Raw genomic sequence first — 71,280 nt, forward strand, 5'->3', positions numbered from 1 at the left:
TGCTATTGTTGTCATGATGGTTGTTATTGTTATTGTTGTTGTCATTGTTATTATTATAGTTATTATTGTTGCCATGGTTATTACTATTATGGGTATTATGGTTATTATTGTTATCGTTGTTATTATTGTCATTGTTATTGTTATTATAGTTGTTATTGTTGTCATGGTTATTATTGTCATTGCTATTATTATAGTTATTATTATTGTCACAATGGTTATTGTTATTGTTGTTCTTGTTACTGTGGTGGTGACGGTCGTTGGCATATTCTTCGCCAAGCCTTCCTTATTGCTCAGGAGGCTGAGATCTGGAGGATCGTGGTTCAAAGCCACCTCCACCCCCTCTCCCCACCCCCCCCAGGACCAACCAAGAGACCCGGATCTCCAGTGAACCCCCCAACCTGGAAAGGTAGGTGAGGAGCTCCGGCCCCGGGTTCGCGTCCCGGGGAGGGGGGGCTGATGGAGGTGGGAGGAAGAGGAGGAGGAGGAGGAGGAGGGTGATGGGTGATAGGAAGCCAGGGGGAAATGGGGTGCTGAGTACTTAGTACTTAGTCCTGGGGAGGGGGGAGGGGGGATGGACAATGACAGAAACAGACAGACAGACAGAAGAGACACACAGACAGATGTAGACACACAGACAGACAGACACAGACATGACACAGAGAGAGAGAGAGACACAGACAAACAGACAGACCAAGATGTGCAGACAGACAGGGAGAGACAGAGACAGGACAGACAGACACACAGACAGACATACAGACAGACAGAGACACAGAGACTGAGAGAGAGACAGAGACAGAAGAGACAGACAGGCACAGATAGTCAAACTGAGCCAGGACAGATAGACAGAGACACAGAGACAGGAAGAGACAGATGGACACAGGCACAGACAGAGACAGAGACAGAGAGACAGAGATGGACGTGAGAGAAACTGGCACAGACAGACACAGAGAGACAGACAGACAGACAGACAAAGAGACAGAAGAGAGACAGACAGGGAGAGACAGATGCACCGAGACAGATAGACATAGAGACAGACATACAGAGGCACAGAGAGACGGGCAGACAGACACAGACAGACAGACAAGTGACAGATGGAGAGAGGCAAAAGAGACAGACAGAGACAGGAAGATAGAGACAGACAGACAGACAGACACAGACAGACTAATATGAGACAGACAGATGTAGACATGGAGACAGGGAGAGACCGACAGAGGTAAATGGACAGACACAAGAGACAGACAGATGTGAACAGAGACAGACAGGAAGACACAGAGACAGAACAGACAGACAGAAGAGACACACAGACAGATGTAGACACAGAGACGGACAGACAGAGAGAGACACACACAGACAGACGAAGATGTGCAGACAGACAGGGAGAGACAGACAGAGACAGGACAGACAGACAGAGACACACAGACAGAGACACAGACAGACAGAGACACAGACAGACAGACAGGGAAAGACAGATGGCAGAAACAGAAGAGACAGACAGGCACAGACAGACAAACTGAGCCAGGACAGATAGACAGAGACACAGAGACAGGAAGAGACAGACAGACACAGGCACAGACAGAGACAGAACAGACAGACAGAGATGGACATGAGAGAAACCGGCACAGACAGACACAGAGAGACAGACAGACAGAAAAGACAGAGAGAAGTGACAGATGGAGAGAGGTAGAAGAGACAGACAGACAGAGACAAGAAACAGACAGACAGCTGTAGACACAGAGACAGGAAGGGAGATGAACAGACATGGAGAGACAGCAACAGACAGAGATAGACACAAGCACAGAGAGACAGACAGAGACAAGAGACAGACACAGAGACGGACACAGACAGAGACAAACAGACAGGGACAGAACAGACTGACAGACAGACAGATGGAGACAGGGAGAGACCGACAGAGGTAGACAGACAGACAGACTGAGACACAGATGTGAACACAGAGACTGACAGGAAGAGACAGAGACAGGACAGACAGACACAAGAGACAGAACAGACACAGACAGACAGACAGACAGACAGACAGACAGACAGAGATAAGAGACAGACAGACTCAGAGACAGACAGAGAGAGACAGATGGACAGACACAGAACAGATAGACACAGGGGCAGACTGACAGAAGAGTCAGACACAGACTGAGACAGACAGACAGACATCAACATACAGACAGACATGAGACAGAGACAGACAGACAGACAGACAGAGACAGAGACAAGTGACAGATGGAGAGAGACAGAAGAGACAGAACCAAGAAGACAGAGACAGACAGACAGAGAGACCAATGGACAGATAACAGACAGAGACAGAGAGGCAGACAGACAGAGACAGACAGAGGGAGACATGGAGACAGGGGGAGACCAACAGAGATAGACTGACAGACAGACAGACAGATAGGGAGAGACAGATGGATAGAGACAGACAGACACAGACAGAGACAGAGAGACAGAGACAGAGAAAAGACAGATGGACAGAGACAGGAAGACAGACACAGACAGAACAGACAGACAGACAGAGGCGGATGTGACAGAAACAGGCACAGACGGACAGAAAGACACAAGAGACAGACATATGAATACAGAGACATACAGGAAGAGATAGAGATAGAACAGACAGACAGACAACAGAAGAGACAGACAGATGTAGTTACAGAGACGGAAAGACAGACACAGACATGAGACAGAGAGAGACACACAGACAGACGAAGATGTACAGACAGACGGAGACACACAGAACACACACACACAGAGACACAGAGACAGACAGATGGACAGAGACAGAAGAGACACAGACAGAGAGACACAGACAGACATGAGCCAGAGACACAGACATGACTGACAGACAGACGGAGACAGTTAGATAGAATCAGAAGAGACAGACAGGCACAGACAGACAAACTGAGCCAGGACAGATAGACAGACATAGACACAGAGACAGGAAGAGACAGACAGACACAGGTACAGACAGACAGAGAGACAGACAAAGAGAAGAGACAAAAGACAGACAGACAGACAAACAGATGTACACAAAGAGACATACAGGGAGAGACAGATGCACCGAGACAGACAGACAAAGAGAACAGACAGACACAGGCACAGAGAGACGGACAGACAGAGAGAGACAAGTGACAGATGGAGAGAGACAGATGAGACAGACAGACAGACAGAGAACACAGACAGATGTAGACACAGAGACAGACAGGAAGAGACAGACAGAGACAGACATGTAGACACAGAGAGAAGAAACAGACTAAGACAGACAGACAGACAGACAGACAGAGGACACAGATGTAGACACAGAGACAGACAAGAAGAGACAGACAGTCAGAGACAGACATGTAGACACAGAGATAGAGAAGAAACAGACAGACGCAGGCACAGACAGACAGATGGGCAGACACAGAGGAGACAGATGGACAAACAGACACAGATAGAGACAAGTGACAGATGGACAGAGACAAGAGTCACACAGACAGACAGAGACAAAAGACAGACAAGTACAGACAGAAGAGAAAAGAGACAAACAGACACAGACAGGAAGACAGACGGGGACAGACAGACAGACTGAGACAGAAGAAACCGACACAGGCACAGAAAGACAGACTGAGAAGAGACAGACAGACACAGAGAGACAGAGGCATGAGAGCCAATGGACAGACAAGAGACAGAAGAGACACAGACAGACAGACATATACACAGAGACAAAGACATGAGACAGACAGACAGATGGAGACACAGAGACAGACGGACAGAGGGAACAGACACAGACTGACAGACATGAGACTGATGGACAGACAAGAGACAGACACAGAGATGAGAGACAGAGCCAGACGGAGACACAGACACAGACAGGGAGAGATAGATGGACAGACAGAACAGACAGACAGACAGATGGAGACAGGGAGAGACCGACAGAGGTAGACGGACAGACAGACAGACTGAGACAGACAGGAAGAGACAGAGACAGAATAGACAGACAGACACAAGAGACAGACAGAGACAGAACAGAAACAGACAGAGATAAGAGACAGACAGACAGGGAGACAGACAGACACAGGCAGACACAGAGACAGAGAGACAGATGGACAGACACAGAACAGATAGACGCAGGGGCAGACAGACCGACAGAGAAAAGAGTCAGATACAGACAGACAGACAGACAGACGTCAACACAGAGACAGACATGAGACAGAGACAGACAGACACAAGTGACAGATGGAGAGAGGCAGAAGAGACAGACAGACGAGCCAGGAAGACAGAAACAGACAGACAGACAGACAGACAGACAGACAGACAGACAGACAGACAGAGGACACAGATGTAGACACAGAGACAGACAGACAGACACAGACTGAGACAGAAGAGACCCAGACAGACAGACAGACAGATGTACACACAGAGACACACAGGAAGAGAAACGGATAGAGACAGACACAGGCATAGACAGACAGACATAGAGACAAGAGACAGATGGACAGAGACAGAAGAGACAAAGAGACAGACAGGCACAGTCACAGACAGACAAACTCAGCCAGGACAGATAGACAGACATAGACACAGAGACAGGAAGAGACGGACGGACACAGGCACAGACAGACAGAGACAGAACAGACAGACAGACAGACAGACAGAGATGGATGTGAGAGAAACTGGCACAGACAGACACAGAGAGACAGACAGACAAAGAGAAGAGACAGAAGAGACAGACAGGGACAGACAGACAGATGTACACACAGAGACAGACAGGGAGAGACAGATGCACAGAGACAGACAAAGACAAGAGACAGACAGACAGACACAGACAAAGACAAGTGACAGATGGAGAGAGACAGACGAGACAGACAGATGGAGCCAGGAAGACAAAGACAGACAGACAGAGGACACAGACAGATGTAGAGACAGTGACAGGAAGAGACAGACGGACACAGGGACAGACAGACAGAGACAGGGACAGACAGACAGAAGAGACAGACATGTAGACACAGAGACAGAGAAGAAACAGACTCAGACAGACAGACGCAGGCACAGACAGACAGATGGGCAGACAGAGGAGACAGATGGACAGACAGACAGACACAGAGACAGGCATGAAGGGAGATGGACAGACACGGAGAGACAGACAGACAGAGACAGAGACAGACAGGAAGAGACACAGACAGATGGACAGAGACAGGAAGACAGACAGACAGACAGAACAGACCAACAGAGATAGACACAGGCACAGAGAGACAGACAGACAGAGACAAGAGACAGACGGGGACAGACAGACTGAGACAGAAGAGACACCAAGACAGATAGACAGAGACAGACGGACAGACAGAAACGAAAGACACACAGAGACAGACTGAGACAGAAGAGATCCAGACAGACAGATGTACACACACAGACGGACAGGAAGAGAGTCGGACAGAGACAGAGACAAGAGACAGATGGACAGAGACAGACAGACATGAGACTGGTAGACAGACACAGGGAGAGACAGAGATAACAGACAGACAGATGTCAACACAGACAGACAGAGACAAAAGACAGAGACAAACAGAGATGTGGAGACAGACAGATGTCAACACAGACAGTGATGGAACAGACAGACAGACAAGATTGATGGACAGACAAGAGACAGAGATAGAGAAACCCAGACAGACAGACGGAGATGTACAGACAGATGGAGACACAGAGATAGACAGGGAAAGACAGAACAGACAGACAGACATGAGACCAATGGACAGATAACAGAGAGAGACAGAGAGACACAGAGACAGACAGACAGACAGAGACACAGAGACAGGGAGAGACTGACAGAGGTAGATGGACAGAGACAGGCAGATGTCAACACAGACAGACAGAGATAAGAGACAGAGACAGACACAGAGACAGACAGAGACACAGACAGACAGGGACACAGACAGACAGATACAGACAGACAGAGATAAGAGACAGACAGAGGGAGACAGACATAAGAGACAGACACAGACAGACAGACACAGAGGCAGACAGGGAGTGACAGACCAGACAGACAGACATGAGACCAATGGACAGATAACAGACAGAGACAGAAAGGCAGACAGACAGACAGATAAGAGACAGACAGACAGATGTCAACACAGGGACAGACAGATAAGGAGACAGACAGACACAGACAAAGACAGAGAGATAGACATGGAGAGACAGATGGACAGAGACAGACAGACAGAGCAGGTCTTCCCGGTCTCTTTTTCCTTGTGTCTCTCGACTTCCTGATCATATTCCTGTTGGTTGGTGTTTTCCTTCTTCCTCTTCTGTCTCCTCTTCCTCTTCCATCTTCTCTTCCATCTCCTCTTCTTCTTCCATTTCCTCTTCCTCTTCCATCTCCTCTTCCGTCTCCTCTTCCATCTCCTCTTCCATCTCCTCTTCCGTCTCCTCTTCCCTCTTCTCTTCCTCTTCCGTCTCCTCTTCCATCTTCTCTTCTGTCTCCTCTTTCTCTTCCATCTCCTCTTCCTCTTCCGTCTCCTCTTCCGTCTCCTCTTCCATCTCCTCTTCCATCTCCTCTTCCTCTCCTCTTCCATCTCCTCTTCCTCTCCTCTTCCTCTTCCATCTCCTCTTCCTCTCCTCTTCCTCTTCCATCTCCTCTTCGATCTCCTCTTCCTCTTCCATCTCCTCTTCCTCTTCCGTCTCCTCTTCCATCTCCTCTTCCTCTTCCGTCTCCTCTTCCTCTTCCGTCTCCCCTTCTGTCTCCTCTTCCTCTTCCATCTCCTCTTCCGTCTCCTCTTCCGTCTCCTCTTCCATCTGCCCTTCCGTCTCCTCTTCCTCTTCCATCTCCTCTTCTGTCTCCTCTTCCTCTTCTGTCTCCTCTTCCATCTCCTCTTCCATCTTCTCTTCCATCTCCTCTACCGTCTCCTCTTCCATCTCCTCTTCCATCTCCTTTTCCTCTTCCATCTCCTCTTCTGTGTCCTCTTCCATGTCCTCTTCCTCTTCCATCTCTTCTATCTCCTCTCCGGTCTCCTCTTCCATCTCCTCTTCCTCTTCCATCTCCTCTTCCTCTTCCATCTCCTCTTCCTCTTCCATCTCCTCTTCCATCTCCTCTTCCTTCTCCTCTTCCATCTCCTCTTCCATCTCCTCTTCCTCTCCCATCTCCTCTTCCATCTCCTCTTCCATCTCTTCCGTCTCCTCTTCCATCTCCTCCGTCTCCTCTTCCATCTCCTCTTCCTCTCCCATCTCCTCTCCCATCTCCTCTTCCATCTCCTCTTCCGTCTCCTCTTCCTCTCCCGTCTCCTCTTCCGTCTCCTCTTCCTTTTCCATCTCCTCTTCCGTCTCCTCTTCCGTCTCCTCTTCCGTCTCCTCTTCTATCTCCTCTTCTGTCTCCTCTTCCATCTCCTCTTCCTCTTCCATCTCCTTTTCCTCTTCCATCTCCTCTTCTGTCTCCTTTTCCATCTCCTCTTCCTCTTCCATCTCCTCTTTCATCTCCTCTTCCTCTTCCATCTCCTCTTCCTCTTCCCCTTCCTCTTCCTCGTGTCCATGTCCTTCTTCCTCTTCCTGTTCTTCTGATACATCTCCTTCCTCTTCCCATTCTCCTTCCTCTTCCTCCCCGTTGTCTCCCTGACCCCCACAGGTCGCCTCACATCCTTGAACCTCCATCCCCGGGCCTCCAACTTCCAGCCTCCATCCCTGGCCTCCATCCTTGGGCCTCCACCCCCTTGGACCTCCATCTCCAGCCTCCACTCCTGGCCTCCATCCCCAGCCTCCACCCCATTTGGCCTACTTTCCTCTATCCACAGGGCCTCCATCCCTAGCCTCCACCCTCCTGGGCCTCCTTCCCTGGGCCTCCAACTTCCAGTCTCCATCCCCAGCCTCCACCCCATTAGGCCTCCATCCCTGGGCCTCCATCCCCAGCCTCCAATACCTCTGGGCCTCCTTCTCTGGCCTCCAACTTACAGTCTCCATCCTCAGCCTCTACCTCTGGCCTCCACCTTCCTGGACCTCCATCCCCAGTCTCCATACCTGGCCTCTAACCCTGAGGCCCCCATCCCTGGACCTCCACTTTCCTTAGGCCTCCATCCCTGGGCCTCCAGCCCCTGGGCCTCCAACTTCCAGTCTCCTTCCTCAGCCTCCACCCCTATCCTCCACCCTGTTGGACCTCCATCCCCAGTCTCCACCCTGGCCTCTAATCCCTAGGCCTCCTTCCCTGGGCCTCCAACTTCCAGCCTCCATTTCCCTGGGCCTCCACCCCTGGGCCTCCATCCCCAGCCTCCCCCCCTCCATCCCAGCCCCAGGATGGGGGGCCCCCGCCCCTGGGCCTCGCTGCTGCTGCTGCTGCTCCTGTGTGGCCCCCACCCAGCCCCTGCCACCCGCTGCCCCAGGACCTGCGCCTGCTACGTCCCCACCGAGCTCCACTGCACCTTCCGCAGCCTCAGGGCCGTGCCCCACGTGCTGGACCCCAAGATAGAGCGCGTGAACCTGGGGTGAGGCCTGGGGGGGGAGGGGGGAAGGAAGGGAAGGAAGAGGAAGGAAGGAAGGAAGGAAGGAAGGAAGGAAGGAAAGAAGGAGGGAAGGAGGGAAAGAAGGAAGGAGAGAAGGAGGGAAGGAAGGAAGATGGAGGGAAGGAAGGGAGGATAGAAGGAAGGAAGGAAGGAGGGAAGGAAAGAAGGAAGGAGGGAAGGAAGGAGGGAGGGAAGGAAGGAGGGAGGGAGGGAAGGAAGGAAGGAAGGAGGGAAGGATGGAAGGAAGGAAGGAGGGAGAGAAGGAAGGAAGGAAGGAAGGAAGGAAGGAAGGAGGGAAGGAAGGAAGGAAGGAAGGAAGGAAGGAAGGAGGGAAGGAGGGAGGGAAGGAAGGAAGGAGGGAGGGAAGGAAGGAAGGAAGGAAGGAAGGAAGGAGGGAAGGAGGGAGGGAAGGAAGGAAGGAGGGAGGGAAGGAAGGAAGGAAGCGAGGGAGGAAAGGAAGGAAAGAAGGAAGGAAGGAAGATGATGATGAGTATTGATTCATTATTCTTGACCCTGACCCGGAAACAAAAGTCCTGCCCTCCCAGCGCTGGTTTTCAGGCTGGTTTCCTGATTTCCTCTTCCTGTCCTCTCATCTGTTGAATTAGGTTCAACCACATCCGGGTCCTGACGCACGCTTCCTTCTCCGGTCTCGCGAGACTTCAGCTGCTGCTGCTGCACGGAAACGAGATCGCGGACATCACCGAGGGCGCCCTGAGTGACCTGGGTGCACTGCAGGTGCGCAGGGAGCGGGCGGAATTGGAAGGAAGTGGAAGGAAGTTTGGCAGGAAGTGGGGCAGAAATACGCAGTGAAGTGGGACAAAGTAGGGGAGGAAGTGGGGTGGAAGTTTGAGGAAATAGATACGGAAGTGGGAGGAAGTAGGGCTGGAAGTGGGAAGGAAGTTGGAGGAAGAAGGAAGTGGGAAAAGAGTAGGGAGGAAGGAGGGGGGAAATGCGGAGGAAGACAGGCAGAAATGGGGATCAAATAGCAAAGGAAGTGGGGAGGAAGTAGGGAATCAATGGAGGAAGTAGAGACAGACATGGAAGGAAGTCGAGGCAGAAGGGAGGCGGAAGTGGGGCAGAAGTGAGACGGAAATGGATAAGGACCTGGGAAGAAGTAGGGCCGGAAGTGTAGCCGGATGTTGAGTGGAAATAGGGAAGGAAGTGGAGCAGAAGTGGGTCGGAAGTAGTGAGGATATGGATCTGGAAGTGGAAGTAGGGCCGGAAGTGGGATGGAAATCGGGAAGTAGGGAGGAAGTGTGAGGAAGTAGGGACGAAAATAAGCCGGAAGTGGGGAGGAAGTGGGAGGAACTAGGGGTGGAAGTGGGGCGGAAGTGGTTAGGATAGGGTTCCGGAAGTGAGAAGTGGGGTGGAAATAGGGAAGGAAGTGGGGAGGAAGCAGGACGAAGTAGGGGCAGAAGTAAGGCGGAAGTGGGGCGGAAGTGGTGAGGATATGGATCCGGAAGTGGAGTGAAAATAGGGAAGGAAGTGGGGAGGAAGTGGGGGCGGAAGTGACCCAGAAGTGGGGAATGATATATAGCCAGAAGAGGGGAAGAAAGTGGAAATAGGACCATGGGTAGGATCGGAAGTGGGGCAGAAATAAGGAAGGAAATGGATAAGAAGTGGGAGGAAGTCGGGGCTGAAGTGAGGCGGAAGTGAGCCAGAAGTGGGGCAGAAGTGGTGAGGATATGGATCCAGAAGTGACAGGAAGTAGGGCCGTAACTTGGAGGAAGTAGAGGCGGAAGCCAGCCGGAAGTGGGGAGGAAGTGACCCGGAACTGGGGCGGAAGTAAGTCGGAAGTAGGGAGGAAGTGAGACTGGGGCAGAAGTGGGAATGGAAGAAGTGAGGAAATGTACTTGGAAGTGGGAGGAAGTAGAGGCAGAATTCGGCAGAAGCCGGATGTGGAGCAGAAGTGTGACAGGAAGTGGTACGGAAATAGGGCAGAAGTGAGACCGGAAGGGGGTGAAAGAGACCGGAAGTGGGGCGGAAGTGACCCCGAAGTGGCCCTTCGGATCCCAGAAATGCCCCCTTTGACCCACGCAGGTGCTGAAGCTGAGCTACAACCAGCTTCGGGCACTGCACACGGGCTCCCTGCGGGGCCTGCGGCGCCTGTCCCGGCTGTACCTGGACCACAACCGGCTGGAGTCGGTGCACCCATGGGCACTGCTGGGGCTGGCATCGTTGCGGCTGCTGCGTCTGGATGGGAACCGGCTGGCGGCGCTGGCGCCCGAGGGGCTGGCCACGCTGCGTGTGCGCGGGGTCCCGGCGTGCACGCTGGGCGTGCTGCACCTGGCTGGGAACCGCCTGGCAGCGCTGCCTGCCGGCACCCTGGCCCGCGCACCCGCGCTGCGCGTGCTGCATCTGCAGGGTAACCCCTGGGCCTGCGGCTGCCGCGCGCGCTGGATGGAGGGCCTGCAGGGGCGGGGCCGAGGTGAGCAGAGGGGGCGTGGTCAAGCGCAGGCCAATGAGAGGGCGGGGCGGGGCTGAGGCGATGCAGAGAGGGAGCGTGACCAAGATACAGCCAGTGAAAAAGGACGGGGTCGTGGCTGGGCGTAAGTGAGTAGCCAAGCTCCCCGAGTCACGTGGGGCAGAGGCGTGGCTGAGGTGCCCAGGGGGGCGTGGCCGAGCTCCAGCCAGTAAAAAACGGCAGCAGTGTGGCTGGGCGTGGCTGGGCATTAGTGAGGAGCTGCAGGGGGCGTGGCCAAGGTCTAGCCACTAAGGCGGGGCGGGGACATTGCTGAGGCTCCACAGGGAGGGTGTGGCCCAGCTTCAGCCACTCAGGCAGGGCGAGGGTGTGGCTAAGACTCCACGGGGGCGTGGCCGAGGTCCAGCCAGTCAGGTGAGATGAGGACGTGGCTGAGGTGACACGGGGGCATGGCTGAGCTCCAGCCAGTCAGGCAGGGCAGGGGTGTGGCTGAGGCTCGGCAGGGGGTGTGGCCAATCTCCAGCCAGTCAGGCATGGCGGGGGCGTGGCTGAGAACCCCTAGGAAGGGCGTGGCTGAGCTCCAGCCAGTCAGGCGCGGCGGGAGCGTGGCCGAGGCTCCCCAGGGGGGCGTGTCCCATGTCAGCCCCGCCCCTCTCCCATCCCCCCCTGCAGGCATGCTGCGCTGTGGGAAGGAACAGGCGTGCGCGGCCTGCGCCAGCCCCACTGACCGCCGCGGCCTGGACCTGCGTCGCCTGCCACCACGCATGCGCTGTCGGTCGCCGCGCATCCTCACTGACCCGGCGGATGGCGAGGAGCCGCCAGAAGCGGAAGTGGAGGCAGAGGAAGAGGAAGTGGAGGACGGGGAGGATGTGGGCGAGGTGCGGCTGAGGCTGACAGACGCCCGTGGCCGCACCGCCCACCTTGCCTGCCGCCTGCGGCGCGCGCCCGTCGTGCGCGACCTCGACGTGCGGCCCGGCCTCGCCCCCCACACCCCTGCGCACGTGCGCCTGATGCTCAGTGCCGCCCTCGTCTGCTATGCTGACCCTGCCCACCTCGCACATGCCCGCCGCCTGCTGGGAGGCGATGACACTGATGACGTCGCGCTGATGCTGCGCTGGGACCCGGAGGCGCCGCACCATGCCCACCTGGATGGGGACCTGGGAGATGGATCCGGGGAAGGCCACGCCCAACCCTCGGGCGGAGACCCTGATGGGGATGAGCTGTATCAGGACAGGCACCCGGATGTAGGCCACGCCCACCGTCAGGGTGGAGACCCGGATGTGGACCATATGTATCAGGCCACAGACTCAGATTTAGGCCAGGCCCACCATCGAACCAGGAACCCTGATATAGGCCACGTCCACCAGGGAGCCAGAGACCCTGATGTAGGCCCTGCCCACGCTCAGGACAGAGACCCGCTTGTAGGCCACACCCATCTGCAGGACAAATACCCGGATGTAGGCTATATGTATCAAGCCCGAGACCCGGATGTAGGGCCCTCCCGCCAGCAGGACAGACACCCGGATGTAGGCCATGAATATGATCAGGACATAGGCCCCGCCCACCCTCAGGACAGAGACCCTGATGTCAATGACCCGGATGAGGGCCCCGCCCACTCTGAGGACAGAGACCCGGATGTAGGCCCCGGGTATGACCAGGATGGAGGCCACGCCCACCCTGAGGCCAGTTTCCCGGATGTCCATGACCCGGATGTGGGCAAGGCCTACCGCCTGGTTCGCGGCCCTGGTGCGTCGTCATCGTCGCCGATGTCACTTCCGGGCGTGGTGGCCCGGCTGTGGGCGCGGCCTGCCTGGCTTCTGCAGCCCGAGCTGACGCTGCGCTGGGCCGGGCTGCGCGGGCCACACATACATCTGACGTGGACGGCGTGCGTGCATGGCCCCGAGGACCCGGAGGACGCGCCCTGGGTGACCCTCGACCCCCGTGATGACCCCGATGACGTGCACGTGGTGACCCCGGGGCAGACTCTGCGGCTGCACTGTGCGGCGCAGGGCTCGGAAACGCCACGCGTGGCCTGGACGCGGCCCGACGGCTCCATCCTGCGGGGCGATGACGGCGGCCATGACGGGGGGACAACGCTGGAGATCCGCGGGGTGCGCCAGGCTGATGCTGGATGGTACCGCTGCGAGGCCCGAGTGGGGCGCCGCGGGGAAACCGAGGCACGGCACGTGGCCTACGGCGGGGACGGAGCCACGGGGTCCGGGGCCTACGTGGAGGAGGAAGCCATGGAATCTGAGGCCTATGGTGTGAATGAAGCCATAGGATCCAAGGCCTACGCTGAGGAGAAAGCCACGAGATCTGAGGCCTACGCTGAGGAAAAAGCCACAAGATCCGAGGCCTACCCTGAGGAGAAAGCCACAGGATCCCAGGCCTATGCTGAGGAGAAAGCCATCAAATCTGAGGCCTATGACATGAATGAAGCCATAGGATCTGAGGCCTACACTGAGGAGAAAGCCAAAGGATCCAGTGCCTATGGCTCAGATGAAGCCATGAGATCCGAGGCCTACACTGAGGAAAAAGCCACAAAATCTCAGACCTATGGTGAAGAAAAAGCCATAGAGTCCGAGGCTTACGCTGTGAATGAAGCCATAGAATCCGAGGCCTATGGTGCAAATGAAGCCATAGAATTCGAGGCCTTCACTGAGGAAAAAGCCATAGGATCTGAGGCCTACACAGAGGAGAAAGCCATAGGCCCCGCAGCCTACACCGTGTCTGAAGCCACAGGCCGTGCAGCCTTTGACACCTCTGAAGCCACAGGCCCCGCAGCCCCGTCTGCAGCCCCAGGCCCCGCGGCCTTTGATGCCTCTGAAGCCACAGCCCCCTCGGCCTACGCTCTGTCTGCAGCCCCAGGCCCCGCGGCCTTTGATGCCTCTGAAGCCACAGCCCCCGCGGCCTACGCCCCATCTGCAGCCCCGGGCCCTGTGGCCTACGGTGGCTTTGAGGCCGCCATGGCAGGCCGGGCGCAGCGCGTGTTCGTGGTGGCGTCGCGGGCGCCAGCGGCCACGGCTCTGGCACTGCCTGTGGGCGCTGCGCTGCAGCTGGGCTGCCGGGCAGAGGCGGACCCGGCGGCGCGCGTGGGCTGGCTGCTGCCCGGCGGGCGCTGGGCCTGGGCGGGGACGGAGCTGGGGACGGACGGCGTCGGGGTCGGGGCGGACGGGACACTGACGCTGCCCGCGCTGGGTCCGCGGCACAGTGGACGCTATGTGTGCGTGGCCGCCAACGCGCTGGGGATGGCGCGCTGGGATGCGGACGTCAGCGTGGGCGGGGCGGCGGGGGACAAGATGGCGGAATCAAAGATGGAAGAATCCAAGATGACGGAAAGCAAGATGGCCAAAACCAAGATGGCGGAATCAAAGATGAAAGGCAGCAAGATGGCGGAAAACAAGATGGAGGGAATTAAGATGGCGGATTCCAAGATAGTGGACACCAAGATGGCGGAATCCAAAATGGAGGGGAGCAAGATGACCGAAAACATGACAGAATCTAACATGCCCGACGCCAACATGGCGGATTCCAAGATGGCCAAAAACAAGATGGTGGACACCAAGATGGCGGAATCAAACATGGAGAGAAACAAGATGGAGGAATCCAAGATGGAGGGAACCAAGATGGCCGAATCCAACATGGCCGACACCAACATGGCAGATTCCAAGATGGTGGACGCCAAGATGGCGAAATCCAAAATGGAGGGAAACAAGATCGTGGAAAGCAACATGGCGGAATCCAAGATGGAAGGAATCAAGATGGCAGAAAACAAGATGGAAGGAATAAAGATGGCCGAAAACAAGGTGGTGGAATCAAAGATGGAGGGAACCAACATGGCGGAATCCCAGATGGAGGAATTCAAGATGGAGGGAATTAAGATGGCGGATTCCAAGATGGTGGAGGCCAAGATGGCGGATTCAAAAATGGCGGATTCCAAGATGGTGGGCGCCGCTGCGGAAGCGGCCGCGGGGGCGTCGCGCGGCGCTGACGTCGTTGTTGACGCGCCAAGCTCGGGCCCGGGCACAGGGGAAGCACGGCTGTGGCGTCGGCGTCTTGCGGGCGCCCCTGGGCGTGGGCGGCAGCGGCGTCCGCCGCCTCCGCCTCCCCCTCCCGCCCCACGCGCCGCCCCCGCCGGGCGCGGGTTCCAGCCCGCCTTACCGCGCCGCCCGCGCCCACCAGTGGCTGCCGAGCACATCCGGCCCGAGCACTGGGCGCGCATCCTGGCACGCGTGCGCGGCCGCGGCAGGGGCGACTTCCGGGCCCCGCCCACCCTGCTTCCGGTCTCCATGGAGACCTCCCCGCTTCCGGCGTCTACACTTCCGGTTTCCACGCAAATATCCCCACTTCCGGTCTCTGTGTCTTCTGTCGACCCACTTCCAGTCTCTACTCGGACCTCACCACTTCCGGTCTCCACTCAGACCACCCCACTTCCGGTCTCCACACTGCCGGTTTCCACTCGAACATCACCACTTCCTGTCTTCACTACTTCTGCCTACCCACTTCCGCTTTCCCCACGGACCTCCCCACTTCCAGTCTCCACTCGGACCCCTGCACTTCCTGCCTCCACACTTCCAGTTTCCACTCGAAAATTCCTACTTCCGGTCTCCTCTCGGACCACCCCACTTCCGGCTTCCACACTTCCGGTTTTGTCTCGAACATCCCCACTTCTGGGCTCCAATTGCAAATCTACACTTCCGTTCTCCACGCGGAGATCCCCACTTCCGATCTCCATTCGGACCACCCCACTTCCTGTTTCCCCACTTCCGGTTTCCACTCGGAAATCCCCACTTCCGGCCTCCACTACTTCGGCCTACCCACTTCCGTTTTCGACTGAGAGATCCCCACTTCCGGCTTCCACACCTCCGGTTTACCCATGGACCTCCCCACTTCCGGTCTCCAGTCGGACCACCCGACTTCCGGTTACCACTCGGAGATCCCCACTTCCGACTTCCACACTTCCGGTCTCCCCACGGACCTCTCCACTTCTGGTTTTGACACTGACATCCCCACTTCCGGCCTCCACCCCTAGAGCATCCGCTGCTCCGACCTCTGCACTCCCGTCCTCCTCACTTCTGTCCTCCTCACTTCCGGCCTCCTTACTTCCGGCCCCCAGGAGGCTTGGCGGCGGCCGCAGGCGGGAACGACAGCACAAAGCCCACCGCACCTGGCTGGGCCCCACGGCGAACCCCCGTGACCCCGTGGTTACAACCCTGCACGGCCGTGGCCCGGATGCCCTCCCTTCCCGTCCTGCGGCTTCCCCTGACAGTGACCCCAGGACCTTTGACCTGCGACCCCCAGCCCCGCCCGCTGTGACCCCGCCTCGTGGCACCTGGAACGAGCTGGACACGGGTGAGCCTCAGTTTACCCATCTGTTTCCTGCAGGCTCTTGGCATGGGGGCGGGGGACTGAGGGGAGCCAGATGGGAGGTGGAGGTTAGCGGTCACAGGGAGGATACAAGACAGTCAGAGGTCACGGGGAGGTTAGGGGTCATGGGGGGTCAGAGGTCACAGGGAAGTCAGGGGTCACAGTCGGGTCAGCGGTTGCAGAGAGGTCAGAGGTCATGAAGAGGTTACGGGGAGGTGAGAGGCCATGGGCAGGTGAGAAGTGGATGGGAGGTCAAAGGTCATGGGGAACTCAGGGGTCATGGAGAGGTCACGGGGAGGTCTCGGGAGGGTCACTGGGAGGTCAGAGGTCATGGGCAAGCCAGGAGTCACAGGAGGTCAGAGGTCACAGAGTAGTCAGAGGTCATGGAGAGGTCACAGGGAGGTCAGGGGTCACTGGGAGGGCAGAGGGCATGGACAGGTCAGAGGTCATGGGGCGAAGTCCTTTACTCTGTCTGTCTGTTGTCTGTGTTCCTGGCCGTGTGGGGCACAGGATGACTGGGGAGACAAACACACACGCACGGACAGACAGGCAGACAGACATAGAGCAGACAGATAGAGGGACAGATGGATAGACAGACAGACAGACAGATAGGTGGATAGACGGATGAATGGACGGATAGACAGAGCCATAGAGAGACAGACAGACAGATGGACAGAAGGTCGGATAGACAGGTAGACAGTAGACAGACAGATGGACAGATAGATAGACAGATAGACTGATAGATAGACAGAGCTATAGACAGATAGACAGAGAGATACATGGACAGATGGATGGAGAGACAGACAGACATGGAAACATACATGGTTGGATGGATGGATAGATAGGTAGACAGACAGAAAGCTGGATGGATAGATAGACAGACCAATGGACAGATAGACAGACAGAGCCATAGACAAAGAGATAGATGGACAGATGGATGGGTAGACAGACAGACAGACTGATGGATGTATAGACAGATAGGTAGACAGACACCAGACAGACGGATGGATACAGAGACAGGTGGACAGATGGACGGACAGAAGGACGGATAGACAGGTAGACAGATAGTAGATAGATAGAAGGACAGATGGACAGATAGATAGGTAGACAGACAGACAGACAGATAAACCAATGGACAGATAGACAGAGCCATAGAGAGACAGACAGAGAGATACATGGACTGATGGACGGATAAACAGACAGATAGACTGATGGACGGATAGACAGAGCCATGGACAGACAGACACCAGAGACATGGACAGATAGAAAGAGACAGACGGACAGACCGACCAATGGAAGGATGGACAGACAGAGCCATAGAGAGACAGACAGACAGAGAGATACATGGACAGATGGATGGATAGACAGACAGACAGATAGAAACATACATGGTTGGATGGATGGATAGGTAGACAGACAGACAGACAGACAGACAGACAGACAGACAGACAGACAGACAGACAGACAGATAGATAGATAGATAGATAGATAGATAGATAGATAGATAGATAGACAGACCAATGGACAGATAGACAGAGCCATAGAGACAGATAGACAGAAGAATGGACAGAGAGATGAACAGATGGACAGATGAACAGATGGATAGATGGACCAATGGACAGATAGACAGAGGCATACACAGTCAGAGAGACAGATGGACAGATGGATGGATAGACGAGTGGATGGATGGATGGATTGAAAGAGATAACATGGACAGGTGGGTGGGTAGACAGACGGACGGACTGATGGATGTATAGACAGATAGGTAGACAGACACCTGACAGACAGGCAGACAGATAAATAGAGAGACAGGTGGACAGACAGATGGACAGATAGCTAAATGGATGGACCAGTGGACAAATAGACAGAATCATAGATAGACAGACAGAGTAATGGACAGATAGACAAACAGAGCCATAGACAGAGAGTGAGAGAGAGAGAGAGAGAGAGAGATGGACGGAAGGAAGGATACACAGGTAGGTAGACAGACAGTAGATAGATGGATGGACAGATGAATGGACAGACAGATACATTGGTGGACGGAGCGACACAGACACATGGACAGATAGACGGATGGACTGATGGATGGATAGACAGATGGACAGACAGAGAGACAGAGGGACAGACAGATGGACAAACAGAGGGACAGAGAGACAGAGGGACAGATGGACAGAGAAACGGACGGACAGATGGACAGAGAAACGGACGGACAGATGGACAGACGGACGGACAAGTAGACAGACGAACAGACAGACTGACAGAGACAGACAGACAGAGGGACAGACAGACAGACATAGACAGACTGACAGACAGATGGATAGACAGACGGACAGAGAGATGGACAGCCGGACGGACAGACAGACAGAGGGACAGAGCACTGTCTCCGACCAGCACAGGGGCCCTTATCCAACGCCCTGTCCCTCTGTCCCTCCCTCCGTCCGTCTGTCCATCCCCAGGCGTGGAGCTGACCCCAGCGGCGCCCGACACGCATGGGACGGACACGAGTGGATCTGACGCTGGCACGATGGACACGCGTGGAAATGTCACACATGGATCTGAAACTCACACGATGGTCATGCGTGGAAAGGACAGGCGTGGACCTCACAGGAGCAAACTGGACACGCGTAGGCCTGCCACTGACTTGATGATCACGTGTGAAAATGTCACATGTGACATGGACACGATCAGATCCCTTCCACACTCACTGGACACGCGTAAAACGCACATAACTGCATCTGACATGCGTGTAAATGTCACACGTGTAAATGTCACACGTGTAAATGTCACGCATGAAAGGGACACGATCATGTCCGTTATTCATAGGCCTAACCCCAGTGGAAATGTCACGCGTGGATCTGACTCTCAGATGATGGTCACACGTGGAAATGTCACGCGTGAAAGGGACACGATCAGACCCCTTCTGCGTGGACCTCACACTCTTAGAATGCACATACGTGGATCAGACACGCGTGCAAATGTCACGCTTGGATATGACAGGCGTGGAATGGACACGATCAGGTCCATTATTCATAGACCTGACACGCGTGAAAATGTCACGCATGAAAATGTCACGCATGGAATGGATGCGATCAGGTCCCTTCTGCATGGCCCTGATACTCTTGGACCGCACATGCATGGATCTGACACGCGTGTAAATGTCACGCATGAATCTGACACTCACACAATGGTCACACGTGGAAATATCACTCGTGAAAGGGACACGATCACATCCCTTCCACACTCACCTGTTACACATGAAGCGCACATGCGTGGCTTTGACACACGTGGAAATGTCATGCACGCCTCCCCCGCTCCCCCCGTGCTGCGTGAGGCGCCCACGGAGTTGGTGTCGGCCCACGCGGGCCTCACCCTGCACCTGCCCTGCACAGCCCAGGCCTGGCCCCCTGCGGCCCTACACTGGCGTCTGCCTGACGGGACCCACGTGAGACCCGTGCATGTGCACACGCACCCTCGACTCAGCGACATCTACGTCCTCCCCAATGGCACGCTGGTGCTGCGCCGCCTGCAGGCCCCGCGCCATGCTGGTGAGTACGAGTGCGTGGCCGTCAACACGCTGAGCATCGCGAAACGCACTGTGCACGTCGAAGTCACGCCCGCGCACGCGCGTCTCCCTCCCAGCGTCCGACCCCGAGGCCCGCTTGCCACGCGCGTGCCCCACGGCGCTGACCTCACGCTGCACTGCCATGCGCGTGGGGACCCCGCCCCACGCGTGTTCTGGAGGCTGCCAGATGGGCGACTGGTGGATGCTGGGAGCAGGTGAGTGTGGGAAGTGGGGGGCATCCATCCATCCACCCGTGCATCTACCCATCCACACATCCATCCATCCACTCATCCATCCACCCATCCATCCACCCATCGATCCATCCACCCATCCATCCATTCATCCATCTACCCATTCATCCATCCACCCATCCACCCTTCTATCCATCCATCCACCCACCCATCCATTCATCCATCCATCTACCCATCCATCCACCCATCCATCTACCCATCTATCCACCCATCCATCCATCCACCCATCCATCCACTCATCCATCCACCCACCCATCCACCCACCCATCCATCCACCCATCCATCCATCCATCTACCCATCCATCCACCCATCCATCTACCCATCCATCCACCCACCTATCCATCCACTCATCCATCCACCCGCCCATCCATCCACCCATCCATCCATCCATCTACCCATCCATCCACCCATCCATCCACCCATCCATCCACCCATCCATCCACCCACCTATCCATCCACTCATCCATCCACCCATCCATCTATCCACCCATAGTTGGGATAAAGATGATACCCCTTGATAGTTAATTGATAGAGGATGGATTAGACAGATGACATAGACACAGTAGACCATAGATAACAAATCGATTATCGATTAAATATTGATAGAGATGAGGTGGGGATGGTAGATCCATTAGCAGTGAATAGGTAATTGATAGGTCCTGGCTTGCCAGATCGCAAGGTAGAACCCTAGTGATCGATCATAGATGATCGATCAGGGATCGATACAAGATGAGTATTGGATGCATATGTCACATGTGCGAATAACTAACATTGGCTTCAAATTTGTCTTCCCTTCCTTATGGTCTTTCCTCCTATTACTTTCATCCCTCCTTCCTTCCCTCCTTCCCTCCTTCCTTCCCTCCTTCCCTCCCTCCTTTCTTCCTTCCCTTCTTCCTTCCTTTCTTCCCTCCTTCCCTTCTTCCTTCCTTCCCTCCGATCCTTCCTTCCTTCCCTCCAATCCTTCCTTCCTTCCCTCCAATCCTTCCTTCCTTCCCTCCAATCCTTCCTTCCTTCCATCCTTCCTTCCCTACATTCCTTCCTTCCTTCCCTCCAATCCTTCTATACTTCCTTCCCTCCAATCCTTCCTTCCTTCCAATCCTTCCATCCTTCCTTCCCTCCAATCCTTCCTTCCTTCCTTCCCTCCAATCCTTCCTTCCTTCCCTCCAATCCTTCCTTACTTCCCTCCAATCCTTCCATCTTTCCTTCCGTCCAATCCTTCCTTCCTTCCGTCCAATCCTTCCGTCCTTCCCTCCGATCCTTCCATCCTTCCATCCTTCCTATCCTCCAATCCTTCCTTCCAATCCTTCCCTCCAATCCTTCCTTCCCTCCTTCCTTCCCTAAATTCTCTCCTTCCTTCCCTCCGATCCTTCCATCCTTCCATCCTTCCTATCCTCCAATCCTTCCTTCCAATCCTTCCTTCCCTCCTTCCTTCCCTAAATTCTCTCCTTCCTTCCCTCCAATCCTTCCTTCACCCTTCCCTCCTTCCTTCCTGCCCTCCCTCCCTCTCCCCTCCCCAGCTCTGACATCCGGGTCCGCGCCTTTCCCAACGGCACGCTCTCCGTGCGTCCGGTGACGTCACGCGACGCGGGGGAGTATGTGTGCGTGGCGCGCAACGCGGCAGGCGACGCGCATGCACGGCTGCGCGTGGAGTTGGCGGCTGGGTCAGGCGCCTCCTATCTGCAACCCCGGCTTCCCGTGACCCCCGTGACCCAGGACGCCGACCCCAGGGAGGACTGCACTGCCCACCACCGCCTCCATGTCCCATCCGGTGTCCTGGGAGACCCGGATGTTCGGGTCGTGAGGCCTGATGGGAGTGTGGGGATCTGGGACCTGGGGCCTGGGTTAGACCTTGGATGTGTGACCACGGGTGGGGGGGCGGAGCCTGGGGCGGGTTCTTCCTCTTCCTCTCAGTCACTTCCTTCTTCCTCTTCCTCTTCATTTCCTGTTTTCTCTTCCTTTCCTTCCTTTTCCTCTCAATCACTTCCTTCTTCCGCTTCCTCTCAACATCATTCAACTTCTTCCTCTTCCTTTCCCTCTTCCTCTTCCTTTCCTGTTTCCTCTTCCTTTCCTTCTTCCTCTCCATCTCTTCCTTCCTCTTCCTCTCACCATCCTTCATCTTCTTCCTCTTCCTCTGCTTCCTCCTCTGCTTCTTTTCCTTCTTCCTCTTCCTTTCCTTCTTCCTCTTCCTCTCATCCCTTCCTGTTCTCTTCCTCTCAATCTCTTCCTTCTTCCTCTTCTTCCTTTCCTTCCTCTTCCTCTTCTCAGTCTCTTCCTTCTTCCTCTTCTTCCTTTCCTTCCTCTTCCTCTTCTCAGTCTCTTCCTTCTTCCTCTTCTTCCTTTCCTTCCTCTTCCTCTTCTCAGTCTCTTCCTTCTTCTTCACATTCTTTTCCTGCTTCCTCTTCTTTTCCTTCTTCTTCCTCTTCTCCATCTCTTCCTGCTTCCTCTTCTTCCTCTTCCTTTCCTTCTTCCTCTTCCTCTCAGTCTCTTCCTTCTTCCTCTTCATTTCCTGTTTCCTCTTCCTCTTCACTTCCTGGTTCCTCTTCACTTCCTGCTTCCCCTTCGCTTCCTGCTTCACTTCAGGCTTCCCCTTCACTTCCTGCTTCCTCTTCGTCTCCCACTTCCGCCCCGCTACCCCCCGAACTCTCTGTCCCCTACGGCGCCCCCGTGACCCTCACGTGCCCCGTGACCCAGGGGTTGCGCGCAGTGACCTGGCTGACGCCGGCCTCGCAGCCCGTGGCCTTCACTTCCGGCCTGGAGGACGCCCACTTCCGGGTGCTGCCAGATGGGCGTCTGCGCCTGCGGGGAGCACGGCGGGCCGACGCAGGCACGTACACGTGCGTGGCGGGGCGGGGCCGGCGCGCCACCGTGCGCCTACACGTGCAGCTGCGGGCGCCGCGCATCCGGGTCACGCCTGACGTCCATGACGACGTGAACGACGACATCCGGGTCTCCCCCGTGGTGCGTCTGCGCATGCGCTGCCAGGCGGATGGCGTCCCCGAGCCCCGCCTGCTGTGGGAACTTCCGGGCGGGCTGGTACTTCCAGTCCCGTATCGCAGTCGCATGGGGGGAGGGATCAGCGTGGATGCGCGCGGGACATTGGAAATCCCGGATGTGCGTGCGCTGCGCAGCGGTGGCAGCGACGCCGTGGCGTGCGTGGCGCGCAACCCGGCGGGCGAAGCCCGGATGTGGGTGCGGCTGCCGCCATGGTGGGCGCGGGCTCTGCCCACTGTGGCGTCGGCTCCGCCCTCTGAGGCGTTTACTCCGCCCCCTGGCGCGCCAGCTCCGCCCCATCACACGCCTGCCCTGCCATCTTGGGCGCTGGCTCCGCCCCCTGGTGTGCTGGCTCCGCCCTCTGAGGCAGCTCCGCCCCCTGGCCCGCCTGCCCCGCCATCTTGGGCGCTGACTGCGCCCCCTGATGCACCGACTCCGCCCCCTGGGGCAGTGTCGGGAGCGGCGCTGCGTGTGGCGCTGGGCGGCAGCTTCCGGCTGCGCTGCCCCATCTCCACGCTTCCGGTGTCCTGGCGCCTGCCCGGCGGGCTGGTGCTGCGTGGGCCGCAGAGGCGAGGCCGCTTCACGCTGGGCGCCGACGGCAGCCTGGAGGTGCGCGCCGCCTCGGAGCGCGACCGCGGCGCCTACGTCTGCCACTCCCACCCCGGGGCGCCGCCCGGACACGCCCCCCGCGCGCTGGAGACCCGGATGTTCAGCTTCATTCCCGCCACTAGGCCGCTGGGTGCCATGGCAGGGCAACGGACTGAGGAGACCCGGATGTGGGGCTTCATTCCCGCCGCTAGGCCGCGGCGTTCGGTTGCCGGGCAACCAAGTGAAGATACCAGGACGTTGGGCTCCACCGCAGCGTCTAGGCATCTGCGTTCGGTTGCCGGGCAACAGACCGAGAAGACCCGGATGTGGGGCTTCATTCCTGCCTTTAGGCCGCTGGGTTCGGTTGCCAGGAAAGCGCGTGAGACCCAGATGTCCAGCTCCAGCAAGACTCCTGGGCCCCAGCCGGAAGATGCCTGGATGTGGGGTTCCGAACCTGCGCGCGCTGTACAGAAGCTGCGGTCCGACCAGAGGCCATGGAGAGGCTAGGACCCGGATGTGGACTGGGAGGGACCCAGATGTGGACTGGGAAAGACCCGGATGTCACCTATCTCTGGGTCCACTGAGGGGCCAGGACCCGGATGTGGACTAGAAGGGACCCGGATGTCACTTTCTTCCATGTCCACTGACCCGGATGTGGCATGGAGGAACCGGATGTCACTTTCCTCCAGATGCACTGATGGGTCAGGACCCGGATGTGGACTAGGAGGGACCCGGATGTCACCTTCCTTCATGTCCACTGAGGGGCCAGTACACGGATGTGGACTGGGAGGGACCCGGATGTCACCCTCGTTTGCGTCCACTGACCCAGATGTGGCCTGGGGAACCCAGATGTCACTTATCTCCAGGTCCACTGAAGGGCCAGGACCCGGATGTGGACTGGGGGACCCGGATGTCACCCTCCTCCATGTCCACTCACCTGAAGGTGGCATCAGGGACCCGGATGTCACTTATCTCCAGGTCCACTGAGGGGCCAGGACCCGGATGTGGATGGGAAGACCCGGATGTCACCTATCTCCAGTTCCACTGAGGAGCCAGGACCCGTATGTGGACTGGGGGACCCGGATGTAACCTATCTGTAGGTCCACTCAGGGGCCAGGACCCGGATGTTGCGTGGGGAACCCGGATGTTATGTAAGTCCACGTCCATTAACCCGGGTGTGGACTGTGGCAGGGACCCGGATATATGCTGGACGGGACCCGGATATCACATCCATGGGCCTGGCTGTGGCGTGTGGAGTCCCAGATGTCACGCTCCTCTCCTTCTACTGACAGGGTCTAGGACCCGGATGTGGTGTGGGGATTCCGGATGTCAGGTCCCACCACATCCACTGATGGTCCAGGAACGAGATGTGGAATGGGAACTACCCGGATGTTAGGGACCTCCAGGTCCGTGAACCCGGATGTGGGCTGGGTACCCGGATGTTAGGGACCTCCAGGTCCATGAACCTGGATGTGGGGTGAGTACCCAGATGTTAGGGACCTCCAGGTCCATGAACGTGGATGTGGGGTGAGTACCCAGATGTTAGGGACCTCCAGGTCCGTGAACCCAGATATGGGGTGGGTACCCGGATGTTAGGGATCTCCAGGTCCGGGAACCCAGACGTGGAGGCGAGTACCAGGATGTCACTTATCTCCAGGCCCACTGGCAGGCGCCAGGACTTGGATGTGAGGGGTTTGGACCCGGATGTAAGGGTTGGGACCCAAATGTGAGGGGTTGAGACCCAGATGTGAGAGGTGGAACCCAGATGTGGGCGGAGCAGGCGCTCCACACCTTGGCTCCGGGCTCCAGCTGTGCTTTGGGCCGTTGGGGTCCTTTCCCAGACTCGGAGGCAATAAAGCAGCCGTGCTGCTTCTGGATGGAATTCTTCCTCACTTCCGCCCCAGCGCAGGCCATGCCCTCCTGAAACCCTCACTTCTGCCCCAGCACAGGCCACACCCTCCTGAGACCCCTCATTTCTGCCCAGCACAGGCCACACTCTCATTTCCGCTCCTAGCACAGGCCACGCCCTCCTGGGGCCCTCATACATTCTCAGCACAGGCCATGCCCTCCTGAGACCCTCACTTCCTTCCCAGCACAGGCCACGCCCTCCTGAGACCCTCACTTCCGCCCCAGCGCAGGCCACGCCCACATAGGTCCCTCACTTCCGCCTCATTGCAGGCCACACCCTCCTGAGACCCTCACTTCTGCCTCATTGCAGGCCACGCCCTCCTGAGACCCTCAGTTTAGCTCCAGCACAGGCCACGCCCTCCTGAGTCCCTCACTTCCTCCCCAGCACAGGCCACGCCCTCCTGAGAACAGGCCACGCCCCCTGAGACCCTCACTACATTCCCAGCACAGGCCAAGCCCTCCTGAGTCCCTCACTTCCTCCCCAGCCCAGGCCACGCCCTCCTGAGCTCTGGCCACGGCCTACTGAGCGCAGGCCACGCCCTCTGGGCACAGGCCACCCTCCCTGACGGTCCTGACTATTATTGCAGCCTTCCATGTAGTTCTCGAGGTTTCCCGCCTCCCCTTCCTCCTGCCTCTGCCAGGCCTGGCAATTTCTTGGCGCCCAGCCCAGCAACTCCGGGCTTTTCCCTTCCTTCCCCGCCTTCCCCTTCAGCACCACATCCTGTTCCTTTCTAAGGAACAAAGGGGACTTTTATTTTGGAGGGGGGGAATGTTGTGCTTTCCAAGGAACAAGGGGACTTTTATTTTGGAGGGTTGTTGTGGAGTTCTGGCTGCTGGAGTGACTTGGACATTTGAGCCCTGCGAGCTTCCTGGCTGGCAGGGAGAGCAGCAGGCCCAGGCGCTGATGGCAGAGAACTGTGGATGTGAGTTCGTCCTCTGGGGAACACGGGGAGAGGTGTGGGGACCCGGGGTGGGAGGGCTTCGATTGTTCTATGAAGCCCCCCCCCCAGATGTCCCACCATGCCCCGGGGTGGGGGTTGCAGGGCCCCGCCACAGGCCTGGAAAGACGAGGTGAGGGGCTGATGTACTGGTGGGGGCAACAGCAGCCTGGCCCTGGGGTGGCCGGATGTTACTCAGCTCTTCCCCACTTCCTGCTTCCAGCATTCTCTTCCAGGAAACGGGGAGCATCATGGGAAGGACGGGATCCTGGACGCCAAGTTGGTCAGGAGAGGGCCTGGAGGGAGGGGGAGTCCTTCCATCCCTCTTCCCATTCACCCATCCATCCATCCACCCATCCATCCATCCACCCATCCATCCATCCATCCACCCAACCATCCATCCACTCACCCACCCATCCATTCATCCATCCATCCATCCATCCATCCATCAATCCATATCCCCATCCATCCATCCACCCACCCACCTATTCATCCACCCATCCACCTATTCATCCACCCATCTATCCATCCACCCATCCACCTATTCATCCATCCACCTATTCATCCATCCATCCACCCACCCATCCATCCATCCACCCATCCAACCATTCATCCATCCACCCACCCATCCATCCACCCATCCATCCATACACCCAACCACCCATCCATCCACCCATCCACCCACCCATCCATCCATCCACCCATCCATCCATCCACTGTGCATCCATCCATCCACCCATCCATCCATCCACCCATCCACCTATCCATCCATCCATCCATCCATACATACATACATACATCCACCCATCCACCCATCCATCCACCCATCCATCCATCCATCCACCCATCCATCCATCCACCCATTCCCCCATCCACTCATCCATCCAACCATCCATCCATCCACCCATCCATTCACCCATCCATCCATCCATCCACCCATCCACCTATCCATCCATCCATCCACCCATCCACCTATCCATCCATCCATCCACCCATCCATCCACCCATCCACCGCTCCTCCTCCTCTCTCTCCTCCTCAGGTCGCACAGCGGCTGCGCAGCCCCACCCCTCGCCTTCCTCCTCCTCCTCCTCCTCCCCCCTGGCCCCTGCGCAGGCCCCACCCCCTCGCGCCCCAACTTCCTGCTGCTCTTGGCCGATGACCTGGGCCTGGGCGACCTGGACAGCTTCGGGAACCGCAGCCTGCGGTGAGCAGAGGGGGAGGCCCGGATGTGGGGCCTTAGTTACCCGGATGTGGGAGCTCAGATCCCTGGATGTTCCACCAGGAGAACTGTATAGACATCTAGTAACTCAGTTCCCCAGATGTTGGATGTTAGTGCCCCGGATGTTGGATATCATGTCCCGGGATGTTAAATCTTAGTACCCCGGATGTGGGAGATCATGTCCTCAGATATTGGACTTAAGTGCCCCGGATGTAGGAGCTCAGGTCCCCAGATGTTGGAGGTTAGTGCCCCGAATGTTGGAGCTCAGGTCCCCGGATGTGGGATGTTAGTGCCCCGGATGTTGGAGGACAGGTCCAAGGATGTTAGATCTTAATGCCCCAGATGTGGGAAATCAGGTTCTCGGATGTTAGATGTTAGTGCTCCGAATGTTGGAGATCAGGTCCCTGGATGTTAGATGTTAGTACCCCGGATGTTAGATGTCAGGTGCTCGGATGTTGAAGATCAGGTCCCCGGATGTTGGATATCAGGTCCCCGGATGTTACATGTTAGTATCCCGGATGTTAGAGCTCAGTTCCCCAGATGTTCCACCAGGAGAACTGTATAGACATCTAGTGGACCTCACGTCCCCGGATGTTGGATGTTAGGTCTCCGGATGTTGGAGTTCAATTCCCAGGATGTTGGATCTCAGTTCCCTGGATGTTGAAGATCAGATCCCCTGATGTGGGATGTTAGTGCCCCGGATGTTGGAGATCAGGTCCTCGGATGTTAAATCTTAGTATACCCCAGATGTGGGAAATCAGGTTCCCGGATGTTACATGTTAGTACCCCAGATGTTGGAGATCAGGCCCCCGGATGTTGGACCTCAGATCCCTGGATGTTGGATGTTAGGTCCCCGGATGTTGGAATTCAATTCCCTGGATGTTGGATCTTAGTACCTCGGATGTTGGATGTCAGGTCCCCGGATGTTTGAGATCAGAACCCGGATGTTGGGCCTTAGCTCCCCGGATGTAGGAGCCCAGTCCACAGATATAGATCTTAGTACTCTGGATGTGGGATCTCAGGGCCCCAGATGTTGGATCTTAGATCTCCAGATGTTGGCCCTCAGGTTCCCAGATGTTGGATGCCAGGTCCCCAGATGTTGGACCTCAGGTCCCCAGATGTTGGATCTTAGTACCCCGGATGTGGGATCTCAGGTCCCCGGATGTGGGATCTCAGGGCCCCGGATGTTGGAGTTTAGCTCCTGGGATGTTGGGCATTAGATCCCCGGATGTTAGACCCCAGGTCCCCGTATGTTCTTGGCTGTGACTCAGTTTGCTTCTCCCCACACAGCATCCCGCACCTGGACGGCCTGGCCCGCGATGGCGTGCGGCTGACCCAGCACCTGGCAGCAGCGTCCGTCTGCAGCCCAAGCCACGCAGCCTTCCTGACGGGACGCTACCCTGTGCGCCTGGGTCAGTATGGGGGGGTGGGACATCCGGGGAACGGAGGGAGCGGTGGGGGGGAGGCGGTGGGGGGGGAGGCGGGGGCGGGACATCCGGGGATCTGAGAGCCAACATCCAGGGTACTAAGATCCAACATCCGTGGACCTGATATCCAACATCTGGGGATCTGAGACCCAACATCCGGGGATCTAAAGCCCAACATCCGGGGAACTGAGCACCAACATCGGGGTACTGAGCTCTAACATCCAGGGACTTCATCTCTAACATCCGGGTTACTAAGATCCAACATCCGGGGATCTGAGCACCAACATCCAGGGCACTGAACTCTAACATCCGGGGACCTTATCTCTAACATCCATTGTACTAAGATCCAACATCCGGGGATCTGAGGCCTAACATTCTGGGAATTGAACTCCAACATCCGAGGATCTGACATCCACCATCCGGGATACTAAGATCCAACATCCGGGAACCTGAGCCCCAACATCCGGGGAACTGAGCTCCAACATCTGGGGATCTGAGGGCCAACATACCCGAATCTGAGCTCCAATATACGGGGTAGTAAGATCCAACATCCAGGGAACTGAGCTACAACATCCGGGTAACTGAAGTCCAACATCTGGGGTCCTGATATCCACCATACAGGGCACTGAACTCCATCATCCGGGGATGAGGGCCAACATCCGGGATACTAACATCCAACATCCGGGGACCTGAGGTCCAACATCCAGGGAACTGAGGCCCAACATCTAGGGCACTGAGGTCAACCAGAGGGAGGGGAGGACTTCTCCGAGGATCTCAGGTTCAAATCCCTGAGACTCTGGGACTTCCCCCCTGAACCACCAGGAAACCGGAAGTGATGCCATATTGGTTTCCCCCGAGGGCTCCCAGGGCTGGGGTCCTTTCCACCCCGGGTGGGCAGGTCCCAGGCTATCCCAGACACAGCAGGCCTTCCCCTTGAAGGTGCTAGATGCCCCCTCCTTACCCAGGACGCCATCATCACTGACCTAGGGTCCTTCTCCTCTCTCTTGGAAGGCATGGTGGGCGGCCGTGTCTGGCGGGCTGCCCACTTCCGAGATCACCTTCGCCAAGATCCTGCAGCAGCAGGGATATGCCACCGGCCTCATAGGTAAGAGAGAAGTCATCCATCCACCCATCCATCTATCCACCCATCCCCCATCCATCCATCCATCCATCCATCCATCCACCCATCCATCCATCCATCCACCCCTCCATCCATCCATCCATCCACCCATCCACCCATCCATCCATCCATCCACTCATCCATCCATCCATCCACCCATCCACCTATTCATCCATCCATCCATCCACTCACCCATCCATCCATCCATCCATCCATCCATCCATCCATCCATCCACCCATCCATCCACCCACCCATCCATCCAACCATCCATCCACCCATCCACCCATCCACCCATCCATTCACTCATCCATCCATCTCTTCCCCTCCAGGCAAATGGCACCTGGGCCTCAACTGTGAGTCCCCCACTCACCACTGCCACCACCCCCTGAACCATAGGTTCGACTCCTTCTTCGGGGTCCCCTTCACCCTGATGGGGGACTGCCTGCAAGCGGAGCCCTCGGAGAAGCGAGCGTGTCTGCAAGGGCCCCTGGACCTGGGGGCGCAGCTGCTGCTTCTTTCCCAGCTCTGCCTGGCCGCTGGGAAGCTCACGGGCCTGCTGGGCCTGCGCTGGGTGCCCAGGGTGCTGGGCCCCGGATGTGGGGCCTTGCTCCTGGCCTGCACCTCCCGCCTCCTAGGTGTCTTCATCGTCCACGCCGACTGCTTCCTGATGAGGGATCACCAGGTCGTCCAGCAGCCTCTGAGGTTCGAGGCCAGCACGGGGCTGTTCTTGCGGGAGGCTGAGGCCTTCATCCACAGGTCAGCCTGGGGTCGGGGAGGGGGACAGATGCCATCTACTAGTTCTCTATAGTCAACTGGTAGACCTTAGATCCCCGGATGTACATCCAGTAGATCTCTATAGTCAACTGTCAACCTCAAATCCTGAATGTTCCACTAGGAGATCTCTATAGGCATCTGGTAGACCTCAGATCCCCGGATGTACATCCAGTAGATCTCTGTAGTCAACTGGTCAATCTCAAATCCCTGGATGTTCCATCAATAGATCTCTATAGACATCTGGTAGACCTCAGATCCCCTGATGTACATCTACTAGATCTCTATAGTCAACTGGTAGACCTCAGGTGCCCAGATGTATATCCAGTAGATCTCTATAGTCAACTGTCAACCTCAAATCCCCGGATGTTCCATCAATGGATCTCTATAGACATCTGGTAGACCTCAGGTTCCCGGATGTTCCATCAGTAGATCTGCAGAGACATCTGGTAGAATCAAGTCCCAGGATGTTACATCCAGTAGATCTCTATAGACATCTGGTAGACCTCAGGTCCTTGGATGTTCCATCTAGTAGATCTGTAGAGACATCTGGTAGACCTCAGATCAGACCACGATCAATCATTGGTAGTATTGATCAGATCATGATCGATTATTGGTAATAACTGTTCAGATGATGTTCGATTATTGGTAATAACTGATCAGCTCATGTTCAATTATTGGTATTATCGATCAGATGATGTTCGATTATTGGTATTATCGATCACATCACGATCGAATATTGGTATTATTGATCAGATCCTGTTCGATTATTAGTAATATCTGATCAGCTCATGTTCTATTATTGGTCATATCGATCAGATGATGTTTGATTATTGGTAATAACTGATCAGATCTGTTCGATTATTGGTAATAACTGATCAGATCACGATCGATTATTGGTATTTTCAATCAGATCACTATTGATTATTGGTATTATCGATCAGATCATGATCGATTATTGGTATTATCGATCACATCACGATCGATTATTGGTATTTTCGATCAGATCAGGATCGATTATCAATCATCTGATCGATTATTGGCAATATCTGATCAGGTCAGTTATTGGTGAGGTTATTGATGATGGGGGCGGGGTCTGACGTGGGTCCGCAGGCACCAGGCCCGCCCCTTCCTCCTCCTCGTCTCCTTCCTCCACGTCCACGTCCCGCTGGTCACCTCACCCGCCTTCTGGGGCTGCAGCTCGCACGGCGCCTACGGCGACGTGGAGGAGCTTGACTGGATGGTGGGTGAGTGCAGGGGGGGAACTGAGGCACGGTGCGTGGGATGGGGGAAACTGAGGCACGGGGGTGGGGTGAGTGGGTTGGGGGAAACTGAGGCACGGAGATGGGGTGAGCGGGATGGGGGAAACTGAGGCATGGGAACGGGGTCAATGGGTTGGGGTAAACGGAGGCACGGTGCACTTGGATAAACTGAGTCACTGGGCATGTTGGGGGTAAACTGAGGCATGGTGCACTTGGGTAAACTGAGGCACGGTGCATGTTGGGTAAACTGAAGCACGGTGCATGTTCAGGGTGAACTGATGCACGGTGCATTTGGGTAAACTGAGTCACTGGGTATTGGGGTAAACTGAGGCACGGTGTATTTGGGTAAACTGAGTCACTGGGCATGTTGGGTAAACTGAGGCATGGTGCATGTTGGGTAAACTGAGGCACTGGGCATGTTGTGTAAACTGAGGCATGGTGCATGTTGGGTAAACTGAGGCACGGGGATGAGGTGAGTGGGTTGAGTAAACTGAGGCACTGGGATGGGGGTAAACTGAGGCCCGGTGAGCATTGGGGGTAAACTGAGGCACGGTGCCTGTTGGGTAAACTGAGTCATTGGGCATAAACTGAAGCACGATGGAAATTTGTAAACTGAGTCACGATGCATGTTGGGTAAACTGAGGCATGGTGCATGTTGGGGGTAAACCTAGGCACGGTGGACGCTGGGGGTAAACTGAGGCACGGATCCATTGCCCCCCCACAGGGCGACTGCTGGTGGCGCTGGACGGCGCAGGGCTGGGGCGCTGCACCCTTGTCTACTTCACGTTGGATCACGGTGCCTCGCTGGAGGCCCGGGCTGGGGGCGCCCGCCTCGGGGGTTCCAACAGCGTGCACCGAGGCGAGGGGGAAACTGAGGCAGGATGGGCGGGGGGTCTCCCACGCGGCCCGACCCCGCCATTGACCTTTGCCCTTCGCTCCCCCCTTGCAGGTGGCAAAGGCATGGGTGGCTGGGAGGGTGGCATCCGGGTTCCCGGGCTGGCGTGCTGGCCCGGGACGCTGCCTGCAGGGCGCCTGGTGCCTGAGCCCACCAGCCTCATGGACCTGTTCCCCACCGTGGTGCGCCTGGCCGGGGGCTGGGTTCCGGCGGACAGGTAGTCGTTCGCCGGCCTGGGTCCCCACGGGGTGGGTGGGAAGGGGGGTCATCCGGGGCCTCAGGGATCCCGAGGGGGGGAGGCTGAGGCCTGCACATCCGGGTCTCTGGGGGCTCAGAAGCCTACACATCCGGGTCTCTGAGGGCTCAGACCTGCACATCCGGGTCTCTAAGACCCAAGACCCGGGGCTCAGGCCTTGACATCCGGGTCTCTGGGGGCTCAGAAGCCTTTACATCCGGGTAACTAAGGGCTCAGGCCTGCAAATCCGGGCCTCTGAGCACTCAGAAGCCTGGACATCTGGGTCTCTGAGGACTCAGGCCTTCATATCGGGGTCTCTAAGGCATCAGGGCTGCACATCCAGGTCTCTGAGTACCTAGGCCCAGGTCTCAGTCCTGGACATCCGGGTCTCTGAGGGCTCAGGACTGCACCTCTGGGTCACTGAAGGCTCAGAAGCCTGCACATCCGGGTCTCTGGGATCTCAGGCCTGCACATCCGGGTCTCTGGGGGCTCAGAAGCATGGACATCCGGGTCTCTGAGCGCTCAGAAGCTTGGATATTCGGCTCTCTGAGGCCTCAGGCCTACACATCCAGGTCTCTAAGACCAGAGGCCTGTGTCTTAGACCTGCACATCCGGGTCTCTGAGGGCTCAGAAACCTGGACATCTGGGTCTCTGGGATCTCTGGCCTGCACATCCGGACCTCTGAGCACTCAGAAGCCTGCACATCCGGGTCTCTACAGGCTCAAGCCTTGACATCCGGGTCTCTGGGGGCTCTGGCCTGCACATCCGAGTCTCTGAGCGCTCAGAAGCCTGCACATCCGGGTCCCGCAGGGAGGTGGACGGCCGGGACCTGATGCCCGTGCTGCTGAGGACGGCGCAGGCCGCAGGCCACAACTTCCTGCTGCACTACTGCGAGGCCCGGCTGCACGCCGTGCGCTGGTTCAACCGCCCAAGTGAGTGCCTCAACCTCCGCGGGGCCCCAGGGCGGGGGAGGGGGCTGCATGCGAGCGCGCAGGGACCCGGATGCAAGGCCTGGGGTGGGAGACCTGGATGTGGGAATCCTCGGATGTGGGAATCCCGGGATGTGAGGACCTGGATGGAAGGCATGAGATGGGAATCCCCGGATGTAAGGTCCCGGATGTGAAGTCCCCAATGGGAATTCCCGGATGTGAGACTCCAGATGTGAGGTAATGGATGAGAATCCCTGGATGTGAGGCCCCGGATGTGAGATCCCGGATGTGAGGCCTCGGATGGGAATCCCCAGATGTGAGGCCCCGGATGTGAGGTCCCAGATGGGAATCCCTGGCTGTGAGGTCCCGGATGTGAGGCCCCGCATGTGAATCCCCGGATGTGAAGTACCGCATGTGAATCCCCGGATGTGAGGGCCTGGATGTGAATCCCTGGATGTGAGGTCCTAGATGGGAATCCCCGGATGTGAATACCCAGATGTGAGGTCCTGGATGGGAATCCCGGATGTAAGGTCTTGCGTGTGAATGCCCTGATGTGAATCCCCGGATGTGATGTCCTGGATGTGAATTCCCGGATGGGAATCCCCGGATGTGAGGCCCCGGATGTTACTCCTTTCTCCCCACCCCCCGCAGGCTGCACGGTGTGGAAGCTGCACTTCGCCACTCCGTGCTTCGACCCGCCGGGCTCGGGCGCCTGCCTCGGTTTCCCTGCCTGCGCCTGCTCCAGGCGGTGCATGACCCGCCACCGGCGGCCACTGCTCTTTGACCTGACGGCAGACCCGGGGGAGACCCGCCCGCTGCGGGGCCCGATGGCGACGCGCAGGCGCGTGGAGGCTGCAGTGGCCCGGATGCTGCGCACGTGCCGCCCCCGCGCGGCCCCGCCCCTCGCCCTTGCACACAACACCTGGAGCCCGCGCCTGCAGCCCTGCTGCGTGCCCGGACCGCTCTGTGCCTGCGACCACCTGATCCCCGACCTCTGACCCCGACCCGACCCCCAACCCCCAACTGCCCGGTGCTACGGCAGATCCTGGCCTGCGCCTCTCACATCCAGGGACTCACATCCGAGTATTAAACATCCGGGTATACTCAAATACAGAGATTCCCACATCCGGGGATTCCCACATACAGACTCTCCACATCCAGGGATTCCTACATCTGGGGATTCTCACATCCGGGGATTCTCACTTCTGGGGACTCACATCCGGGGATTCCCGGGGATGTATTCACACATCCGGGGAATCCTACATCCGGGGACTTTTACACCCGGAGAGTCTCACATCCAGAGACTCTCACATCCGGGGATTCCCACATACAGACTCTCACATACGGTGATTCTCACATCCGGAGATTCTCACATCCAGAGATTTCCACATCCGGGGATTCTCATATCCGGGGATTCCCACTTCCAGGGATGCTCAGACCAGGGAATTCCCACATCTGGGGAAATCTCACATCCAGAGACTCTCACATCCGGGGATTCTCACATTTTTGGATTTTCACATCCGGGAATTCTCAGATCCAGGGATTCTCACATCCGGGGATTCCCACAGCCAGGGATTCTCACATCCAGGGATTCCCACATCTAGAGATTCCTACATCCCGGGATTGTCACATCCGGGGACTTTTACATCCAGAGACTCTCACATGTGGGGACTCTTACATCTGGGAACTCCTACATCTGGGGATTCCCACATCCGGGGATTTTCACATTCAGAGAGTCTCACATCATGGGATTCTCAGACCCAGGGCTTCACATATCCTGGGACTCTCACATCCTGAGCCTCTCATCCTGGACCTCCACCTCGGGCCTCCCATCCAGGGCCTTTCCCCAGCCTCCCATCCGGAGCCCTGTCACATCCGGGCCTCTCTCCTCTAGCTTCCCACACAATAAAACCTCGTGAGCACCGTACCGCACGGCAGGGTCAGCGGTCACGGGGGTCAGAGGCCGGGCACTGGTCCTGCCTTCCATTTCAGGTCATTTCCAGTTGTTGCTAGCATACAGGGCTGGTCCTGCCTTCCATTTGAGGCCATTTCCGGTCATTGCTATGGTATAGGACTGGTCCTGCCTTCCATTTCAGGCCACTTCCAGTCGTTGCTAGGGTATAGGACTACTCCCACCTTCCATTTCAGGCCACTTCCGGTCATTGCTAGGGTATAGGACTAGACCCACCTTCCATTTCAGGTCACTTCCAGTCGTTGCTAGGGTATAGGACTAGTCCCACCTTCCATTTCAGATCATTTCTGGTGGTTGCTAGGGTATAGAACTAGTCCTGCCTTCCATTTCAGGCCATTTCCGGTGGGTTGCTAGGATACAAGCTTGGTCCCGCCCTCCTCCAGGACGTCCCACCACCTAGATTCACACCTGATTGGCTTATTCCATGAAAGCCCTCCCTCACTTTCCTAATTCCCTTGTCATTGGTCCAGCTGTAAGACACGCCCCTTAGCCCCCCCACAAATCCAACTCGCTGCTGATTGGACCTCACACCACAGTCCTCCTAACTACGTGAACTCGGATTCAGATTGGCCCAGCGGGATTGGAGATGTGGGGTACCTGGATGTTGGACCACTCTGGGGGGGGGTGGTTGGGTGGATGGATGGGTGGATGACCAGGCCTTCAAACTCTTCCCCTTCTGTGCCTGTCCCAGGGGACCCCAATGACCTCTCCAGGGATTGACCCAGGTGGGCCTATAGCTCCTTATTGCAGTAGGATAAGTCATGTCGGAGGTCTGTGTCTCCCTAGGCCTAGGATGCATTGCACCTGCATGATATCCAGGTCTTCTCTGGAGGGAGGGCCCCATTGGCTTCCCCGGGGACTCCTCCAGCCGCACCCCCTGCTCTGATTGGCTGACACGCCTGTCTCCCACCCAGGGAAGCTGCGGGTCCAGTTCGGCCTCTTCCTTGGGTGAGGTTAAAAGGCAGGGCGTGCTGTCCATCATCTCTGGGCCCCACCCCCTGCCAAGCCAATAGCTGGAGACTCGATCTGTGTGAAGCCACGCCCCTTCGTGGCTAGTTCTGTGGACTCTGTTTATGCCCATCACCCAGAGGTCCCGCCCACTAGTGAATGTATGGGCGTAGGGGCTGTCCTTCACTTCCAGGTCCCGCCTCCTGGCTGTTGGAAGGCCACAGGGGCTGTCTGTCTCTTCCAGGTCCTGCCCCTGGCTGTTGGAAGGCCATAGGGGCTGTCTGTCACCTCCAGGCCCCGCCCCCTGGCTGTTGAAAGACCACAGGGGCTGTTTGTCTCCTCCAGGTCCCACCCTCTGGCTGTTGTGTGGACATTTGTCCTGTCTGTAACCTTCAGGCCACGCCCCCTTGCAATTAGATGGCCACACGGGCTGTCATTCACCTCCAGGCCACGCCTCCTACGCCATCTTACGTCATGTCAAGCCGAGGCCCCGCCCACAAGTGACTGACGGGACGCTCTAGCTGTCCATCACAATCCTGTCCCGCCCTGCGCCTGTCTCCACACTGCACAGACGCCAGAGGGGAAGGAAACGCTGCGCATGTGCAGGGAGTGGCTCCAAAGGGGTGGAGCCTACGCATGCACAATGGAAAGATGGGTTGGGCAGACAGGCCTGACAGCGCGCATGCACACTTTATGTTGATTTTATTCGTCCTTCCCCCTCCAGGCTCCTTCCACTTCTGCTTCCACCTGCTGCTTGAGGCCCCAGGTTCGAATCCAGCCTCACACCGGGGCGGGGCCTGGTGGGGGAGGGGAGGCACAAGCTGCAGCCACCCGCGGGGGATCATGTGAGGCCCGCCCCATGCCTCTCCTCATCCGAGCACCCTGGGAGGGGGTGGTTCCCACCTGCATCCTGGCCCGCGCCCCGGAAGCAGCGTCTGCGACCTCCAGACTAGAAGTAGGTGATGGCGGCACCCACCAGGGCCACGACCACCACGGACACGATGGGGGACACGACATGGGCCAGCGCGCTGCCTGGAGGGAGCGGGACTGGACCCGGAAGTGCGGGGGAGAACACACCCGGGAAGGGCGGTGGGGCGTCTCCCTGCAACTTCCGGTCGGGAAGTGCCCAGAAACAGGAAGCGAGCCAAGGTGAAGGGGGGGACAAGGGTGCCTGACCGGAAGTGCTATCACAGCCTTGACTGGAAGTGTCCATGAACAGGGACCGGAAGTGCCCATAGTCAAGACCAGAAGTTGTTATATACTAGGGACCGGAAGTCTCCACAGTCAAGACCGGAAGTTCCTACACACTAGGGACTGGAAGTGCCCTTCCAATCAGGACCGGAAGTGCCTTTCCCATCAGGACCGGAAGTTTCTCTACACTAGGGACCGGAAATCACCAGTCAGGATGGGAAGTTCCTATGTACTAGGGACTGGAAATCTCCACAGTCTAAACCGGAAGTTCCTATACACTAGGGACCAGAAGTTCCCATAGTCAATACCAGAAGTTCTTATACACTAGGGACCGGAAGTTCCTCTACACTAGGGACTGGAAGTGCCCTTCCAATCAGGACCAGAAGTTCCTATACACTAGGGACCGGAAGTGCCCTTCCAATCAGGACCGGAAGTTCCTGTACACTTGGACCAGAAGTCCCCATAGTCAAGACCAGAAGTTGTTATATACTAGGGACCGGAAGTCTCTACAGTGAAGACCGGAAGTTCTTATACACTAGGGACCGGAACTCCCCATCGTCAGGGCCGGAAGTGCCCATAGTCAGGACCGGAAGTTCCTATATACTAGGGACCAGAAGTGCCCAGTCAAGACTGGAAGTTCGTATATACTAGGGACCGGAAGTGCCTTTCCAATCAGGACCGCAAGTTCCTATACACTAGGGACTAGCAGTCCCTAGTCGGAACTGGAAGTTGTTATATACTAGGGACCGGAAGTTCCCAATCAGGACTGGAAGTTCCAATACTCTGGACCGGAAGTTCACATACTGTCAGGAGTGGAAGTTCTCATGCAGGCCGGAAGTCCCAAGACAATCTGTACTGGAAGTCCCCAGGAACTCAGAGACCGGAAGTTCCTTTTCTCTCCGGACCGGAAGTTCGCACTGAGACCGGAAGTGGAGGCGGCAGCGGTCCTGAAGGCCGTGGGTCACACCCGGGCCCAGATCACGAGGGACCGGAAGTGGGGCGGTCGAGGGGGCGGGACTTACCTTGGGGGGGGTCTCCGTGGATCACATGTTCATTGCCAGCACCTGGGGGAGAGGGGGAGGAGAGACGCGGCCCTGGGAGCTCGGCCTCCACATCTGGGTCCCTACATCCGGGTTCCCTACATCCAGGTCCCTACATCCGGGTCCCCACATCTGAATTCCTACATCCGGGTCCCTCCATGCAGGTCCTTACATCTGGGTCCTTACATCAGGTCTCTACATCCAGGTCCCTACATCCGGGTTCCTTACATCCGGGTCCCTACTTCTGGGTCCCTACATCCGGGTCCTTACATCCAGGTTCCCTACATCCAAGTCCCTACATCCAGGTCCCTACATCCCTTCCTCCTCATTCGCATCTTCTACATCCGGGTCTCCTCCCCCTGCCTTGGTTTCCCCGTCTTACCGTGTGAGCCTCCATAGCCTCCACCGCCACCTGTGAACAGAGGGGGCGGGGTCAGCCCGGCTTCCACATCGGGTTCCCTACATCTGGGTCCTTACATCGGGGTACTCACATCCGGGTCCCTACATCCGTGATCCCATGTCTGGGTCCCTACATCTGGGCCTCTACATCCGGGTCTCCACACTGGGGTCCCTACATCCGGGTCTCTACATCCAGGCTTCCACATCCGGGTCCCTACATCCGGATCTCTACATCTGGGCCTCCTCACTGGGGTCTCTACATCCGCGTCTCTAAACTGGAGTCTGCACATCCGGGTCTCCACACTAGGGTCTCTACATCCGGGTCTCCACACTGGGGTCCCTACATCCGGGCCTCTACATCTGGGTCTCCACATTGGGGTCTCTACATCCAGGCTTTCACATTCGGGTCCCTACATCTGGGTTTCCATGTCTGGGTCCCTACATCCGGGTCCCCAAATCCGGGCCTCCACACTGGGGTCCCTAAATCTGGGCCTCTACATCCGGGCCGCTCCATCCCCAGCCTCCACATCCGGGCCTCCCCCCCTTCCATGTCCTCATCTCCTGCGCCTGGCGGGGGTCGGGGCTGGGGTGGAGGCCGGCATCGGGGCGGGAGGTGACGTCTGCGGTGAGAGAGCAAGGGAAGATGGAGGCCGGCCTCCCCCCCTTACCCCCTTCCTTCCCCTGATCCCTGACCCCCCTGACCCCTCCTGACCCGCCCACCTCCATCCCGACCCGGGGGTCGCGGCCTGGGCGGGTTGAGCAGCTGCGGGTACAGCCCTGTGTGCCAGGAGTGGGCCATGCCTCAACTTCCCCACCCTGAGTGGGCCTGGTGTGGGGAAGGGGGGGAGGACCCCACTCACCTGAACTGGGCTTCGGGGTGGGATCTGCGGGCGAAGAGAGAGAGGGTGGTGACCCCTGACCTCCCCTGACCCCTCCCTGACCCCCCCTGACCCCTGAACCCAAGGCCTCAGTGGGTGGCAAAGGGTCACATGGGATTCAGGCCCACAGCTGGATCAAGGCCCCACATGAGGCCTAGCGGCCAGGGTGAAGCCATGGGGGGGAAAGGTGAGAGGTCAGGACTCACTGGGTCATCCAGGGCGTCGGCGAGGTCAAAGTCAGCCTGGCCTGAGGGGGGAAGAGGATGGGTGCTGGGGACGGACGGACGGATGGGGAGACAGACAGACACAGAGACGAACAGACAGACAGACCGAGAGGATGACACACAGACAGACAGACAAGGGATGGACAGATGATCAAGACAGGACAGACAGATGACAGACAGAAGAAGCAGATGGACAGCCAGGTGGACAGAACAAGAGGCAGACAGACAGAGAGGAAGACATGGACAGAGAGGAGACAGACAGACAGACACAGGACAGATAGACCCAGACAGAGAGACTGAGAGGCAGGCAGACAGACAGACAGACACAGAGATGGACAGACAGACAGACCAAGAGGATGACACATGGACAGACAGACAGACAGAGCCAGAGGCAGATGGACAGACAGACAGACAATGAGACAGACAGAGAGGAGACGGACAGACACATGGACAGATAGGGGCCCAGACACAGATGGACCTGCAGACAGACAGAGACAGACAGATGCAGAGACCGAGGGACAGACAGACAGACAGACAGACAGACAGACAGACAAGGGATGGCTGGATGACCAAGACAGAACGAATAGATGGACGGACAGACAGACAGGAGAAGCAGATGGGCAGCCAGGTGGACAGAAAGACCAAGAGGCAGACAGACTGCGAGGAGACAGACAGCCAGACAGACCGAGAGGAGATGGACAGACTGACAGAAGCAGATGGACAGAGACACAGACAGACAGACTGAGACACAGATGGACAGACAGACAGACAAACAGACACAGAGACAGACAGGCCAACAGGACCAGGCCCTGGCCTCCAACAACCTGGCCCGACCTGAAAATCCACTGCCACCTCCCCACCCCACAACCCCAGCCCAGCCCCACGCCCTAAAGTGGGGGACCCGAAACCACCAGGAGAGGGGGGGAAACTAGAAACCACCAAAGAGGGACAACTGGAAACCACCAAACTGGGGAGGGAACTAGAAACCACCAAGGTGGGGGAACTAGAAACCACCAAAAAGGAGAGAACTAGAAATCACCAAGGGAAGAACTAGAAACCACCAAGGGGGGAGAACAAGAAACCACCAAAGAGAGTGGGGGAACTAGAAACCACCAAGGCCTCACCCCGGCCTCCTGGGCCCAGGCCGCAGAGCAGGGCGGCCAGCAGCAGCAGCAGCAGCAGCACAGGTCCTCCTTGAAACTTACAAGGCTATGGTCAAAGTCACCCTAAGCAGGAAAGTCCTTGAAACCCCTGTCCAAATTCAGTGCCAACAAAGCCAGAAGTAGAGCCGTGTGGCTTCACTAGTTGAGGCTAGCCTTGAGAAAAGCAGTTCATGGACTGTGCCCAGATCCTGAGTTCAAGGTCTGGGACTGCCAACAAACAGACATACACAACAATCTGTGCAGCCATCCAGCTAAAGCACGTCACCCTCTTGTCCCCAACTGAATTGGACAGAGTTCCCTGGGAAAGGGGCTGGGGGAGCCACTGTCATCTTGACTCTGCCCATTCTGCATGCATCACAGGATTCCGGCCACACCCCCATTATTTCATGGTTCTTTTTGACCAATGGGATACAAGAATAGTGGCCATGCCCACATTCCATGCTGCCTGGTAGATGGACTAGGCTCTATTAGAACACTCGGAGGCTGAGATCCACAGGGGGAAAATCCTGCCACAGGAGCATGGGCCCACTGCAGGCACCCGGGCCACCAGGCAGCTCAGTGACAGACTGAGCTGGAGCCACAGGCCCTCTGCCCCATGAGCTGCCACCACAGCATGCATGGGGATGGGAAGAGGGACACATGGGCATCTGAAAAGAAAATCTGCTTCCTCCATGACCTACCTGATGAGGTGGACTTCCAGAGTCCAACAGGTGAGCTCCACCATTGATGCAGCCAGCTTTCGGCACACATCCGAACCATCGAGGAGTCCCTCATGGTATGTAAAGAGCAGAGGTTGGTCTTGAGTGAGCTGTGTTGGGAGAAAGCCCAGTGCATGCACTGGCTGTCCCAGGAGAAGATGGAGAAGAGGACAGTGCTGTGGGAGCTGCTGTTGCTCCTCACAGGGGAAGGCACAGACAGCAGTCCCCAGATGCCAGCACAGGCTGAGCTCCCCACCACCAGCACTGCTTCAGATGCCTCAGGGCCTGTGGTAGGTGAAATGAGGGAGGAGCAGAAAGGTTTTGAAGAATTGCAACTTGAAGACAGCATGGAAACTGCCAGAGGAGAGGTCAGGGTTCCCGACCCCATAGTGGACTCCCCCAAGGAGTATGTCCTGCCCCAGATGCCCCACATCCAGATCTGCCCACAGCTCCCAGGCTCAGAGGAGGAGTGCTCCCCCACTTTCTCCTGTAAACTGATGTGGATGATGACTCTCTATGCGACATACTGACTCTCATAAGCCTTGGCAGCCACCAGAAGTAGGTGGCCAGGTGGCTTTCTCTCAGGCCTCCATCAGCCGGGTGATGGGGAGGTTAAACTGGGGGTCAGGTAGGGCAGAGGCTGCCAGGAGGTGGCCCAAACTCAAGGGTTATCTAATGGCCCATTGGTGGCCAGGAAAGAGGCCCATGTTATGCTTATCACAAAGAATAAATTGTTTTCAAAGCAAAATAAAAAGCCACCAACAAAGATTTGTTCTTCCAGTCCTGGGGCTTGAACTCAGGGCTTGGCCATTGTCCTGAGCTCTTTTTGATCAAGACTGGCACTCTACCAGTTGAGCCCCACCTCCCTTTCCAGCCTTTTCTGTGTGGAATAGAACCCAGGGCTTCAGGCATGCTAGGTGACCACTCTACCACTGAGCCACATTCTCAGCTAGGATGATTCTCCCCCCTCCCAAACCCATATGGCAATTCCTCAGATAAATAGGAAGTAGGTGGTGGTGTATGCATCAAATACCTAGGCCAGCAGCCATCAGGCTTAGTGGGAAAAGATTGTAGTGTAGAAATCTCTGATTTTGCATGCACGTGGTGTGTGTGTGTGTGTGTGTGTGTGTGTGTGTGTGTGTGTGTGTGTGTGTGTGTGTGTGTGTGTGTGAACTCAGGGCATAGGCTCTATCCCAGAGTTTTCTTGCTCAAGGCTAGTGCTCTACCACTTGAGCCACAGCCCCACTTGCTTTTGGATGGTTAATTGTAGGTAAGAGTCTCAAGGGCTTTCCTGTCCAGGGTGGCTTTGAATCATGATGGGGCCCCAAGGAAGCAAGAGTAAACACAACTCTCAAGTACTATCCCTATGGTGGGCTACTCCTGCACCCTGGGGGCCAGATGTGAAACATGCGGCCCTGTGCCATCATCCTCTAGAGTTCAATTTGGGGAAGTGACCAGAGCCAAGCTGACTTTTGCTCACCCTGATTGCTGATGCCAGAGCAGGTCTGTTCCACCCTAGGCCAAGAGAGCTCCTGGAAACCTGGCTTACCACGGGCACAAAAAAGGGAGAGGTCAGCTCCAGGCTGAGCTAAGAGCCTTTGCCCACAGATACCCCAACTTGGCCTTACTTATCACCATAAGACCTGCCAAAGAACAACCCAAAAAAACAAAATTGGAGCTGTGCCTCCAAGTGGTAGAGCTCTAGCATTGAACCAAAGAGCTCAGGGACAGGGCCCCCAAGCTTTGAGTTCAAGACCCCAGCTGACCTTCCCCCATAAAACACAGGTTGTCTAAATGTGAATTATTATGATTTGTGCAGTATTTCTGAAGAATGGTGATACTGAAGAAAGCACCCTAATTCTAATGACAGCTGAATTTGTGACATACAGCTATGTGCTGAGTCCTTCACAGGGCACTATTTGCTGGGTCCTTCCCACATGGGGAGTCCTCAAAAAGGTGCTGTTTGGTGAGTCATCCCAAAGGGTGCTATGTGCTGAGTCCCTGAGAAGAGTGGGCCATCCTGGGTTTTTCAAAGGGTGCTGTGTGCTGAGTCCATTACACAACGTACTGTATGCTGAGTCCCTCAAAAGGTGTGGTGAGCTACTGCATCCCAAAGGGTCCTGCTATGTGCTGAGCCCTTGCGAAGAGAGGGATGAGGTGAGTTTTTTGAGTGCTGTGTGCCGAGTCCTTTACACAGGGGGCTGTGTACTGTACTTCAAATGGTGCTGTTTGCTGATTGCTTCCACAGTATGGTATGTGCTGAGCCCTTCAAAATTGTTCTATGTGCTGATTTTTTTGAAGGGTGCTGTGCACTGGATGTTTTACACAGGGTGCTTTATACTCAGCCCTTCAAAGGGTGCTGTTTGCCGAGTACTCTACCCAGCATACTACATGCTGAGTCCTCAAAGGGAGCTGTGTGCTGAGTCCTTTACACAGGGTGCTTTGTGCTGTTTTTGGAAGTGTGCTGTGTGTTGAGTCATCCCAAAGGGTGCTATGTTCTGAGTCCTTGAGAGGTAGTTATCCCCAACACTCACACACACACACACAAACACACATACACACACAAGTTTCACTATGCACCTGCTTGGTGTGTGGAGTGGAGGGGGATGGAGGAGAGTCTCCTCCAGGAGTGGGGCTGAGGGGAGATTTGATCTCCCGGACCAGTACTGGGGGTGGGGGGTAGTGCTGAGCTGAGGTAAGGCTGCAATTGCCATGGTCTGGAAGCCTCAGGGCCCAGTCAGGGCTGCAATTGTGGCCAGGGCTGGGGGGCTGGGCCCAGGGGAGGAGGGGCAGGGCCCAGGGGCACACTTTGGTGGCAGCAATGGCCAGGGGCCCAAGGGGGCAGGGGTGTGTGCGCAGCAGGGGCGGGTTTGCCCAGGAGAGGAGTGTGGGGCAGAAACAGAGCTGGGAGAAGAGCGAGCATGAACACAAGCACCAGTGGAAACGGCTTCAGTGGCTGGCGGCTGCTCCGATCATAGCGTGGGTCCTGGCCGGTTGCATAGAGCATGCAGAGCCTGCATGGCAGGCTATGGCCGCGTGTAGCCCCTCGGAGACGTAGCAGCCATGGCGGCCTTGAGTCTGAGGTCCCGGTTAGGGGAGCACAGGAGAGTCAGCAGCTGCTGAGGCAGAGACGGCGGCCACAGGGGAGGAGGCCATTGAGGGGGCGACAGCGGCTGAGGAGAAGGAGAAGAGGCTGAGCGCTGCCCGGCCATGCACCAGCAGACACCCCCCCCCCCCCCCCCCCCGCTCCTTCCCAGCAGCGCTGCCTTTCAAACATGGTGCTGCAGGCTCGGACTGGTGGAGCCTCTTGCAGTCACCTGGCGGAGATGGCGCACCCCTGTGGGGCTTGTGGCCTTGACTTGGTCCCCGCCCCAGGTCCTCAGACTCAGGTCGCACACCCAGAGTCGCAGCCTACAGCTTCTCCCAGCAGCTCACGTGAGTGGCCGCCCTGCAGGCCAGCACCTGGCGTGACCCCTGCACCTTGTGACTCCACCACTCTACCCCTTCCACCCCACCCCCGCGGACCCTGAACCTTACCTCTCGCCTCCCCTCTCCTGTCCTACCTGCATCTCCCCAGCACCCCACAGTCCGCCCTGGCTCTGCCACAAATGCACCCCAGGGGTGGGGGTTGGAGCTGGGTGTTGACCTGGGGATCCCAACCCCATCCCTAGCATCCAGTGTCCCAGGAAAATGGGAGCTGCAGGGATGGGTGAGGAGCACCCATCCAGGGGCACCACAGAGCCCCTGGTCTGGAGCAGTGGGAGCCACACAGCCATGCATCTGCACCCTTCCTCTCCCTGGTGGGAACCTGCTGCCTTTAGTCAGAGATGGGGAGCAGCACCTCCACACCTGCCTTCTTAGATCTTTTCCTTTTTGCTGGGGAGGGGGGTGTTGGATACAGAAGATAGGCCCCCTTGCTGTGTGAGCCCTTATTTTCTGTGCTCAGTCACCCTTTCACCTGAGGACATTCCCAGAAGAGCCCACTAGAGAGGTGAGGGCACTGGGGTCAGATAGAAAGTGGATATTTGGGAGAAACACACACCCCCTCTGAGAAACATACACCAGCCTGTACCCCCAACCCCAGCTGTCAACAGTTCTGACTGGGTGATCACATTTCCCAGCTCTGCCAGCTTCTGGTAGTGCTCCCAGTCCATCTGGTCTCCTTGTCCTCCCCAAGAATCTGCCAAGTCGCCCCAAAGTATGTAGGCTGAAAGTAGGGACTCTATCCATGTATATAGACTTTAGGACCCCATCAAAGTCCCCAACAACGCCCGCACCCCAGGTCATACACCACTCTGGAGGCACCATGACCCCCTGCTTTGTTTTCTGTCCAGGATCTGAGGAGCCATGTGTCTCGGGACTCCTTCACCCAGCGTCCTGGCCTAGGGTTTTGGTGAATGAGGAGTCAAAGCTGGATGTTCCCAAGAGGAAGGGGCTGGCAATGGAGAAAGGGGGAGGCAGGATGGTTCTGCATAATTAGAGCATTGTTCCCCTTGGGTGGTTGCCCCTAGTTCTGACAAGGGAACCCCTCTGCTCAAACTGGTACATTGCTCAGATGAGAAAGTAACAAACTCCAGAAAGGCACTGCTCTGAGTCTGTGTTTATGTGTTTGTGTGTTTGTGTCTGTGTGTGTGTGTGTGTGTGTGTGTGTGTGTGTGTAAGAGAGAGAGATGAGTCTTCTGTCACTGATTTAGATTTGTGTTTGTGTTTCTGTGTGTGTGTGTGTGTGTGTGTGTGAGTGTGTGTATGTGTGTGTGTGTGTGTGTGTGTGTGTGTGTGTGTTTGTTGGGAGAGCAGGCAGGATGAGAACAATGAAAATATATTTAAGTCACTGGGTCTAGAAAGAGCAAAAGCATTTTATTTGTTGTTCTTTTTTCATTAATGCCCATTAGGAGACCAGCCACAATTTTTGTTTTCTCTTTCACCGTTTCATGGCTCCTTTAGGGAAGGTTTCAGTAGATGTTCCTTTCCACCTCTTTCTTCCCCTTTCCTGCAGCCCACAGTAACTCCTGGGCCTGAATGGGTCTCCCCTAGGAGGCCTGTGTGAACCACAGACCAGTGTGGACACCTGCTCTTCTGTCTTCAGCCAGAAGGCTCATGAGGCTACTGTGACCACAGCCGCACTCTTCCAGCCAGACAGTCTGCTCTGGTGTGTATAGTTGGAGCTAATTCAAGGTTGGGAATGAGTCTGCCAAACATAAATAGGGAACGAGATGGGGGTAGTAGGGCAGGGGCTGTGAATCTAGGAGGGTCTGGGAAGTGACGATCGGTGTGACATGGCAGATGGTTCACCACGACCAAGGATGAGAGGGGAATCTTACCCAGGGTATTGGCGGTGTACATCTTGGCAGGGGGCTCCAGGCCCCCAATGGTGGCATGGATTCCCTCCAGGGGCAGTGCACTGGTGGGCAGTCCTCCCTGGAGTTCTGCAGACTCCAATCTGTGTCCCTCCTGGGCTGTTTCCAGCTGCGCAATGGTAGGCAAGTGTGTTCCCTCTGCTGGAGCCTACTTGGGATCAGGACATGGCAGTTACCTGAGGCTCTCTGAATGCCATTTTCTATAACCTGCTGTAGGCTGTCTGGAAGGAAAAGGGGACCACTGACTTTGGAACCCTTTAAGTTTGATTGGGACATGTGAAATGCCAGCTTTTCCAGGTTTTTTCCTTGAAGCTGGCAATTTCTACTAATGCTTGGGATTCTGGGTCAAATTAGATGGACCATTTCAGCCACCAAACAATGACATTCAAGCAGCACAAGCAGAGTTCCCAAGCCAGATGGTCTCCTGCTATGAACGTCGTGCCTTGACTGCCTTTCTCTGACAGCTGCCGATACTTCTCCACCTCTCTCTAGGGTGATCACTACAGTCGAGGATGTCATGGGGAGCAGAGATTGTGACCTTGTTATCTGCAGCCTACTAGCTGTGAGTAGAGACAATTCCCAGGAACTGTACTGGACTCTGGGAGATTCAGAGACCTGGGATGCCTCAGGGGTCCTATCTCTGGAACATGAAACTTGGGGGCCAGATATGGTGGACCATCCTGTCTGGCCCCAGGGAGTGGAGAGGAGGCCCCTTGAGCCAGGCTTTCACCTCAGGGCAACCTTGTTCACAGCTGAGTGGAGAATTGAGTGCCACACAGCTGGTCAGTGGCCGGACAGAGATCTTTGAGAAGATAGGCATCCCAGAGGCCCCAAAATACAGTGAGTACATCATGGCTCACATCCTTGGAACCAAAACAGTTAAGTGCGGTGGCACCAGGAGGGTGGGAAGAGGGAGGAGGTAGAACTGTTGGAGAGCTACATCAGGCTTTGCCCCCACCCAGGATGCTTACCTGAATTGGATGGGACTTTTCTGTAGTATTGTCATAGACAGATGCTCATTCGTTTATCCAACAAACCGTTACAGTGTGTGCCAGGTCTTGGTGGGGGAAGAGGAGGGGGTCATACAGGATGAAAGGTTCCAGTGCTGGTTCCACAGCACATGAAGAAATCGTGCAACAAGTGTAGGATTATGAAACAAAACATGGCTTTCTTTCATCATTAACCTATCCCCATGAGGAAGGGGATCCTTCACTGTATTCAGTCTTGCAGCTGGGGAAAATGAGGCATTGAGAAGCCAGGTGACCTACTCATGACTTCCAGCTGACAGGAAGCTCAGCCTGACTTCTCTGCCATACTTCCTAGGACAGTGGGTGTTATTCAGTCCACTTCTTGTGGTGGGACTTCCACTTTTTCATTTTTGAGGCTTGAATTTGAGGCCTGGATGCTGTGCCTGAGCTCCTTAGATCAAGGCTAGCACTCTACCACATGAGCCACAGCATCACTTCCGGTTTTCTGTTGGTTCTTTGAGTATAAGAGTCTCACAGACATTCCGGTCTGGGCTAGCTGTGAACCACGATCTTCATATCTCAGCCTCCTTTGTAGTTACGATTATAGGTCTGAGCCACCAGCACCTGGCTTAAGTGTAATTCTGGCCCTCTCTTCCTCTTTCTTTCTCTCTCACCCCCTCCTCCCCCTCTCCTCTCTCCCTCTCTTTTTCTCTCCCCACTCTTTCCCTCTCTCTCTATCCCTCTCTCTTTCTCTTTCAGGAACTGGTTGAATAGGTGCTGGAGGAGGTGGCCCAGCATCCCCATGTGGCTGGAACCCAAGGTGTCCCTCTCATTCTGGAGGTGGGCTGAGGGTCAGGAGCTGTTTTGCTCAGCCTGTTGAACTAGCTTCATGAGGTAAGCCCCTCTGTACCCCGGCTAGACTGTGATGGCTATTCATTGTCCATCCCTTGATTCCTTCCTCACATCCCTCTGCTACACCGTTGAAGGAAAGTGGATGAGGAGATGTTGCCTTGTCCCCCTGCCCAGCACGATCCCGGGACTCTGACCCATACCCCCACCTATCTGGTCAGGGCCTGGCTATAAGACAATGAAAACACTCCTTGTCTACTACCCTTTGCTGGGGAGTGTAGTTTTGGTTAGGGGGGTGGGGTGCAGAGGAAAGAGCCCAGACCTGACACCTCCTGGAGGACATTTGTTCTTGTGACAGAGCCAAGTCATTGCTATGGATAAGGAGGAAGCCGCATCAGACTGACCCAGAACAATGCTCAAAGATAGGTAGGCTGTTGAAGTATCAAACCCACTCATGTCTGCTTCCTACTCCCAACAAGTAGGTGTAGTGTGGGTGGCCCAGCCCTGGCCTAAGGGATTATAAATGGATGGTGGTGGTCAGAAGCTCATGGCTCCCACCCATCATCCTGACTGTTCGGGAGGCTGAGGTTTGATGGTCATGACTCAGAGCCAGGCCGGGCAGGAAAGTCCAGGAGATTCTTATCTCCCATAAACTACCTCCCTCCCCAAACCTACACACAAGCCAGATGTGCTGTGGCTCAAGTGGTAGAGCCACAGCCTTGAAAAAAGAATCTCAGGGATAACACCCAGACCCTGAATCCAAGTCCTAAGACTAACACAATCATAAAATAAATGAACAGTGTACAACTTTTATCTGACTACCAAGAAAGATGGATACAGTTTTCTTCTGTACTTGTAGCCAAAGGTAAGGGGCTCCCCTTGATGTTCCCCTAAACCTCTCCTCTCCTTTATCTGTCCAGGCTTAGGTTGCAGGACAGAATTCGGATCATCCCCCTGGATGTGACCTTTGCTACCCTCCCCCAAACACCTTCCTTGGGGTCAGGATCCTGGATACACTCCCTGCTGGGAGGATGAGGCACTGCAGAGATGAGGGTAGGTATCCCCAACACACACACTCTCTCTCTCTCTCTCTCTCTCTCTCTCTCTCTCTCACTCACACACACACACACACACACACACACACACACACACACACACACACAAACACAAATACCCCTAAGCCAACTCAGACTAGCCTTTTCCAAAGACACTTTATCTCCTTGGATTAACTGACCTAAGAGAGAATTTTGATCCCCTGTAACTGATTATTTTAACTTGGGCTTGCTAGATGACAGGAGATAAACAGGAGCAAAAAAAAAAAAAACAACCTTTGGTGCCCATCACCTGGTGCTCAGGCTCATGCCTGTCATCCTGGCTACTCCAGATGCTGAGATCTGAGGATCACAGTTTGAAGCCAGCTATAAGCTGGAAAGCCCGTGAGACTCTACTCTCCATGGAACCACCAAAAAGCTAGAAGTGGAGCTGTGGCTCAAGTGGTAGAGCACCAGCCTTGAGCAATAAAACTCAGAGAGCAGCTCCCAGATCCTCAGTTCAAGCCCACACAAAGAAATGGCCCCATCTTGTTGCCCACACATTGCCAGGGCCTCAAGCCCCCTCTCATGGGGTGTGATACAACACCTGTCCCTGGGTGGTGTATCAGGGCCTCCAGAGATCTGGTGGTGGAATCCAGGCCTTTCCCTTCATGCACTGTCAACCCACACTGGCTGGAAGGCAGAGCCTGACAAGCCGGCAGCCTGCAGAGTGGAGAGGCTCCTGCTCTGCCAAGGTGATCGGAATGGTCTTCTTGGAGGCAGCACTTGAAAAGGGGGTCTTGCTTAACAAGGAGGATCTGACAGGGAGCACAGAGTACAAAGGTGCTGAATATGATGGGCAACACAGCAGAGTATGTTCATTTCTAGCCAGGGCTGCTGTTGAGAGACTCGGTATAGATGTGTGACTTGGTATAGATGTTGGAGACTGTCCTGAGACAGCCTGAGGGGTCATAGAAGAACAGCTATCCAGGGCTGAGATTGTGTCTTAGAGGTAGAGGGCTCACCTAGCATGCAAGAAAGCATGGGTTGGATTCCTAGGTCCTGCATACACAGAAAAAGGTGGAAGTGGCACCGTGGCTCAGGTGAAAGAGTGCTCCCCTAGAGACAAAGAAAGTCGGGGACAGCGCTGGGGCCCTGATGTCAGGCCCTAGGGCTGTCACCATAAAACAGTTCTCCCAGGGACCTTTGTGACAGTTGGATGGCTATGCCCTGAAGCTCTCAGTAGGTCCATCCATGCTTTGTGTCTCCTTTGACAGAGGGGAGCTGGATACTCCTTCTGCCATGGGCACCCCTGGGCCCGGTTATCAGCAACCCTCCCAACGTCTTCCACCGGGACATGGAGCAGCTGGCCCCAGCAAAAAGTATATGCCTATAGAGTAATATTTTGAAGAGTGCATTGGACATATTCTAAATATAATAATTAAGTTGAGCAATTTCACATTGACAGTAATTAACTAGAATAATTTAATGCTAATTGGACAAGTTTGTCTTTCTAAATAAACAAAACCTATTTCTCCTTTTACTTTATCAGGGAAATATCTGAGCAAAAAATGGAAAGAAACATATGACTCTATAACAACTGGAATGAATTTTTGCCTTTTTATTAGCAAATATTAACTTTACACAGTATTTTATTGTGTTATACACATATGTCCATATAATGTAGCTTGCTAAATTTTATTCCTTTTATTAATTTCATTAGCCTATTTTTATACTTATGTTTTATTATGTCATACCAACATATTGAATATTTGAACATATTTACTGCACAGTATTTCTCTTCATCTCCTCTCTTACTTTTTTCCAAATTAAATCAGCTCTATCTTTTACACCTGGGTTATTCATTTTATTTTCTGGGTTATTCATATTTTCATATGAGAAATCTAGTATTTGTTTTTTACAGTATGGATAATTTCTTTAATATGAATGTTTCCAGTTCTATTTTTTTATTTTGAAAATACTGTACAGAGGGGTTCAATTTACATGGACAAGATAATGAGTACATTTCTTATCAAGCATTGTACCCTCCTCCTTTGTTTCCCCTTCCCATCCCTTCCCATCCTTCCCCCACCCCCCCACCCAATCCTCCCCGCCCCCCTTTCCCGCACGAAAGTTGTAAAGTTCGTTTTCGACATAACGACTTGTACATCTCATTGTTGCAATGGGTCCCCCTGTATCCCTATTTAAACGATTTGTTTTTCCCCTTCCCCTCCACAAATTATACCGACATCAAATACAGTGAAAGCAGGGGTTATACTGTGGGGGAGGGACATACAAAGCAACAAAGAAATAATCTTATAAATGTGTAAGAAACAATCGCATGAAAGAAAAAAACATTTGAATACATATCTTAGGGTTCATTTCCCTAACATCACCTTATCTGACCTTTTCTGCTTGACTCAGACATATACTAGATATTGCATGGGACCTATGTTTCTTTGGGCCTGGCTTACTTCACTTAATATAATTTTTTCCAAGCCTTTCCATTTCCTAACAAATGGGGCAATGTCATTCTTTCTGATGGATGCATAGAATTTCATTGTGTATATATACCACATTTTCTTGATGCATTCATCTACTGAGGGGCACCTGGGTTGGTTCCATATCTTAGCTATAGTAATTAATGCTGCAATAAATATAATCGTGCTGGTAGCTTTAGTGTGGTCTTATTGGTAAACATTTGGGTAAATACCCAAAAGTGGGATTGCTGGGTCATAGGGGAGCTCTATGTGGAGTCTTTTGAAGAACTTCCATACTACTTTCCAAAGTTCTATCTATTTTCTTGAAGATGATATTATTTCATAATTATGTGTGGCTAAATAGTATATCATTGTGTATATGCATATATGTATTACAATTTCTTTCTTCAATGAGTGATTAGGGAAAATGTAGGTTGATTCTGTAGTTATTTTTTTATGTGAGAGAAGGAAGGATGTATATAATGATGCTTGGAATGAGAAACATGCTCTTTAAGCAGGCACTCTCATATTTGAAACATCCTCTCAGCTACTCTTTCATCAGTATTTTAATAGTGAATTGAATTAAAAGAATAAAATTTATCTACTTTTGCAAAGATGTTTTTTTTCAGTACCTATAATATTTTTATTATAATGTTATGTTTACTATGTCATGTGAGTATGGGGATGAATGTGAAGATGAAAATCTAGGAATGTTTGTATACGTAGCTGACTCGAAGGAAACAATGTATGTGAGATACAGGATTCAAATAAAAGTTTGAGACCTGTAAGTTGCTAAATTGATGTATATGTCCAGTTTGTGGTGTGTGATTTCAAGATCACATTTTGGTAGATTTCATACCAAGTAAGTAGATGTTTCTAACCCCAAATCTTAAGGAATAAAATAATCATTGTCTTAGTATTCCAGACATTGTCATAAGTGGAAAAAATGATTGAAAGTATGATGGGTCAATAGTAAGCCTTTAGACACTCTACATTTTCCCCCAAATCTTCAGATGTACTCTTTGGATATTAATTACAAATGTATTTATAAACATTGATATAATATGATCTTATACATAAATATATGTATATATTATAAATATATCATATATAGTTATATTTTAAATGTGTACCATAAATATTGACTTATATTTAAATGTAATTCATCTCATCATTTATACATATATATATATATATATATATATATGCATACTTTTTTTTTTGGTCAGTTGTGGGTCTTGAACTCTGGGCTTGAGTGCTGTCCCTGTGCTCTTCAGCTCAAGGCAAGAGCTCTACCACTTGAGACATTTTGCCACTTACAGTTTTCTGGTGGTTTATTGGAGATAAGAATCTTTGGAATTTCCTGCCTGGGCTGGCATTGAACTGTGACCCTCAGATCTCAGCCTCCTGAGTAGCTAGGATTATAGGCATGAGCCAAGGGCTCCGGGCTATATTTACATCCGAGATTTGTTAGTGGAACAAAGGGTACAGAAACTATTATTCTTATCACAAAATGACTTCACACTTACAGGTATAATTATAAGAAGAAAAACGATAAATATTCACAGTGGCACAAAAATCCCTTAGGTGCCTAACAAGACAGCACGTTTTTCCAGACACTGCATGTGGTGTGAGCTCTTTGCAACCCAAGCGACTGTAGAAGATATTGCACCCTAAACAAAACTGACAATTGCATGAACCCAGTCCTCTATGACAGATTTAGCCAGGCCTATCTTAGAGATTCTTGTTAGGGACATGATGAAAAATTTATAGTTTAGTTGTGATTATAGAACTCTTTTATACATGTCACTCAGCCATTAACTATATTTAACATAGTTCCTTTTGCTCTAACTTATATTTTCATGGCTTAGGAAACTGTTTTTTGTTTGTGAAAACTTAGCTGTTCACTATATAGACATGAGTTTTTAATCCTTGAAATTACTGTCTGCATAGTGTTCTATGAGATGAGCTTCTCTTTACCATATCATAGGAATAAACTTACTCTGATTCAAACTTGGACAACAGCTACCTTGTTCTCTCTCCTAGAAAACCATCTGCATAGACTTCTTTACATGTAAACAGACCCTCATTTACTTGCAAAAGTCTGTCAGTGAGTCAAACCTAACTCACCCAAGTGAGGTGAATTCCTCTGTCATGCTTCCTTTACTTTAAAAATTGTAAGAACTGTACAGCAATGTGCATACTTTTTAATGTGAAGTGTGACTCCTATTTTCCATAATGTGAATCAAGCAGAGGAATCAATTTAAAATGTGAAAGAACCTTACAAAGAGTCTTGGACCTTGAAAATTGCCCTGGGTATGAATTTTTGGAGAAATATCCCTTCTAAGACAAAGGACTCAGTTTTTTTTTTTTTTTATATTGTGCTGGTACTGGGGTTTGAACTCCTGGCCTTGAGCTCTATCTGGGCTTTAATTCTCAATGTTTGCTCTATACCACCTGAGCCACACCTTCACTTCTTCCTTTTACCACAAGAGCAGAAAAGAATCTCTTAGGTTTATCTACTTAAAATAGCTTGGAGTTGCAATTGTCAAATTTGAACCTACTGAGTATCTAGGTGTAAGCCACTGGTGCTGTGCTAGAACTCACTTCTTAAGAATAAATAATCACAAAAAGAGGTGCAATAAATATTTGTTCAATTATGTATGTGTTGACTGATAAGCCAAATCACTTGCTACTGGAAAAGAAAAAGAGAGAAGATAGAGATTAATATGGAGGAGAGAGACACAAAGAAAGAAGGGATGGGAGGGTAAATGAGTGGAGGGGAGTGAAAGGGAGGATATGAGAGGAGAGGGTAGCTGGGTAGAATTGTCTACTGCTCACTAAGGTATTGTTGGACAATCAATGCCGTTGCATTTATGTAGCCAAAGCTTTATATTTTTGGTAGTAAGTTGATATATAAAATACCAATTTACAGGTAGTAACCTGTTAGTGTGCTTCCTCCTGCACCAAGGAAGCCACAGTTAGGTTACTGTTACAGATAAGGCAAGAGTAAGCAGTTTAAGTTATTCTGAGAAACAATAATTGACATAACTAGGAATGTTCCCTTGTATGGTGAAGTCAAGCATCACTCTTTTCCCTGCTACAGTCTTCCTCTCAACAAGAATAGCAAAACCAGAAGAGGAAGGAGATATCTGAGTAATGATCATCTCTCTGTTTACCCTCATCCCTTGGCCTCTCAAACAATAAAGCCAAAGGAGACTTAACCTGAACTAATGGGGAAAATGGGGGGAAAAGTTCAGTCTAACTTATTGTGAAACTTTTAAAATAATTGGGGCAGTATTTCAAATACTGAAATAAAACTTTTTAAATTATTAATAAAAAGTTACTCGAAACTTATTGAAAATTTAAGACTACAGGGCTCACTACATAGTGGAATCTGCATAGGTAAAACTGACTCGTGCTCCTATCATCAGAAATTGAAGATTGTCCCTAAACATAGACTGCTGAAGTGATAAGCGATGGAAATTCATGATGGATAGCATAATGCTGAGAGCATGGAAATTATTTCCTTTCCATCTTCAGTGTGTAGAGAAGAAAAAAGCTCTATAGGATGGTCCTGAAGGTGCAATTCTAAATTTAGGACAGAAGGTGAATAGTAAAATAGACCTATCTCAGCCATTCAGAGATTGGAAATGTGGAGAAATATATTCATTTATGTGGTCAAACATGGAAGAGAGGATGTGGCAAGCCCATAGCCAAATGCCAAAGGTAGAGATATTTAACAAAACACCATGAATTTGAAACAAGTCTTAAAAGGGGAGCTAGGCTTAGAGGAAATAGGGCAGAAGGATGGAGAGGGAAATGGTGGACTAATACAGTCATAACACTCAATGTACATATGTGAGAATATAAGTAGGAAACTTGAAGGGATAGGTGGGGTTGGGGTAAGGGAAGGAAGAAAAAAGGAAAATTTGACAATGATCCAGATGCACTGAACATTCAAATGCACATACACTCTATTCAACACTGACATGATGAAGCAAAACCCCTTTGCACAACTTGCTAAAGATAAATTTTTTTTGAAGTTTTAATATTAAAAGACCAGAAGCATAAACCTTTAGAGATAAATAAGAGGATAGTATTGACATATTGTTGAGGCTTGTGTTCCCAAAATTGAAACAATTCCCAAAATTGAATATATTTAAAACATTAAAACTTTGAACGAACCTTAACACTTGCTGCAGTGTTCATTATGACAGGTGCCTTGTATAGAATAATTGAATTCCTCCTCCTACACATTTCTTGAACAACAAATATCTGGAATTATTTTGTTTTTGACATGTCAATCTTGACTTTATTCTTAAATGTGTGCTTATGTAAGAAATATATGGTTGTAAAATTTCATGACAATTCTTTTGAACTTCCTTTTTGTTGAATCGTCTAGTTTAATAAAATCCAATTGCACTTTTGATATAAAAATATTTTGTGCTCAATTCAGAATCACATACACTAACATTGGAACGATACAGAGAAGATTAGCATGGCACCTGTGCAAGGACGACATGCAAATTCGTGGAGCGTTCCATATTTTTACAACAACAGATGCTGGAGGGGATGTGGCCACAAGGGAACCATACAGCATTCTTGGTGGGAGTGTAAACTTGTTCAACCACTTTGGAAAGCATTATGGAGGTTCCTCAAACGATTCCACATAAAGCTCCCCTTTGACCCAGCAACCCCACTTTTAGGGATTTACTAAATGATCACAAACAAGACCATACTAAAACTACCAGCTCAACTATGTTTATTGCAGCATTATTTACCATAGCTAAGATATGGAACCAACCCAGCTGTCCCCACTACATGAATGGATCAAGAAAATGTGGTGTATATACACAAGGGAATTCTATGCCTCCATCAGAAAGAATGACATCACCCAATTTGTTAGGAAATGGAAAGACTTGGGAAAAAATTTATTATGTGAAGTAAGCCAAGTCCAAAGAAACAGGTCCCATGGTTTCCCTTATTTTCAATAACAAATATATGTCTAGGGCAAGCAGATAATGTCAAAAACTATGTTCATATGAACAGATATGATGATGTTAAGGGAATTGAACTCCAAGATAGGGAAACAAGTAGTTTTTTGTTTGTTTCTTGCTATTGTTTCTAACGTACTTATAATGTGCGATGTGAATTTTTGTTTCTTTGTATGTTCCTCCCCCATGCTATAACCCTTGTTTTCACTGTATTTGAAGTTGGTGCACGTGCCTCTTGTATGTACGCTTCTCTAATTTGGGGAGGGGAAGGGAAAAGATGCATGCGTGCAAACGCATGTGCATGCATGTGTGTTGGCGTGCTCAGAGTTTGAAATCAGGGCTTAAAGGCCATGCTAGCTCTTTCCTCTCTAGGTTGGTGAGGTACTATATGAACTACATTTTCTTTCCTGGGTCTTTGCTAGTTCATTAAAAATTTTGAAAAATAATTTCATGAATTTTTTTGTTTGTTTTGGAAGCCCTGATTGGCTTCCAATGGTTATCCACAGATCTCAGGCTCCTGAGGAGATATCCCAAGTAGATAGGATTATAAGTGTGACTAACCAATACAAGGCTTTCAGAATAATTTTAAAAGTAGAAGAAAATTTACTTCATGGGGGCCTGTTTTATTGTCTCCTACTTTTAAAGCATTTTGCATTGATTAAATGTGAATTTATTTCATTTTTGGATTCTTAAAAGACAGTAAGTGATATTTAAAAGTTTTGGTACTTTTTAAAAAAACTGGAACTGTGGGACAGAAGAAATTTGCCTCTCTTTGGACCTCAATTTAGAAGCTCAGCTCTGTGCATGATAACCCAAAGTCACCAACACAGTCTGTGTTGAAGACAAAATGTGACAGAAAACAATCACCATGGGCAATATTTGCTATGCTATTATTTCTTGGAAAATATGAATATTGAATTGAGAGTGTAAGAGAATGGAGAGAATTTACCTACCTTTTGTGTATTGCGGAAAGACTTTTGGAAACTTTGACTCATTTCCTTCCTCACTGTGTGTCTTTGGGCCATGCACTTAGTGCCTTTAATTACAATTTTTCCCAACACTAAAATGGTAATAACATTAGCATTATAGCAAATGTTATCTTAAGAATTAAGAGAAATAAAACTTGTAAAATACTTAACATAAACTTCCATGAATGAGCTTTGAGTTTAGCCAGAAGTTTTTTTTTAAATACTAAATAGAATGTCATAAGTATTACGGAAACCATTACATGTAGTGAGCAACCAGAAGTAATGTTATCTATTGATCATGCTCTGCTTCCAGGGAAGCCAGGTGGATAACTTCTCATGCTGTAAATCAAACTGGTTATCTTCAGTCTTGTTAGTGTAAAAATATCAGGGACATAATAATGAAGGAATGTTGTTGACTGAGATGAAGTCCAAAAGAAAATGTACAGGGCTGGGAAGGTAGCTCAGTGGTAGACTGCTTGCCTTGCATGTCTGAGGCCCTGGGTTCGATTCCCCAGTACCACATAAGCAAAAAGAAAAAAAAACCGGAAGTGGTGCTGTGGCTCAAGTGGTAGAGCACTAGCCTTGAGCTGAAGAGCTGAGGGACAGCGCCCAGGCCCAGAGTTCAGGCCCCTTGACCGGATCCCCCCCCCCCAAAAAAAGAAAATGTACAAAACTGAGAAAACATAAAAGTATCTGAGCAGTATAGTGTGTTTTACATCATTTAAGTTAAATAACAAAGATAAGGAAAACCTAGAAGAATAAATTGTCTTTTTGATATTTTATCATAGGTCTTTCCTCATTCTTGTAGAGGCATCATCAGATGAGAGGAAATGTATTTTTTTTGTTCACTTCCTTCCATTTATTCTTTTGTTTGAAATCTGAACTACATGAGACAGAAAGAAACGAAGGGAAATTAGTCACACAGGCTTTGGAAAGAAAAATCAACGTAAAATAAAATACATATAGTCTTGTATAAGGTCTAACTAAATTGAGTTATATAGTCTCAAGCATTAACAGAAAATGATTTAATCAATATCATGTTATTGAAAACTAAAAAATGTTAAGAGTTGCTTAATTTTTTCCTTTCTACTACCTTGAATAAATTATTGCTTTTGTATAGAGAGATTAAAGATGAGATTAACAAGAAACTTGATTAAAAATGGACAAAATTTCTGAATAGACATGTTTTCCAAAAAGCCCTGAAAATTGCCAATGGGTTTACAAAGTTGTGTTTAATACAACTTCTATACTGGTTTAATGTTTTGTAAGAAAAAGTCATTAGAGAAATGCAATTCAAAATTACTATGATACTACTTCATAACTACTATAACTCTTATCAAAAAAATCAAAGGAACCAGGTGTGATGGTAAAGGCTTGTAATTCGAAGCTTTTAGGAGGTTGGAGTAAAAGGATTTGGGTCTGAGGTCATCTTGGGTATTGCACACAGTAAAAAACTGCCCTTTAAAAAAACTTTAAAAAAAAGTAATAATGTTGGCTGGTGAGAGTGTGGAGAAAAGGAAAATTTCTTCACTCTTGGTCAAAATACAGGTTAGTACTCTCATTGTAGAAAGTAGTATGCAGTTTTCTAAAGAAATTCAAAGATGAAATATCAACTGACCCACCAATCATGTGATTATTTCTCTCTGAGTAACTCATAAATATATCTGTAGTTCATTGTTATTCACATTATTCACAACAACAGCCAAGATATAAATCGAAGTTCAGTGTTCAACTACAGACTAATAAACAACTGTGGTGCATGCACAAATATATTTTTCTGTTTCATCCTTAAAATAGCAAGAGATTTCTCCCATTAGCCACAACTTACAATCACCTGAAAGATGTATTCTAAATGAGGAAAAATGTTGTCTTCTGATATTTGTAAACACACACACACACACACACACACACACACACACACACACACACACACACACACACACACACACCAACCTCAAACATTAAGAGTGAAATTTTTTGAAAAGTAAAGCAAAGTGGAATTGCTGGGGCATTTAGGTCACAATGTAGAAGATAGTAGATATACAGGATGAACTGGTATAGAGTTACAATGTACAACATGAGGATACAGGGGACAACACTGGCCTTACATAGGAATGAAGCTAAATAAGTAGGAGTTGTTCTTCCTAGTAAAGGTTGCTCTTTTGGATGCTCTTCCTCCAGTAATGGATAAGATGAACATAATTCTTTAAATATATCTGCCTGTTAGCAGAAATAATAACAAACAATATAGCAATAATATTGTATGCTCAACATAGGACAAAATATCAAATTAAAATACATGAGATTATCCTTGGTGTGAACTAATTATTACAAATAAGGGAAACCATGGGAGCTATGTTTCTTTAAGTCCCACCAACAGTGTAATAGAGTTCCCAATTGGCTACATCCATGTCAGCATTTGCTATTGTTAGTCTTCTTGATAATGACCATTCTAACTGGGATGAGGTAGAATCAGTCTTGTTTACTTGTAGATTTGTGGGCACCTTCTAGCTACCATAAATGAATGAATCCATGAAACTTATATTGCTCTGAGTCTGCATTCTGTTCTCTTTGCTCTTAGTATAATTTTACCAAGCCTTTCATTTTCATTAATACTGGTGAAAAGTCATCCTCTCTGATGGGTGAATAGAATTCCACTGTGTTTGTTTTTGTGTGTGTGTGTGTGTAGGATCATGATAGGCCCATAAGCCTTCTGTTTCATCTGTAATTTTGTAATTCCATATTAAATTTGGATTGCTTTCTCTACTGCATTGAAAAATATAGTTGGGATTTTGATGAGTATTGCATTGTCAATTTTTTGTCGGCCATATTGCAGTTTCATCATGTAAATTCTTCCAACCAGGAGCATTAAAATATTTTCCATTTTCTTGAGTCTCCTTCAATTTCCCTTTTTAGATTTTTAAAGTTTTCACAGTAGAGGTCCTTCACATTTTTAGTTACATTAATTCCTAGTTTTGTTGTTGTTGTTTAGTTTAGATTTGATTTGGTTTAGAGGCTAATCCATATGAAGTTGTTTTCTGAATTTCAGCCTGGATATTTCCATTCTTGGTAACACAAAAACTACTGATTCTTGTGTTTTTTATACCCTGCTACATTGCTGAAGGTTAGCATCACCATTAGTAACTTGAAGGAGGAAGCTATAGGGTCCTTTAAATACAGGATCATTTCATCTGTAAAAAGGGATAGTTTTATGTCTTCCCTATTTGGGTCCCCTTTATGTTTTTCTCTTGCTTATTGCTCTTGCTAGAAAGTCCACTACCTTATTGAAGAGTAGTAGAGAGAGTGAACATCATTGTCTCATTCCTGATTTTAATGTCTTCATGCTTCCACTGGGTAAATGCTAATTATCTGTCATATATATACTCTGAATTATATTGAGGTATGTTCCATGCATTTCTAGCTTCTCAGACAATCATAAAGGGGTATTGGAGCTTGTTAAAAGCTATTATTACATCCCTATAGACAATCATGTTTTTCTTTTACCTGCTTCTGCTGATGTTTTGTATTATGATTATTGACAAGAATATTGAATCCAATTGTATCCTAAGATGAATCCTATTTGATCATACAATATTATTTTTTGTTGCTGAAATTAGTTGGTGAGAATTTTATTAAGAAGTTCTGCATCATTGCTTATCAAAGAATTGGGTTCATAGTTCTCTTTCTTTGGTGAGTCCCTATATAATTTGGGGAAGAGTCTAATTCTGCATCATACAATGTGTTCGATAATTCCATTTCCCTTTCTATTCCATTGAAGAGTTACATCTATGTATTGTAAGTTATTTGCAGGCCTTAATTTCATGGTAAATTTATTGAGTCATAGATTTTTCTGAAATGGGAAGTGGTTTATTGACATTTCATTTTCATTTCTTCTTATGTGTTACTTCTTGCTTCAGATCCAGTATAGGAACGCATCAATTTCTCCAGGATTCTTCAGGTGATTGGTATCAGATTTTCAAAGTGCTGTCTTATAACATTCTCAATTTTGCTTATATCTGTTGTGGTCTCATTTTTGTCTCTAATTTTCTGTATTTGCATGAGTTCTCTTATTGTTTTGTCTTTTTTATTATGAAGGTGATATACAGAGAGGTGGGTTACAGTTACATAAATAATGAGTACATTTTTTTCTTCTTCCCCCAACCCTGACATCCCACTCCCACAAAGTTGTAAAGTTTATTTCTAACATAGTGTCTAGTGAATATCACTCTTGCTTTGGTTAATCTTTGTCCCACCATTTCTGTGATTTCCCTTCCTTTCCCCAAGTCAGATTAACTTATGAATAAGACAAAGGGTACAGAAATCAAAAACAGTGAGTACAGGGAATAAACCAAAGGGGAAAAACTAAATAGAAATAACTAAAAACAATTCACTATACAATAATCTTCTGTCCATTTCTTGGAGCTCATTTTGATAAGCATCATTTTATGGTGATATGTGTATTGCTATTGAGCTACTGTGAATATCCTAGACATATTCTAGTTTTTCCAAATGAGTGAAAACATGTAGCCTCTGATTCTTTGGGTCTGGCTTGTTTGAATTATTATGTTCCCAAATGATTCCATTTTCTTACAAATGGGACAATGTCAATCATTCTGATGGAAGCATAGAATTTTGTTGTGAATATATACAACATTTTCTTGATCCATCATTGCTGGGTCATAGGGGAGCTCTAGTGAGGAACCTCTATACTTCTTTACAGAGTATTTGAACAAGTTTACATTTCCACCAGTAGTGTAGTAATGTTCCTTTTTGGCCACATCCCCACCAGCCCAGCATCTGTTATTATTAGTTTTCTACATTCAAACTGGGGTTAGGTGGAATCTCAATTTTGCTTTGATTTGCATTTCTTTTATGGCCAGAAATGCTGCATATTTCTTCATGTGTCTATTGGCCATTCATATTTCTTCTTCAAAGAGGTCTGTCCTTAAATCTTAAGTTCAATTATATTATGAGGGTTGTTGTTTCTATGAGGATTTGTTTTTTGGGGGGCGTTAATTTTGGGGCTCTAAGAATATTTGCGATATGAGGACATTGTATGTTGCAGAGCAAATAAAGACCTTCTCCCACTCTGTTAGTTTTCTACTTGTCTTTCTATCTATATAAGTTCTCTTTTTAGTCAGATTTGGTAAGGGTCTGTCAAGTCTGTTAATTTATTGAAAGAACCAGCTCTGTTTTGTTGATCTTTCTATGTTTTATTTTGTCTTTATTTAGTTATTTCTGATTTAATGTTTTATATGTTTCAGCCTACTTACGTTTGGACTTGTTCCTCTCTTCAAGGAGCTTTAGGTACATGATAAAAATACTGATTTGAGATTTCCCCAATTGCTTGATGTAGGCATTCAAAGCTATAAATTTTCCTGTAAGTACTGCATTTAATGTGTCCCAGAGGAGCTGGTATTTTGTGTGTTCATTTTTGTTAAATACCCAAAACTTTCAGATTTCCATTCTAATCTCTTCAGTGCCCCACTGGTCATTCAGCAATGTGTTGTTCAGTCTTCATAGGTTTGACAATTTTTGTTGCTTTAGCTGTTTAATTTTAAGTTTATTCTGCTGTGGTCTGACAAGCTATGGGAATTCAATTAATTTTTCTTTTGATTTGGACAGAATTTCTGTATGACATAGGATGGGTTCTGTTTTGGAGAATTTTCCATGACCTGCTGCAAAGAATGTATATACTGACACTGAATGTATATTCTGTAGATGTCTGTTAGGGCAAGATGGTCAATGCAGGTCTTCAGTTTCTTGGTTGAGTTTTTCCTGGATAACCAATCCATGCGTGACAATTATGGGTTGAGATGTATTTTTAGGTTATGTAGTATTTGGTTGATGATGTGGGGTGGTCTAAGATTCACGGCATTGATATTTACACTTGTTGTATCCTCCTAATGGAGAACTGCCTTTATCAATATATAATATCCCTTCCTACTAATTTTAATTTTAATTCTCTAATATTTTATGTTAGTAATTCTACTGTGGCCTGTTTATGGTATCCATTTACTTGAAAAATTTCCTTCCAGCCTTTCAGTTCGAGTATGTGTTTGTTTTTGTCAATGAAATGTATCTCTAGTGGACACTGGATGGATGTGTCTTGTTTTTTCATAATACTATCTAACCTGTGTTTTCTAATTGGAAATTTAAGTCCATTGATATTGAGAGTTACGGCTGGGAAATATTTAATAATTCCTGCTGTTATACACCTGCTGTTAGGAGCTGTGCCTCATCTATTCTTTTTTTTTGGGGGGGGTCCAGTCGTGGGGCCTGAACTCTGGGCCTGGGTGCTGTCCCTCAGCTCTTCAGCTCAAGGCTAGCACTCTACCACTTGAGCCACAGTGCCACTTCTGGCTTTTTTCTTTTTGCTTATGTGGTGCTGAGGAATCGAACCCAGAGCCTCATGCATGCAAGGCAAGTGCTCTACCACTGAGCCACCTTCCCAGCCCCTCATCTATTCTTAATATATTTACATTGTTCTCTGGTAGGGAGCATTTTATATAACCATTTCCTGTTCTTTTTGACCTTCTCTATGTAGGATATATTTGATTAATTTCTATCTTGTTGATTTGGTGGAGATAAAATTTTCAAGTTCTCTTTGTCATGAAATATTTTTATATATCCTTTAAATATAAAGGAGAGTTTGGCTTGGGAGAGTATTCACAGTTGGTAGTTGGTTGTCTTTAATGTTTGCCATATATCATGCCAGGCTCTCCTTTTTACCATATCAGCTAAGAAATCATTATTTTTTCTGACTGTATATCCTTTATAAATAATCGGTTTTTTCTCCTGACAGCTTAAGAATCCTTTCCTTGATCTCTAATGATCCTCTAATGGATTATGATGTGGTGGTGGGTTGTTCTGTTCTGGTATTCTCCGTTTGGTGTTCTAAAGGCTTCTCTTCTCTGAATGAGCCTATCTGTATGGATGTTTGGCATGTTCTCTGCTAGAATTCTGTAATATGTTTCCCATCCATTTTGTTTCTTGCTCTTCTCCTTCTTGATACCTATCTTCCCCAAGTTTGATCTTCTAACTGAATCTTGAACTTCCAGAGAGATCGTTTCTTATTTCTTGGAATTGTTCTACATGATTAACTCCTCTTTTCTATTAGACCTAGTCTGTCTTTGATGCCTAACATTATCTTCTATGTCATCTATTAGCTGTGGAGACTTTCTACTTTGGTTTTGATTTCTCTGTCTTCTAATTGGTCATTTTTTTTAGGGCTTCTATCTTAACTAAAGCTTTATTTTAGGTCTTGTGTGGACTTTCTTTACATCTTTTCTTTGGGTAAGGGAGTTGGAGGGGCTGTTTTTTTAGCTGTGTCTTCTCATACCTTTTAACTATTTAACTACTTAACTATTTTTTCCTTGGACTCCTTTGCCTTCTCAGACTTTATTTATCTTTCCGTTTGTAGTCTTCATGAATTATTTTGCTAATCTTTGATTGGTCTCATCTTTTTTGACAAATTTCCTTGTAAAGATTTTGTATCTTTTCGTTAATCACATTTTTCAGCAGTATTTGTGATGTATTTTGAATTCTCTCTTCTAGCTCCTTAATTGTCTGTTCTAATGTCTGGTCAGTTCCTGTGTGAATTATACTACCTTGGCATCAGTTTTCTTGTATTTTTCTGATTTGTTCTGTCCATTTGGTGGATTTCTTGGCTTTCATTTGGGGAATCTATGATCTTAATAGGTGACTCTCTATGTTCTTGGTTGATTTTTCAGGTCTTCTGTTGTTATTTGTTTTTCTGGAATTTGGTTTTTGTCTAGACGATTAAGTGTAGGATTAGAGATCATTTGTGGTGAGATGTTGTCATGTTAGTACTGATAGTTCCAATGACAATTCGAACTGTCCAGTGGTAAGGTGAATAGTGTCTGTGTTTGGATGTGGCTTTCTCTGTTCCTGCTTTTTTCCCATGTAGCCCTTTTGTTTCCACAGTGCAGCTGTGCTTTTGAGTATGTTGTCCAACACAGTCACAACAGTCACCTTCCAGGCTGGGTAACTTTTCATAGATTTTTGTTTTCTTGTAAAGACAGAATAAAATGTTCTTTTGAATTATATATTTATATATAATTATAACTGACTTGTTTGACCTGCTAGAAGTGGAATACCTGCTAGGACTCTAAATCTCTGTTTCATTAGCTAGAGCTAGGGTAATTTTCTGTTCTTATTCTGCCATTGTCTTTCTACTTCCTCAGGTTTATTTTTGATATTGTGGATTTTTTCACATAATTTAGCATTTGTGATGGTTGTATCTGGTTATTTTTGTTTTTCTGTTTGTGTTACTTTGAAATAGTGATTTCAGGCTTCTCTGAAGAGACAGTAATAATATGAAATATATGTTATTACATTGAAAGAAAGAGAGCAGACATTTTAACCTTTTGCTACAAGTAAATTAATATTAAGCAAAACTAATGAAAATAATTACTTATTTACTCTTTAGAGAATGAGCATAGTACTCTTGGATATCTTGGAGGAAACATATTAGACTCATTACATTTACATTGAAATTACAGGCTAAACATTCTTTTTCAGAAGATAAAAGCTTCAGTTCTTTCATATAATATTATAAAATCATAATACCTGCATGTTGATTTGTTTTCATCTGAAATTTTCAATTCCATTCTTCATCCATTAGGTATCTAGTGCTTTGAATGACCAATTCCTTAAAATACCTATATTTCTTATATTGTGATGTAAATCTCAGTAATATAAGTATGAATTTATCTCTCAGTCTCATCTTGAGCTACATTCAAATGAAATTTATGCAGTCTCAAGCAAGAATCCTATTTTACTCTTTTCTATGTTTTAATCAATATATCCATTCTCTTTAGAAATACGTTCTCATCTTTTTCTAGAAATATTTTTCTCATCTTTCTCATCATATTGCTCCAGTGAACATCGTGTACTTTCAGTACTTTAATTGAAATAAATATAAAGTTTTGAACATGAAGACACTTCCTCCCATTATCACTTTAAAGTAAAACTTTGGGGACTATTTTATATATAAAAATAAAAAAGTTCAATGCAAATGTTTATACATGAATGGTCTAATGATTAAGTCAATTAGACCCAAGAACTACCATACCACATCAAGTCTCAATTTACTTAAAGGCACCAAAATATTAGTGTTCATGAATATCACTCATTGTTAGAAAATGACTAGTCAAAACCAAGTTTATTTTTGAAATTTAAAAAATGAAAATTACACCCAGATTTTCTGTCAATATCCTGTTTCCAGGGATACATTTTTTTTCAGCAAACAGGGAAACAAAAAATAAGGATTTGTCACATAGAATGAAAGATATAAAATCAGACTGTCTTTCCTTAAGGTGATAAGTACATGCAAATCGTGATTTATTCAAAGATATGATAAACATTCATAAGAAGATATGTGATCAGAAGTGATAGGTAAGCAAAATAACTGGAAAACTGTATATGTAAATTTTGCTTTCAATATAGGATTACAGGTTTTCAATTCGTGAGCGTATTGAACAAGATTTTGTATCTGTAATACAGATCCTATATTCTACATTTTAGACATACTCCAATTCTCTTACCTCAGTTTCTGATCATTATTCTTCTACTTTCATGATGTCAATTGCTACTAAAGTAACAAGGTGGGAGTTTTATTTTCATTTCTAGATCTAGATTTTAGTATTTTGGAATAGTAGTATAAATTCATGTAGTTTGTTTTGAATGTCAAGTTTAAGTATACTGCATTCAGGGTATTGTGAATTGGCCTGAAGCAGCCAGGAACATATTTTGAATACAGAGACACACAGTATACTAAGATCTAGGGACTTGATCTCAGAGAAAGATAAAGGTCCAGGCAAGATCTTGAAGCCGAGATAAAACAATGGAGCAAACATCAATCAACTATTATCACAAATGGAACTGATCTCTGATGTGTCTGCTGGCAGCTCTTTGTGTGTGTGTGTGTGTGTGTGTGTGTGTGTGTGTGTGTGTGTGTGTGGAGAGAGAGAGAATTTTAGTGTATCTTCCATATTTACAGTCTATAGAGCATTACTTGTTATGAAGAAGGTGCTCATATCAGAGCTCTGATACCACTGTCATCACTTTTAACTGCTAAAAGCACTTGCTTAATCTCTAATTAAAAAGGGAAAAATAAACTAACATCTTACATGATTGTTTTGACAAACAATTGGTATATTAAAGGCCAAAAGGAGGAATTGGAGATTAATATAATCTTCTTCCTCTCTTCTGATTATTACACAGCAATAGCTGTGATTTTCAGAAGTCTCTTGCAATGTGCTCACAGCTGAATTACTAATATGCTTAATAGTATGAAACATACGATACAGAAGTAGATCAGCCTGCAAGCACAAAGAACTAGTTATAAGATCAAACTTTTGAGCAGAGTTGCCACATCATTTAGGAATGCAATTCCTTCATATAAACTTCAAATTTTGTGGCTTTCCTTGTGTGATTAAATGGTAAGAAAGTAGAAGCAAGAATTCCTGTTCAGCCAAGTAGAAAGTGCTCATTATCCCATCCTCATGTTGCAAATTTCCATTCCATAAAGACTCTTCATTAGAGTACTTTCATTTAATATACTTCAGCTCATCATCCTTCCCTGTTGGAGACAGGAAAAAGATAATTTTGTTTGAATATTATCTTACATAAATTAGTGTATATAGGCTTGATTTGTATAATTACAGATGTTTGTAATAAAAGTATGTAGGGATCATGTCACAACTAAAAAATAAAAATAAAATCACATAACAACTAGAAGTCACAGCATTTTGTGCATAAATACATACATTAGATTAGTTGCAGAATTTCTATTTTGAGAAAAACTTTATATTAAAGTATAATGTACTTTACTAAGGATTGAAACATTTTATTGAAAAAATATATATATTTTGGGGGTTGGGTCCGGTCGTAGGGCCTAAACTCTGGGCCTGGGCGCTGTCCTTCAGCTCTTCAGCTCAAGGCTATTACTCTACCACTTGAGCCACAGTGCCACTTCCAGCTTTTTTTTTTTCTGCTTATGTGGTGCTGAGGAATCGATCCCCGGGCCTCATGCATGCAAGGCAAGCACTCTACCACATAGTCACCTTCCCAGCCCCTGAAAAATATATTTCTTAGAGACATTTTTGCTTCATAATTTTAAGAAGAAAAATGATCCCAAAGTAATTTTTTTATTGTTTTCCAGTTTCCATGTGATTAACTTGCAAATTAGAAATCCAGATATATGATTTAATTTAACCAAAAATATTTATTGAGTGTAAAGTCCTTCTACTCTCTACATTCTTCACACTAAGACCACCAAATATGAGTCTGAAATGATTAGTGTCTTTTTAACCTATGTTAATATTATTTACAATGTGAGTGAAATGTTTAAAAAGTAGTATTTATTTTAGCTTAATTGCTCTGAAGAGACAATAAATGATATAATCAAAGGCTAAAAATGATTAGATTTAAAATTTATAATTCAGGAAATGGTTTTGACCACTCTGGTTACTGGAGCCTTCACTACAACCTCATAAGACAATTTATATTGATGAAGCAAAAATCCGAGGTTAGATATTTATAAATAAAAAATCATGTCATTCTGAATATGTAGAGCTACATTTCAAACAGAAAATTTAGCTTTTAAATACCTGAATATGCTAGTACATTTAATTGCAGGGTAAGTACTTGTTCTGAAAGGAGATAAAATTGCATATATTTTGAAATGTAAACCTAAGTATTCATTTGAATAAAAGATAATGTTTAAAATATCACTCATTCA

General features: G+C 50.4%; 3 protein-coding genes, 2 long non-coding RNA genes and 1 other non-coding gene across 9 annotated transcripts; 5 read left to right on the plus strand and 1 right to left on the minus strand.

Annotated features, from left to right (window-relative positions):
- Positions 1-358: 358 nt before the first annotated feature.
- LOC138830147 (matrix-remodeling-associated protein 5-like) lies at positions 359-26,474 on the plus strand (the record flags this gene model as incomplete). The annotated part of the gene is made up of 7 exons (XM_070026581.1): positions 359-406; positions 8,343-8,444; positions 9,068-9,197; positions 10,503-10,890; positions 11,557-16,236; positions 18,708-20,028; positions 21,583-26,474. Coding segments are annotated over 7 exons (9,238 nt in total), but the record flags the coding sequence as incomplete, so codon positions are not given.
- Positions 26,457-29,555, plus strand: LOC138830149 (uncharacterized). Its single transcript, XM_070026582.1, has 4 exons — positions 26,457-26,475; positions 26,714-27,695; positions 29,001-29,122; positions 29,394-29,555. Exons 1-4 carry the CDS (start codon positions 26,457-26,459, stop codon positions 29,441-29,443), a joined length of 1,173 nt encoding a protein of 390 aa, XP_069882683.1. The 3' UTR covers positions 29,444-29,555.
- A 417-nt stretch (positions 29,556-29,972) lies between these two features.
- LOC138830150 (arylsulfatase L-like) lies at positions 29,973-36,323 on the plus strand. Its single transcript, XM_070026583.1, has 8 exons — positions 29,973-30,035; positions 30,149-30,242; positions 30,588-31,014; positions 32,143-32,276; positions 33,016-33,150; positions 33,241-33,403; positions 34,232-34,353; positions 35,002-36,323. Exons 1-8 carry the CDS (start codon positions 29,973-29,975, stop codon positions 35,346-35,348), a joined length of 1,485 nt encoding a protein of 494 aa, XP_069882684.1. The 3' UTR covers positions 35,349-36,323.
- Positions 36,324-37,965: 1,642 nt separating this feature from the next.
- Positions 37,966-42,527, minus strand: LOC138830151 (uncharacterized). 3 transcript variants are annotated; one of them, XR_011372884.1, is made up of 7 exons: positions 42,127-42,527; positions 40,985-41,025; positions 40,761-40,784; positions 39,884-39,913; positions 39,484-39,525; positions 38,174-39,378; positions 37,966-38,067 (listed from the first exon to the last, which is right to left on the minus strand). It is a non-coding gene; the product is annotated as an uncharacterized lncRNA (long non-coding RNA). The 3 variants fall into 3 exon arrangements; XR_011372883.1 differs by having other exon boundaries at positions 39,266-39,525; XR_011372882.1 differs by having other exon boundaries at positions 38,174-39,525.
- A 5,380-nt stretch (positions 42,528-47,907) lies between these two features.
- Positions 47,908-52,453, plus strand: LOC138830148 (uncharacterized). 2 transcript variants are annotated; one of them, XR_011372880.1, is made up of 7 exons: positions 47,908-48,012; positions 48,713-48,782; positions 48,973-49,060; positions 49,948-50,082; positions 50,396-50,463; positions 50,958-51,090; positions 52,346-52,453. It is a non-coding gene; the product is annotated as an uncharacterized lncRNA (long non-coding RNA). The 2 variants fall into 2 exon arrangements; XR_011372881.1 differs by lacking the exon at positions 50,396-50,463.
- Positions 52,454-57,994: 5,541 nt separating this feature from the next.
- Positions 57,995-58,101, plus strand: LOC138830154 (U6 spliceosomal RNA). Its single transcript, XR_011372885.1, has one exon. It is a non-coding gene; the product is annotated as a U6 spliceosomal RNA (small nuclear RNA).
- Positions 58,102-71,280: the final 13,179 nt, after the last annotated feature.

Source organism: Dipodomys merriami, unplaced genomic scaffold (genome assembly GCF_024711535.1).
Source record: "Dipodomys merriami isolate MVZ:Mamm:240054 unplaced genomic scaffold, mDipMer1.0.p SCAF_1842, whole genome shotgun sequence".
Taxonomy (NCBI): domain Eukaryota; kingdom Metazoa; phylum Chordata; class Mammalia; order Rodentia; family Heteromyidae; genus Dipodomys; species Dipodomys merriami.

Bases quoted from the DNA above. Each gene is read 5' to 3' on its own strand.
- LOC138830149 (XM_070026582.1), top strand. The intron at 27,696-29,000 runs GTGAGCAGAGGG...CTCCCCACACAG, and splicing joins TTCGGGAACCGCAGCCTGCG to CATCCCGCACCTGGACGGCC. The intron at 29,123-29,393 runs GTCAGTATGGGG...CGGGTTACTAAG, and splicing joins ACGCTACCCTGTGCGCCTGG to ATCCAACATCCGGGGATCTG.
- LOC138830150 (XM_070026583.1), top strand. From the start codon at position 29,973: ATGCCATATTGGTTTCCCCCGAGGGCTCCCAGGGCTGGGGTCCTTTCC. The intron at 30,036-30,148 runs GTCCCAGGCTAT...CTCTCTTGGAAG, and splicing joins TTTCCACCCCGGGTGGGCAG to GCATGGTGGGCGGCCGTGTC. The intron at 33,151-33,240 runs GCGAGGGGGAAA...CCCCCCTTGCAG, and splicing joins TTCCAACAGCGTGCACCGAG to GTGGCAAAGGCATGGGTGGC.